Source organism: Macaca thibetana, chromosome 12 (genome assembly GCF_024542745.1).
Source record: "Macaca thibetana thibetana isolate TM-01 chromosome 12, ASM2454274v1, whole genome shotgun sequence".
NCBI classification, from domain to species: domain Eukaryota; kingdom Metazoa; phylum Chordata; class Mammalia; order Primates; family Cercopithecidae; genus Macaca; species Macaca thibetana.
This window is the reverse complement of record NC_065589.1, coordinates 58,957,588-59,029,676: the sequence shown is the minus strand read 5'-3', so window position 1 is coordinate 59,029,676 and position 72,089 is coordinate 58,957,588. Positions and strand designations below refer to the sequence as shown.

The 72,089-nt window shown below is 34.0% G+C and overlaps 1 long non-coding RNA gene and 1 other non-coding gene across 3 annotated transcripts; one reads left to right on the top strand and one right to left on the bottom strand.

Annotated features, from left to right (window-relative positions):
• Positions 1-13,029: 13,029 nt before the first annotated feature.
• LOC126932926 (uncharacterized) lies at positions 13,030-71,045 on the top strand. Of its 2 annotated transcripts, none has more exons than XR_007718372.1 (4): positions 13,030-13,194; positions 68,929-69,006; positions 69,107-69,258; positions 70,948-71,045. It is a non-coding gene; the product is annotated as an uncharacterized LOC126932926 (long non-coding RNA). The 2 variants fall into 2 exon arrangements; XR_007718371.1 differs by lacking the exon at positions 13,030-13,194 and adding an exon at positions 16,069-16,129 and having other exon boundaries at positions 68,925-69,006.
• LOC126933311 (small nucleolar RNA U13) lies at positions 54,057-54,160 on the bottom strand. The gene has a single exon (XR_007718547.1). It is a non-coding gene; the product is annotated as a small nucleolar RNA U13 (small nucleolar RNA).
• Positions 71,046-72,089: the final 1,044 nt, after the last annotated feature.

The following is a 72,089-nucleotide window of genomic DNA, read 5'->3' as shown; positions in this document are numbered from 1 at the left end:
ATTGCCACTTGTGCCTTGCTCTGTACTTTACTAAATTTGATAATAAGACTATTTCCCTTCCAGCTGGGCTTTTTGAAGATTACTTAAAAATATTATTTCCTGAAAAAAGATCTTGCTATTTTTAACCACACTAATTTTCATACTTGTATAATTAAGAAAAAATTATTCAGAGACAATTCTCCTATATTTTTTCCATTTCAAGAGGCATTTTGGGCAACTTATTTGTTTCCAAAATTGAGCAGAGAAGGCAGGGTAATGATTATTAATTATGTACCTTTTTATTTCTTCAAATTATAATATTGTACATGGAAGACCTTTATCTAAATAGTATTTTATTTAGATGTTCATTCCCTACCAAGATTTTGGATTATCTGAGTTTACCCTAGTTTTGTGAAATAATATGTAGGTTTTCAGAAACTTCTAGGCTAGGGTATCCATGGATCAGTTGTTACTGCAGAGAAAATGCTGACATATTGAAGAATGAGGTCAAGGTATCCTGAAATAGAAATGAATATAGCATACATTTTTAAACTATGCCAATCATTAAATATTTTTCTCAAATATCCATTTTGTTTTGGGACCATCTTCCATTAATACTAATGGAAAGTCTACATAGAATTAAAATAAAATACTATATTGGTTTCTTATTTTTTCCAATTATATTAGAGTTTCTGGAATTAATTTTAAGTAAGATTTAATGTATGACTCAATTGTTCATTTATATATTTATTTATTGTAAGTGTTCCTTAATAGTAAAATGATGATTACATTCTGAAGAAGCCAAATGTGTGGTATTATCATTATCCTGGAAATCTATAAAGGGATTCAGTTTATAGCAATAGAGCCAGTAATGGGGGCAATGTTATAGACTCTTGGACCTACAATGATGTGAAACATACAATTTCAACAAGAATGATATCATCTCTAAAGGAATGAAAGTTGGTTCCTGGTGTGGGAAAAGGGCAAAAATATATATTTATATTCCCACAATCTATGGCTCTCCAAGGCTCAAAATTTTATTTCTTCATGTTTAATTTCTGTCATGGGATTTTCTCGGATATCACAAAAGTAGCACTGAGTTCTTGAAAGATACATGCAATATTTCCAAGATCAGTGGTATGAAGTTATGAGGACTAGATGGCTGCAACTGGTGGACTTTCTCTTGATCACTTGCTTAATCTAGAGGTCATTCAGAAGAGGTGGCCTATACATACCTATTGGTGGCCATTGGCTGCCTTCTGCCTTGGCAGGTTTTTTTTTTTTTTTCTTCTTCTTCTTTTTTTCCTCAGTGCTTTTTTGTGTACTTGGGTTTGAGAATTTAACAAAAATGGCTTATATTTTATTACTTAATTCTATATGAGTCAACCCAGAATTAATTTAGTCAAGTGCCAAAGAGAAAAGCATGTTTGCCATATTTGAATGACTGACTATCCAGCTGCTAGTTAAAAGTTATTTTCTCATGTTAAGCACAAGGTAAAAGTTAAGTTTACTAAAGTAATTTTAGACAATTAATTTAGTTTCTCTATTGTTTCCTATTACTGAGAAACATTTTGAATTATTAATTTTAAAATTCTGATTGCTACTGTTATAATGTATTTGTATACATTTCTAACTTGCATATATAATGATATGATTGTTTAAGTAAGTGAATTATATCAAAAGCTACTCAAAATATAGTTATAAATTGTTACTGGCATTTATATTTTTACTTGAAAATTTTATTTAGTTATTCTTGACCCTGCAATGAATAAAGAGTAGACTTTGTATTTATTCTTTTTTATGTATAAAGCTCAGATAGAAATGCATCAACAGTAACATAGTGATAATGGAAAGGAAAGGTTGAGAAACACAGATGTAAAAGTTTAGATATCTGAGACCTGGGCACTAGGTGTTGGTTTCAAGCAGAGAAGATTTTGTTGCCGGTGGGTAGGTTCAGGGTTTTATTTTGCCAGACAAAAGAATTTGAAAATGAGTCTAAAGTGAAAGTAGGTAAAAAAATGTATTGCAAAGCAAAATACACTCAGCCAAGTCTGAGTGGGTTGTTGGACAATGAGACAGTCCTGACTGGTACTGGGGAAACTCCCTTTATGGAAGCCTTACATAATTATCCATGTAGGGGCAGGAAGGGTGTTGCCATTTAGCATGTTATGGATGATCTTTTCGTGGTGCATGTGTTGTGGTTGTGCATGTCAGTACATACATGACATGTCTCATTAGCATCTTAAATGTCCACCCAGGAGTATGTTTTTTACTATTATAATGAGCATGGGTCAGTCAAAGGACATTAATGGGTTTCTGTGCTTGCATGAATTTGGGGATTTTCCTTTTTGCTCATTACCTCCTTACTGCAGGGTGTTCTAATCAGGAGCTCAGGATGCAGTCTGTGCACTGTGGGGCAGTTTGTTCTAACTATTTGGCAAGCTTGTGCTCCTTTAAGGGAGACTATGACCACCCTCGATCAGAATTAATAACGACTTACCAGATTCTCTCCTATGGAAGAGCTAAGGCAGGGATTGGATGAAAAAAAAGAAAAAATATCAGTGAATTCCAAGTAAAGTAGAAAACACCAACAAAAACAATTTCAGACCAGGCATGGCGGCTCATGCCTATGATCCTAGCACTTTGGTAGGCCGAGGCAAGTGAATCACTAGGTCAAGAGATTGAGACCATCCTGGCCAACATGGTGAAACCCCATCTCTACTAAAAATACAAAAATTAGCTGGGCATAGTGGCACATGCCTGTAGTCCCAGCTACTCAGGAGGCGGAGGCAGGAGAATCGCTTGACCCTGGGAGGCAGAGGTTGCAGTCAGCCAAGATCAAGGTCATGCCAGTGCACACTATAGCCTGGTGACAGAGCAAGACTCCGTCTCAAAAAAAAAAAAGCATTTTCAAGGCAAACTCAGTAATGGAGAGCAAAACTATATAAAAGGAGACAGAACTTCTGTGTCTGGCTGTCTGGCTTTAATCACTCTCTATGTTGGTAATGTCAAAATGTATACATCCCAGGCCTCTTTTCTAAGCTCCAGACTAATTTTAGAGACTTTGGTGCCTCAGAGACATTTCGGACTTTGGGACTGAACTCTTATCATCCTTCTTTTTAATGCCTTTATCCCTTGTTCTTCCCTTGACTTTCCAAACTCAGTATTTTGCAGAAGCATTCAATCCATTGTTTGAGCTAGAAGCAGAGTGGTTGAGTCATATTTGATTCTTTCCACTTACTTCATCTCAGTAGCAAATTCAGTAGCAAGTATTGCTGTCACAACTTGTCTCAAACATCATCACCTTTTCCTGGCTCTCTAATGAACCAGTCTAGTTTCTTTCCATTAATTCTTATCTCCTTCCAATCATTTCTCCACTAACAGACTTACTTATCTGATTATAATTTAATAAAGATTTACTGCTCAAAACTCTTCACTGATTTCTCGTTACAATTAAAACACATCCAAGTTCTTTATTAGGCATTATAAATTCCTTCGTTGCTTGGTTCTTGATGAGGTCTTCAATTTCTCATTTTGCCACTTTCTCCTCACCGCAAGAGGATGTCAAACTTACATTCTTTCTATTTCTTGAATAAGCCCAGTTCTTTGTTGCTTTAGGGCTTCTGCTTAGGTTGTTTTTACTGCCTGAAACGTTATTTTTTGGCCATCCATTAAGTAGGAACTTTGAGATAATTGTTTTTGTTACAAAGACACATGTTTTATTTAAGCCAATGAGAGAATATTTGTTCATATTTAGAACAAAAAGTCATCATTTTTAGAATTCTCAATTAAAAAAATCAAAACTACATTTTTTTTCTTAATTTCAAACATTTGTGTAATAATTGATTAAATATGTCAATATCTAAAGAAATAATTAAGCTTTTCCCATGAACATTTAGTACTCCTCTGTTGCTTATATTTTACAATATATCCAACAATTTCTTTGGTTTAAGTAATATCAGTTTGACCTTTATTTTGTTTTAAAAATATATGTGATACTATCTGTGATGGATATCAAAGGATAAAATAGAACTGTTTTGTTACTATTACCATTAAAAAAAGTAAAAGGAAGCAAAATTGTCTCATAGGCTTTTCAGTAAAAAATTTTTAAAGTTAATATTTAAAGCTAAATTTTATTTGGAGATGCTTTTCCATAATACAAAATTATTAGGGATTTAAAATCTCTAAAAGGGGGGCAGGTGTGGTGGTTCACACCTGCAACTTTGAGAGACCAGCAGTTTGAGAGTACAAGGCAGGTGAATCTCTTGAGCCCAGGAGTTTGAGACCAGCCTGGACAACATGGCGAAACCTCATCTCTGCAAAAAATATAAAAAATTAGCTGGGCATAGTAGCACTCACCCGTAGTCTCTCAGCTACTTGGGAGATTGAGATCAGAAGTGACAGAGTGAGACCCTGTCTCAAAAAAATTAATATAAATCAAGTCTCTAAAAAGGAGAGAATTTAATTGTACGGTTAATTTGTTTCATATATAACCACTGTTTTTAAAAAGCAGCTGTATCCACCATTAATAATATAGACAAACATATATTAATATGAAAATATAAAATTTCCTCAGGATATATTACACATAACTGAACATTTCTTAAATCTCTTGGAAACTGAGGAGTCTACCAATGAAACAGAGAAGCTCCCTGGCTTTAAGAAAATCAAACAGATACCTAGTAATAAAACAAATTCACTTGTAGACATTGGTATAATGTGGACATCATTGCAGCCATTAAATTACATTTTGTTTTCATTAACAATCTTCTCATTTATATTTGGCTTTAAGCTTAGGCCCTTCAATTCATCTTTCTGATTACTTCATTAATCAGTATCCTTTCTTAGTTACCTTATCTTTTTAACTTTTAAAAGTCATATTTTGATTATTTTGCCTCTTGTCTGTTTTTTGGTCAACTCATCTCTAATAATTTCATGAATACATTATGTCATGTCTAAATCTTCTAAAATTGTAAAATTATGTTTGGATTTTCTGTCTCATCATGCTTTAATATCTAGTACAAGGTTTTATGCAAAATGAAGATGCCATGAGGGCTATAAATGATTATCTACAACCTTGTCATTATAGATATTCCCACTTTTAAGGATGTATTTGGTTGTTCATTTCTAACTACTATAACTTATTTTCCCACATCCCGTAGGCTCAAACATGGCAACCATTTCTAAAAAACAAGTTAGATTTAGATATAAATACAGAAACCCCTTTTGCCATTAGATGTGATTTGCTTGTTCCTCTGGTACAGCAACAAAGATTTATTCCTTTATCTTTATCATCTTCTTGCGCCATCAGCAAAATGACCCCTAGAAAAGTACCTGATGTGAAAGAAAATAAAGCAGTTTTCATGTGATTCACTCCCATCCCTCCCAAATAAGGGGCCACTCCTGAGCAAAAATAAGGCAGATGACATGGTCTCTGAGAACTGCACCTTTGAAAAAACTTTGCTCAGCAAAATTGCCCAGATATTTGTTAGATGGAGAGGCTTTATTAAGGAATGGTTTTAGAAATGATGTCCCTGATTTAGGGTTGCCTTGGTACACAAACGTATAATTAATGGATATATTACCAAAAACTCCAAGAAGAATGTCATGCACCTCTCTAGAATATATAATGGAAACGCTTCAGAACCCAACGCTCACAACTGTGTATGTTAACATGCCAAATTCATTAAAGATATAACCTATAATTTTGGATGAGAAATTGGGGAACATGTTAAAGGAAGGAAGGAAGGAATTAGAGATATATAGATGATATTACAAATACTTTACTGCTTTGCCTGAACTTTTTAATTGCTAATATGTCTGAAATCATTAGTAAAGCTTGCTATTTTAGAAGATCTCTGATTTCTATGAGTCTGATTGAACAATCAAATTATTTATGTTAGCTCAGTTGATATGATGGGCCAGGTTGTCTTTAAAATTCATGAAAAACAGTAGCTAAGGCAGTTTGGGGCAAGAAAAAGGAGGGGATGAGAAAATATGATGAAAATCTGATATTTGGATAACTGCCTATTCATTCTTAATGTGAAGTAGACAAAAAGTTGAGGCAGGTAGCCAGGAAAAATCTTGCCACTGAAATGAGGAGAAAGTAGATTTCCATCTGAAGGAACTGGGTAGGTGGATTGACAGGGTGTTACCGGCAGTGGAAAAGATAGAAACCATTTATATTGTTTGGCTCTTGCCAAGTTAGCAATTCTAACTCAGCCTCCCGAGTAGCTGGGACTACAGGAGTGCACAACTACGCCCAGCTAATTTTTGCATTTTTAGTAGAGATGGGGTTTCATCATGTTGGCTAGGCTAGTCTTGAACTCCTGACCTCAGGTGATCTGCCCGCCTGGGCCTCCCAAAGTGCAGTGATTACAGGCATGAGCTACTGCACCCCGGCCAATTTCACTTGTTTTAAGCAACATAGTTTGAGAATTTTTTAATAGCAGTTCCGGGAACTAACACAATGGCTATGTTGCTAATTTTAGATTCTATTTAATGAAAGGGACCTTTTGCATGGGCAATTTATTCCCAAGTAGTTGCAGACTTCTGTAAGAAGATGCTTTTAGTGTTATTACATTTAATTTTCTTCAGTTGTTTGTAGTATGAGGATGATAGAATATACTAATAGAGAGAAACTTTTAGTGGTCAAGATAGAAGATCAAACCATCCACAGCAGTCCTTTAAAACAAAGCCTAATTCAGAGCTAGGCCCTAACTATCTTCAACTCTGTGAAGGCTGAGAGAGATGAAGAAACTGCTGAAGAAAAGTTGGAAGCAAGCAGAGGGTGGTTCATGAGGTTTAAGGAAAGGTGCTATCTCCATAGCATAAAAGTACATAATGAAACAGTAAGTGCTAATGGAGAAGCCTCAGGAGCTTATCCAGAAGATCTTGCTAAGATCACTGATGCAGGCTAGTTTGAGACTAGCCTGGCCAACATGATGAAACCCTATTTCTACTAAAAATACAAAAAATTAGCCAGACGTGGTCGCGGGTGATTGTAATTTCAGCTACTCGAGAGGCTGAGGCAAGAGAATTTCTTGAACCCGGGAGGCGGAGGTTGCAGTGAGCCGACATCATGCCACTGCACTCCAGCTTGGGCGAAAAGAGCAAAACTATGTCTCAAAAAACAAAACAAAACAAAACAGAAAGAAATTGATTTCATCATAGTTTTAGAGGCTAAAAGCTTTCTATTGAAAGAAGATGTCATCTAGTACTTCCATAGCTAGGGAGAAATCAATGCCTGCCTTCAAAGTTTCAAAGGACTGGCTGAATATCCTCTTAGCTAACATAGCTGATAAATTTAAGGTGAAGCCAATGCTCACTTACCATTCCAGAAATCCAAGGGTCCTTAACAATTATGCTGACTCTACCTGTACATTATAAATGGAACAACAAAGCCTGGATGACAGCATATTTGTTTGCAGTTTGGTTTACTGAATATTTTAAGTAAATTGTTGAGACCTACTGCTGAGAAAAGAAAGTATTCCTTTCAAAATATTACTGCTCATTCACAATACATCTAGTCACCAAAGAACTCTGATGGAGATGTAAAAGGAAGGAGACTAATGTTTTCATGTCTGCTAACACAACATTCGTCAGCCCATGGATTAAGGAGTGATTTCAACTTTCAAGTCCTATTATTTAAGAAATATATTTTGTAAGGCTATAGCTGCCATAGAGCAGCTTAATCATTTATCTGATGAATCTGGGCAAAATCAATTGAAAACCTTCTGGAATGGGTACCCTCTTCCAGCTGCCATTACAAACATTTGTGATTCACGGAAGGAGGTCAAAATATCAACACTAACAGAAATTTGGAAGAAGAAGTTGATTCCAACACTGATGGATGACATTGAGGAGTTCAAGATGTCAGTGGAGTAAGTAACCACAGATGTAGTAGAAATAGAGAACTAAAATTAGAAGTGGAGCCTGAAGATGTGACTGAATTGCTGCAGTCTTATGATAAAACTTTAACAGATGAGAGATTGCTTCTTATGGATGAGCAAAGAAAGTAGTATTTTGTGACTTAATCTACTCCAGGTGAAGATGCTGTGAATATTGTTAAAATGACAACAAATAATTTGGAATATTACATAACTTAGTTGGTAAAGGAATGGCAGGGTTTGAGAGGATTGACTCAAATTTTGGAAGAAGTTCTGTGGGTGAAATGCTACCTAACAGCATTGCATGCTCAGAGCAATCTTTTACGAAAGGAAGAATAAGTTGATCCTGCAAACATCATTGTTAGTTTGCTTTAAGAAACTGCCACAGTCACCCCAACCTTAAGCAATCACCCCCTTATCAGTCAGCAGGCATCAATATTGAGGCAAAATCCTCTATAAGCAAAGAGAGTATGACTCACTAAAGATTCAAATATTGATAAGCATTTTTAGCAACATTTGAAAATTAAAATATGTACATTGTTTTTTAGACATAATGTGATTGCACACAAACTATGGTATCATGTGAAATTAATTTTTATATGCTCTGGGAAACAAAAAATTTGTGTGACTCACTTTATTGCAATATCTGCTTTATTGTGATGCTCTTGAACTGAACCCAGAGTATCTCCGCAGTATGACTGTATTTCATAATATATAGGGGATATAGGTGGTACTCTGAAAGAGAAGAATGTAAACTGGGACAGTATGAAGCACCATTATGGAGGTATTCAAGATAAGGGTCAAGTTATGAATTGAAAAGTTTGACTAGGGAGATCATCTGATGGTTATATAATGTTACCTTTCTTTTGAGAGCACAATTTGGATGGATATTACGAATGAATGAGGAATATTGCCTTTTCCATTTTCATCGGAATTATCAACGAATTTCACTCTTCACCCAGTTTCAATGAGCTCACCTATGAATGTAAACTAGAAATGACAAGTCCCATGTGAGAAGAAAAGGCCTGGGGAGTCATGTTACTGAGTAAGAGTTCTAATTTGTGAGTCTGATTTGATGATATGATTATTTGCATTAGCTCAGTAACCATAATTGTTTATTCCATAGCAGCATAAAAATCATCAATATGAAGTTGATTTTTCATCATCAATATATTGAGATTAAAACAAATTACCACTGGAGGAGATGGCAATGCATGATTATCCTTCTGAGGGAAATTGTGAGCATTTAAGAGCAAATATTTAATTGCATGTTAATGTACAGTAAACACTAGGGAAAATATACAGATTTTTTAACAGAAAATAGCTTGCATATAATACTTAGATTATGACTTATATAACATTTATGTAATGTCTTCATTAGTTTGAATCCATGGGTAATTTTTTTAAAAAAAGATCTATAACTATCATTTTGATATAATAGCTCCAAATCTGGATCTGCACTGTATATTGTGAGGTAGAATTAATTTTCTGCACAGAAATAGCAATACCTCCTATAATTCTTGCCTGTGTTCCATTCTCATTACTAGGTAAGAGTGGGGATGAGGTGGGGAGACAACATCCTTATGAATGTTTCACTTCTATACTTTTCAGTCCTTAAGACTTTGCTTTCAATCTGCCCTGTGGGTGAGTTGAATAAAAAGTTTTTTAGTTTTTATTTTTGATTAAAAGAGAAGAAAATTTATCCTGTAAGGTGATAAATCATTCCCCAAAACACTGTGTAAAGTAGTACTATATATAGAGTCTGAAAAAAAGTTGTGTTTTCATGGAATTATTTCAAGATTGTCAAAACTAGATTTTTTTCAGTAACTACTTATGACATATAATTTGGATGATATTTAAAATTTCTATTATGAATAACTGAGATTTAATTAAGGACTTTATCTAATTAGTACTGATAAGCATAACTTTGATTTACACATTCAGAAGACAGTTTCAATTTAAAGTATTGAATTCCCTTTATAGATGTTTGATTACAATTTAGATTGAGGTGATAACATTTTTAATCTGTTTTTATTTTGCAAGTTTTAAAAGCCATATTTTAGTTAGTAATAATCATTTAGATTTTCTGCAACTCTGTTTAAATGCATAGCCTATTAAAGGAATAAAAAATGGTGACATAAAAGTTTTAAAATGCTATGTATATGAAACTAGAGTTTATAACCTCCATAAACTCTAATTTAATATACATATCAAGTTTTGATTATTCAGGTAAATGTATAAAACAAATTTGAGGGATGTTTTTACTCATTATACCAAACAAAATAATCTATGATATGTATATTATTATTCTGAGGAATAAAAGTAAAATTCCAAGCCTCTCACCCAACAGAATGAACATACTTTTGGCTTAGGAAACCCCAAGAAATCTTGGAAGCTGTGTTACTGGCCATGATGGGACAAGAGGTTGGACACACCTCATTATACCCCCTCATCCCTAACCGCTATTCAGTATTGCTTCTTACGGATTAAACAGAAGCCAGCCATTCTGAAAGACTCCACACCTCCTGATGCTTTCCCTCCTTGTCTGCAGTTTCAACACAACTAACCAGTATTTCTTTCTTATAAGACCATCAACCACTGAGTGGTTCTGGTAAGTCTATGGAGGATGCACAGTGAGGTTTTTTTGTGTCCTGTTTTTCACCTTTTCACATCAGAGGGCCAAAATCTCTACCCTCAAATCATGCTAATGCTGCAATGTGACCCATGGAGAGGCACAAAGCTCAATTGTACATATGCATGCTTGTCCTATCATAAATATTCATTACTCTTCTTATAGCTTATGAATATGTATATTTGGCCACCCCATTCAGCATAAATCCCTGTCTTGTTCTCCCAATCCTTGAAGTGCCTGTTTATAACCTCGAGCCAGAGGCTATGCTTCCCAGCCTGTCAGAATGGCCATCCTGCAGACTGCAAGCCATTAGGAGAAATAAAGCACTCTTTTTAAAATTTATGAACCTTGTCACTCTTCAGTTGACACTTTTAAGCTGATAGAAAGAACTATTGATACTACTTTTATGCTTAACATTACAAAATGTTTTTCTTTGTAGGAGAGGAATCATGGGTAAAATACATCTTCAAAGGCAACCTAAAATAGAAACAGTTCTTTTGTATGAGGCCGTGTTTATTTAAAGTCAAAGAATAAATAGTTTAAAGTGAATCTTCCATTATGTAGTTATTTTATCTTTATTTTGACCAGTGATTAGTTTGAATTAAATATTTGCTTATAACTTGTCAAGATTATGGCTTGAAAGCAAAATATCTAGATGGACAATTTTTATATAACAAATTAAACAGGAAAATATATTCTTACATTCTTCAGATCCACAAAAATACATTTTCTTCAATTTCGGGAGAATATTCTGCCTTACAGTCTCTTTATTTTATTTTGATCAAAATCTAAAAAGCAAAGAGGTATTTTTTATTTTTTAGTAAATGAAAGAGTAAAAACATGATGATGAATTCAAATGTCAATCACTCTCTAAGAAAGATTAAAAAAAAAAAAAAAAAAGAACATTTGTGGCAAAATAAAAAGTACATGTATTCTTTCCAAAGGGGACATGTACTACTCAGTGCAGAGAAAAAAGTCCCTGGCAAATATTTACTTACAGACTCTATAACTGTGCTAGTTTTTTCTACATTTACCACTGCAGATACTTCTGTACCCTTTTCTGCTCTACTCTCTGCTCTGGAAAACACTCTTGTGAATTATACCTATTGAGTTCACTTTCCCAGTGTTTTTGGTTGAATTGGGAAACAAAAGAGCCATTTGTGGGAGGAAAGAGAGACCAAAGTAATTATTTTTGCCTCCTTTTTCTTGCCAGGCTGAGGTTTTGGCAGTAGCTGCTCCTTTTGGAATGCACATCTCCTGCAAGTACAATCTTTGCTTGTATCTGGTTACCTCTGTCCTCCTTCCCATTGAAGACCCGGAGTTGGGAGTAAGAGCTTCCTATTCATGACAGCTCCTGGGTGAATCACCATTGCATGTTGTTTCATTTAACTCTACCTAGACCTCTGTAAATAGCTTCTTCCTTAAACTTCTTTCAACTAACCCTTTGATTGCACCATCTATTTCATGGTGGGACTCTGAATGATACAATAATTATAGTTAATGTACTTTGGTTGATTCTTGACTATGTAGGAATGAGGGCTCTATTTTGCTGTGCCTTCTACATATTTATTAAAATGTGTAAATTCAAATTTTTAAACATATAAGCAGAAAAGTGCACATATCATATTTCTATAGCTTTATGACTTTTCACAAACTTTATATATCCACATGATCCACACTGAAATCCGAAAGCCAAGGATTACCAGGTCCCCAAATGTCCCAATTGTGCTTCCAGTTACTACTCTCTTAAGTGTAATGTCCTAGTTTTTCTAACTGCATGAATTTGTCTTACATCTTTTTGAACTTTATATAAAGGGAGTCACTCAGCATGTACAATTTAGCCTATGCTTTTCAATTCATATTGTTAAGTATAATTGAATTAATTTATTGTCATTGCTTGGTATTCCAATGCAATTTATCTTTTTTAATGGATTTTGGGTTGCTTCCAGTTTCCTGCTACTATGAGTAAAACAGCTATAAGCACTCCATGCTTATTTATTTTTAGCAGATATGTATTATCGGAATTGTAGGTCAGAAATAAGGATAGCATGGGTTTGTGATAGTATTTTGTGCAGCCTAGGTTATTTTTGAGAAGGGTAAGGAAAGAGGTTCTGTTCTAGATTAGGAGTTGTCATAAAATTATGGCAAATAAGGATTTGTATCTTAATCATTTTTAATCTAGAAGGTAAGACAAAAAAAGTAGCATAGTATTGTCCTATGTAAAGAGGCAGTGGTCAGTCATTTGGCCAGGAGACAGAGAAATTTAGTAATTTTTATGATTGTATTATGTCCTTTTATTTGGTTTTGTTCCATTATGGTCATGGAATGATGCCATCAGATGTTGATATTCTGTGAAATCATTTATATTCAGCAGGGAACATCATGGACTGCTGTTATTTGCCAAGCCAATTACCAGTTGTCAGCTGTCAAGGCTGTTTTGTTATTTCTTAGTTTACCATTTTGGTCAAAGGCAGATAAAGTCAAGCTCCATTATATTAATCTATAGTGTTCAGAACTACACCATTGCCAAAATTCTATTGACTAGGAGGCTGTTTAACAGATGTTGTTTGCAGCTGAACTAATGTTAGTCCACCCTGATCCTTTCGTTTCAGAGTGAATTATTTAATCATCTGATATGCCAATAACTCTGAATAATTCTGGCTAGAATGTATCAGAAAACTGCAATGCAGGCAAGTATCAGAAATAAATGATGATTAGTTCTTATAATAGGTCTTGAAACCAGGGGCCTAGATGACTAACCACATACAAAATATGTTGTAAAGACTAGCTTATATGTTCTACAGATTAAGTTGTATGTTGTATAAATCCTTTTCCATATCAACTTGCAATAAGGAAAAGCCCATGAACAGGGATGAAATTCCAAAGCACATAGGAATACTGAAGAAAATTTGACAGTCAATCAAGTACTCGGTGAAAAGTCAAGGCTTCCCAAAGTTTTCAGAGTTTAAATATGTGATAACACAGTAAGCTTGCTATTTTTAATTTCTGTTTTTAAATGTGAACCAGTAACAAAGAACAATCAAATCAGAATTATTCAAGGTGTTCTTCAAGAGTTTTGAATGAGGTATATATTATTTTATAAAAGAGGTTAAACAATAGTAGTATTTTCCTTTCTGAAGAAGGAAAAGGAGAGTTGTCGAGTTCAGACTGTTGCAGTGATGAATAAGGATATTTAAAGGGGATAAAAACAATGAGGGAATTGACTAATCTCCAGAGTGTTTCAATTATCCCATAAAGTATATTAAATTTAAGTTCAATAGATAAAAAACTTCAACCTAAAAACCAGAAAACAAAATCCATCTTTATGCTTAGATATGAATATACTGCCTTTAGCATGAAAAGTGTATACTTCTTGAAACACATTAGTATACTTTATACATAATTAACTTTAGAAGACTGCATTTTTTTTTGTTTTGTTTTGTTTTTGGAGGTGATATCTAGCTCTGTCACCAGGCTGGAGTGCAGTGGCTCAATCTTGGCTCACTGCAACCTCCGCCTCCCAGGTTTAAGTGATTTTCCTGCCTCAGCCTCCCGAGTAGGTGGGACTATAGCTACGTGCCATCACACCTGGCTAATTTTGTATTTTTATTAGAGACAGGGTTTTACCATGTTGGCCAGGCTGGTCTTGAACTCCTGACTTCAAGTGATCTGCCCGCCTCAGCCTCCCAAAGTGCTGGGATTACAGGTGTGAACCACCGCACCTGGCATTGATCTTCTTTTAGGTTTGTTTCTTTAACTTTTTATTTTGAGATAATCATAGATCCACATGTACTTGTAAGAAATATCATGGAGAGATGTGGTATTCACTTCATTCTGTTCCCTCCCATTGTAACTTACTGCATAACCATAGTACAATATCATAGCCAGGATATCGATACCAATATAATCAACCAACTTGAGATTTTAAAATTTTACATGCACTCACTTCTGTGTGTGTGTATGTATTTAGTCCTATGCAGTTCTATAACATGCAGATTTATATCACCACCACCACAGTTAAGATATAGAACCATATTATTAAAATAATCGCTTGTGCTACTATTTTACACTCACAGTCAATTCTTTCCCCAATCTTATATTTAATTCCTTGCAATTATGTAACAATACAGTATATAGCACCGGATTTTTTTTCTCAGCATGATTCCTTTGGGATCTATACAAGGTTGCATATATCAATAGATTGTTCTTTTTCATTGCTGAGTAATAGTCTATGGTATGTATATACCACAGTGTGTTTCACCATTTACCCACTGTAGGACATTTGAGCTTTTCCCAGTTTTTGGCTAGCTATTCATGTTCAGATATGAACCTACTTTCATTTTCTTTTTCTGGGCTAAATATCCAAGTGTACAATTATGCCCAAGTCACATAGTAAGCACAGTGGTAGTTTTGTGAGAAACAGCTGCAATTTTTTCCTGAATGTCTGTACCATTTTACATTCCCACCAGCAACTTATGTGTGTTCCAGTTTTTCCAAATTTTCACCAGCATTTATGGCTACCATTATTTTTTATTTTACTTTAGCCATTCTGATGGTTTTGTAATATCTCATTATAATTTTATTTGCATTTTCCCAATGACTAATTATTTTGAACGTCTTTCTATGTGATTTTCTTATTTATCAAAAATATATTATGAAGTCTTTCTAATATAATTTGTCAACATCTCTATTATTATACTAAAATTTAAAGACTTTAGAAACCATTTAAAATCCCCAAGTGGGCCGGGCGCGGTGGCTCAAGCCTGTAATCCCAGCACTTTGGGAGGCCGAGATGGGTGGATCACGAGGTCAGGAGATCGAGACCATCCTGGCTAACACGGTGAAACCTCGTCTCTACTAAAAAATACAAAATACAAAAAAAAAAAAAAAAAAAAAAAAAAAAAAAAAAAAACTAGCCGGGTGAGGTGGCGGGCGCCTGTAGTCCCAGCTACTCGGGAGGCTGAGGAAGGAGAATGGCATGAACCCGGGAGGCGGAGCTTGCAGTGAGCTGAGATCCAGCCACTGCACTCCAACCTGGGAGACAGAGCGAGACTCTGTCTCAAAAAAATAAAAAATAAAAAATAAAGTAAAATAAAATAAAACAAAATCCCCAAGTGTCCTGTCTTTTTTCCTCTTGAAATTTACTGAACAAGTCCATTACTGAAATTTATACCTTGTGTTTTTTGTTCTTAATTTTGGCTTTTAGCAAGATGGGATTTACATATACATTTTTTTTCTTGTTAGCTAGAATGAGATAATTAATTTTCCATGGTCCTCCTTAAACTATCAACAAATGTCAGCTTACTAAACTTAACTTTTAAATTCTTTTAAGGCTTATACCAATTAATCATTTAAGTTAGTTTTGTTTTGCTTTTTAATTTCTTGATCTCACAAAATGATATACAGTTTGGTAGATGCCAAGAGAATTAAAAGCATATATGCCAAAACAATCTAAATTTTTTAATCAAAATTTCCCTCTCCTTTTTGGCGATTGGGATATCCTTAATAACGGTGTAGAGATTAGGATATAATCAGTGTTTAAAGTCTATATGCAATCATAATTTCTTCCAGATGGTGATACCTTCTTCAGGAAGATTGAGGAAATACCATCAGGCAGGAAATGGAGGAGGTAGGGAAAAAAAGAGAAATATAAGTAGGAAGAAGAGTGAACACAATTTAGGTGAATCATCAAGTATAGTAATGTGGTTGGACAAGGTGGTTAGAGTGTTCTATACTAATAAGATCAAGTTTTCATAGTGTTGCTCAACATTTCTCTGTTATTAATAATTTTCTGTTTGTTCCATAATTTTTGAGGGGGAAGTGTTGGAATCTCTAATTGCAATTGTAAAAATTGTCTATTTGCCTTCCAGTTCCATCAGTTGTTGCTTCATGTATTTTAAAAGTCTAGTATTGGCTTCTTGCTATATTTACCCCTTTAAGACTAGAAAATGACTTTCTTCATCCTTGGTAGTATTTCTTGCTCTGAAATATACATCGTATTATATTAATAAAGAAACCCTAGGTTTTAAAAATGTTGTGTGACATATATTTTCCATCTTTTTCATTGAACCTATCTCTTTATATTTGCACTGCTGTGGTTCAGTCAGCGTATAATTATCTTGCTTTTTATCCAATTTAAAAGTCTCTCTTTTTTTTTTTTTTTTTTTTTTGAGACAGAGTCTCGCTCTGTCGCCGGGGCTGGAATGCAGTGGCCGGATCTCAGCTCACTGCAAGCTCCGCCTCCCGGGTTCACGCCATTCTCCTGCCTCAGCCTCCCGAGTAGCTGGGACTACAGGCGCCCGCTACCTCGCCCGGCTAGTTTTTTTGTAGTTTTAGTAGAGACGGGGTTTCACCGTGTTAGCCAGGATGGTCTCGATGTTCTGACCTCGTGATCCGCCCGTCTCGGCCTCCCAAAGTGCTGGGATTACAGGCTTGAGCCACCGCGCCCGGCCAAAAGTCTCTGTCTTTTAATTAGAGTGATTATATAATTTGTATTTAATCAAGTTCACTTATGATGGAGTTTAAACCTATCATCTTTCTTTTTGTTTTCTTTCGCTTCTTCTGTTTTTTGGTCCTCTTTTTTCATGTTTTTCACACTTCTATGATGTGAATATTTTGATTTCATTTAACTTTCATTAAAGAAATAGCAACTATACTTCTTTGTTTTAAGCAACAAGTTTAAAAGTTTGTTTAAATGAGTAACATCCATTTTATATTTACTATATAATTACAATTTCTCATTATCTGTATTCATTTGTTAGCAAATTTTATCCAGCATCATTTTTTCTCTTTAAAATTTTCTTTAGCATTATTTAATACAAGTTTGTTAGAAATGAATGGTTTAACACTGTTTTAAGGTGGTTCATTTTGCCTCTACTTTTAAAATGCTCTGTTGAATGTATGCTTCCAATTATTTAGTTTTTTCCAGAATTTTAATAATATTGCTCTATTATTTTTCTAAATCTCATAGCTTCTGATAAGAACTCTGCCGTCATTCTTATATTTTCTTTTATGTATAATATGTTCTACCAACCTCCTTTGATTGTTTTTCAGATTTTCTTTTTTTTTTTTTTGAGATGGAGTCTCGCTCTGTCTCCCAGGCTAGAGTGCAGTAGCGCCATCTCGGCTCACTGCAAGCTCCGCCTCCCGGGTTCATGCCATTCTCCTGTCTCAGCCTCCTGAGTAGCTGGGACTACAGGCGCCCTCCACCATGCCCAGCTAATGTTTTGTAGTTTTAATGGAGACAGGGTTTCACCATGTTAGCCGGATGGTCTCGATCTCCTGACCTTGTGATCCACCCACCTTGGCCTCCCAAAATTTTGGGATTACAGGCATGAGCCACTGTGCCTTTATTGAGGGTTTTAGAAATATGATTACATATCTTAGTGTGCTTTTTTTTTCTCCTTAGAGTTTTTTGATTGTCTCAGTTTGTGGCTTTGTAGTTTTTTTCTTCAAGATTAGTAGCATTAAAAATTTTTGGCCATTATTTTTTCTGATTATTTTGTGCTCTCTATTCTCTTTCTTCTCCATGTACACTACTGACACATATTTATACTGTGTAATATTATCCTGCAGGTCATTGATGCATTATTCATTTCTTTTGTAGGCTCTTTTACCTCAACATTTCATGTGGATACTTGATAGTCTCTTTTTGTCATGCAAGTTGAGTATTCCTAATCCAAAAATCTGAAATCCAAAATGCTACAAAATCCAAAACACTCCAAATCTGAAACTTTTCAGCACTGAAATGACACTGAAAACAAATGCTTATCCAGGCATTTTGGATTTGGGATTTTCAAATTAGGAATGCTCAACCAGTAAGTATAATGTAAGTATTCCCAAATCTGAAAGAAATCTTAAATCCAAAAACCACTTCTGGGTCCATGCATTTTGCATAAGTGATGCTCACCTGTATTTCTTTTGAATTATATCTCTGCATTTCACTTTGAATATCTTCAAGTTTCCTAACCATCTCTACTTCAGTTTCTAATATGTTATTAATTCCATCTAGTATGATTTTTATCACACATAGTTTTCATCTCTAGAAGTTTAATTTTAATGTTTTAAAAACTTGTTCTCCCCTCATCATATTATTGAATAGACAAACCCATTCATGGGTTTCTCTATCTTCTTGAAAGATAGTTTATATTTGTAATAGTTGATTTTACTTACTTGCCTACTAATTCTATAATTTATGTCGTTTCTGAGTCAGAAACTATTCACTAATTTTCCTCCTGGTTATGAGTTATATATCGTTTTGTTTTTTGAATGCTTATAAAGTAGTTATTTGATTCCAGAATTATTAATTTTACCTTGCTGGCTGTAAGCTTTCATTTTTTCTATAAATATTGCTGGGATTTATTCTGTGGTACAATTAAGTTTCTTGCTTTCAGCATAATCTTTTCAGGATTTGTTTTCGAACTTCCTAAGAGTGAGTCTATAATAGCTTTTAGTCTAGTAGTGTTTGGTCTCACAAATGAGGAAAAACAGTTCTGAGGACTCTATTCAATAAGGTCTAATCTATTAGGAGAATTTTTTGCTGTAGCTGATGGGATCATGTACATTTACTTTAGCTGATGGGATCTGTGTACATTCCAGTATTTGTATTGTGACATTTTATTGTTGTTCTTTCCCTGGCTTTGGGTCACTTTTTTCACATACATGCACGAAATAGTACTCAGCCAAAGGCTTGAAGGGATCCTTCTGCAACTCCTGGAACACACACTCTCTCTCTGTGTCTCTTTGTGTAACTTTTTCCTCTTGAGTATTTTGTCTCTCTCATGCCAGCCAGGTTGTTCTCTTAGAACCATATTTTTTCTTTATAATTTAAAAGGCTGCTTCTTCCACTCTGTGCTGTGCCCAGAAACACTCTTCAGACAGTAAGATGAGTTAATTGTAGATCTCTCTTCACTTGTTTCTCTTATCTAAGGGATGACTTTGCTGCCAGTTGTCCAATGTCTTAAAACTATTGCTTCCCATATTCTGCCTCATTTTTTAGTTGTTTAAAATGAGACAGTGTCTCATAACTCAATCATAGCTCAGAGTGGAATTTTCTAAGGGTGTATGTTAGACACCATTAATTTAAGTAAGGTCTAGTTTTTCAGTTTCGTTTTTGATGTTAACGTTTTTGTCTCTTATTTTTTTCTTAGAAACTATGTGTAATCTAAGATTCTAAGGGTGTTCTCATATATTTATTTCTATAACTGTATTTTTCACATTTATATTCATGATCTATTTCACATTAATCTTTATAATAGCATTGATGGTGATTTAATATGGGATTATTTTATTTCAACCTATAAAATTACCTAAACTTAATTCTGAACAATCCAATAATTTTTTGACAGTTTATTTGCATTTATTTCTGTCTGTCCTTTAATAGACAGCATTAGAAATTTTCACTCTTGGCTATAATGGAGTAAGACAGATTGCATTTACTCTCCTACTTTACACAACTAGAAAAATATAAATATATATATAAGTTGATTATTTACATTTAAAAAACAGATGATGTTTATTAGCTCAATTCCATTCACTCATACTTTGTATAGAGCCAAGAGTTCTCTAGATCTAAGTAAATTATCTACTTTTTTTTTTTTTTCCTTTGAAGCCCAGTCATTCTTTTTCTCAATCTAGTTCAATGAAATTTCATTTGGCTGTATTTTAGTTGACCATATGGATCTTCCAAAAACATTAATTGTTGAAACAAGCCCTATTTATCTTTAGTTGCATTAAAAATTTATATTTATCATAAATTGAGTGGTTTAATATATTTTTATGTGCTTAAGAGCCACTTTATTTCTCTTACTTTTTTGTGTACCATTTGTTTATAAATTTTGGCAATATTTTTATGTCTTAATTTTTGATATTTTATTTATTAATTTATAGTAGCTCTTTGTATTTCAAAGAAAATAGCCCCTTGGCTCTGATATTAGTTGTAGATATTTTAAATTCCTATTTAAAAATAAAATGTTAAATAAAATAACCTCTTTAGTATTAGTTGTAGATATTTTAAAATATTATTTATATTGTAACTTTTCTTTAAGTGTGCCTACAATTATTGTAGGAGAAAAATGGAAGTAAATAAAGAAATTTGAGAAATTTGAGGGCAACTATTAAAGATACTGGGAATGAACACTAAAGGATCAGAAAGATGCCTTATGATACTTGCAAAGGTTTTGGAGTCAGACTATGTAGGTTTCAATCTGGGATCTACCTCTTATATTGTAGGTTTAGACAAATTGCTAAATGTTACTTGTCCCAATCTTCTCATCTACAAAATGGAAAAATTATTGCACAAGCCTCATGGAAAAACAACTTTAACATGGATCATTGAATGTGCTTTGTCAGCTATTTATGAGTGTTATTTATGTTAGCTATTTATGAGTGCTTCTTGTATACTGAAATTTCACATAGGGGAAGATGTCAGAGGAATAAAATCTTAGATTTAAAAATTCTTAAAATATCTTTCAGAATAAAAATTTTTGAAGCTGACTTTAAATTGAGTTAAGGCTGCCAAAAAACTATTATAAAGGGTATTTTAAAATCTCCCTCAATTGAATAATTGTATGATCTAATTTAAATAGCCTAACTGTTTTATCTCAGGGTTTTATTGGCATAAAAGAGATTCAAATTATTATCACTGTCGTTCTTACTGTCATTTGCTTTATCTAAATAGTCATTTCAGACTAGCAGTGTAATAGAGAAACTCTGTTGAGAACCTCATTCCTATTGTAGGCTATTCAAAACTTACTAAAAATGCGTTTCCTTATCTTTTTAATACTTTTTCATAATCAAAACTTTGAAGATTTATTTTAGCCACAATATAATATAAACATTAATTAGTATGTAATACCTTTTACTTTATTTTTCATAGTTTTTTTGTTCACAATTGTGGATTGTAAAGTATGCTAATTACCAGGGTAAATGTCAGATGAATCACAAAAACTGGCTTTAGACACTGATATTATTAATTCGTGTAATTAATTTAGCCATATGATAGCCCCTTCCTACTGTGATAAACACTGAGAATTACATATTTGGCACCCTATTGTAATCTTATTATAATCTTTTTTTAAAAATTAATTTATTATTATTATACTTTAAGTTCTAGGGTACATGTGCATAACGTGCAGGTTTGTTACATATGTATACTTGTGCCATGTTGGTGTGCTGCACCCATCAACTCGTCAGCACCCATCAACTCGTCATTTACATCAGGTATAACTCCCATGCAATCCCTCCCCATGATAGGCCCCAGTGTGTGATGTTCCCCTTCCCGAGTCCAAGTGATCTCATTGTTCAGTTCCCACCTATAAGTGAGAACATGCGGTGTTTGGTTTTCTGTTCTTGTGATAGTTTGCTAAGAATGATGGTTTCCAGCTGCATCCATGTCCCTACAAAGGACACAAACTCATCCTTTTTTATGGCTGCATAGTATTCCATGGTGTATATGTGCCACATTTTCTTAATCCAGTCTGTCACTGATGGACATTTGAGTTGATTCCAAGTCTTTGCTATTGTGAATAGTGCCGCAATAAACATACATGTGCATGTGTCTTTATAGTAGCATGATTTATAATCCTTTGGGTATATACCCAGTAATGGTATGGCTGGGCCATATGGTACATCTAGTTCTAGATCCTTGAGGAATTGCCAAACTGTTTTGGTTGAACTAGTTTACAATCCCACCAACAGTGTAAAAGTGTTCCTATTTCTCCACATCCTCTCCAGCACCTGTTGTTTCCTGACTTTTTAATGATTGCCATTCTAACTACCAATGAGTTTCTTCACAGAATTGGAAAAAACTGCTTTAAAGTTCATATGGAACCAAAAAAGAGCCCACATTGCCAAGACAATCCTAAGTCAAAAGAACAAAGCTGGAGGCATCACGCTACCTGACTTCAAACTATACTACAAGGCTACAGTAACCAAAACAGCAAGGTACTGGTACCAAAACAGAGATATAGACCAATGGAACAGAACAGAGTCCTCAGAAATAATATCACACATCTACAGCCATCTGATTTTTGACAAACCTAAGAGAAACAAGAAATGGGGAAAGGATTCCCTATTTAATAAATGGTGCTGGGAAAATTGGCTAGCCATAAGTAGAAAGCTGAAACTGGATCCTTTCCTTACTCCTTATACGAAAATTAATTCAAGATGGATTAGAGACTTAAATGTTAGACCTAATACCATAAAAACCCTAGAAGAAAACCTAGGTAGTACCATTCAGGACATAGGCATGGGCAAAGACTTCATGTCTAAACACCAAAAGCAACGGCAGCAAAAGCCAAAATTGACAAATGGGATCTCATTAAACTAAAGAGCTTCTGCACAGCAAAAGAAACTACCATCAGAGTGAACAGGCAACCTACAGAATGGGAGAAAATTTTTGCAATCTACTCATGTAACAAAGGGCTAATATCCAGAATCTACAAAGAACTCAAACAAATTTACAAGAAAAAAACAAACAACCCCATCAAAAAGTGGGCAAAGAATATGAACAGACATTTCTCAAAAGAAGACATTCATACAGCCAACAGACACATGAAAAAATGCTCATCATCACTGGCCATCAGAGAAATGCAAATCAAAACCACAATGAGATACCATCTCACACCAGTTAGAATCTTATTATAATATTATTGCATGAATATCTCATTCATTTAAAATCACCTTTGTAGATACAATATAGCTACATTTATCTAGGTAGCTACCTATGTATCTATCTATCCATTCATCCAGATGCTGCGAGATATTATAAATTACTGTAAGCTAAATATATTCCATGTCTCTTGTTTCTCCCTTAAATGTTGACCTAAATGACATTCATGGGACATTTTATCTTTTGGGGCTCAGAAAGTGATGCCCCAAAGTATGGCATTTCAGGATGCTAAGTACTTCAACCTGAAGGACATTGGAGAGATCTCAGAAGAAAAGTTTCTTTCTGACTTCCTTCTCTCCTTCTTTCTTCTGCTTCTCTTTGTTTCCCAAGGCAGGCCATAGGATTCCTCTTTCCCCAAAGTGGGTCATAGAATGTAGAAACATTACTCTAACCTTTTCTCAATTTTCTACTTAGGACTTAGAATAAAGAAATTCTCTGACTTACCCTAGTCTAATAATAAGCCGTACAACCATAATTCCAGAGAGGTCCTGGCCCATTTCTGGGAGAAAGAAATGTTACAAAAGAGAGGCCAAGAAGAATATGATCAGAAAACCATTGCTGGGTTTCCCCACTTAATCTATTTCCATTGGGTTATTCCCTTTTATCTAATCACATTTTGACACAGCTGTCCATGCTTCATCACACTTAAGTATAAAAATAGACAGTTTGAGTGTTTGAGGTTTTCATTTTTGAAGTCTTCTGTGTCATGTAAAACTTTGATTAAACAAGCCTGTTATGGTTTTCTTTTGTTAACCAGTCTTTTTTATAGGAGTGTTGCGTGTAACCTTTATGATGGCTGAGGAGAGTTGTCACACCTTTCTGACCCTACACATTCAACAACAGAAAAATACAACCTATTTTAAATAGAAAAATAGTATTTCTTATGATAGACCACACTGTGGATAATAATAAATGCCTCAATGCATTTGATAAGGATTCAAATCATGCAAAGCAGCATTGATAACAATAGTGGAATATAAGTATAAATCTATAATAGTCTGAAAATGTCCATCTTAGTCCATCTTCTGTTGCTAGAACAGAATGCAGTCATACATCACTTAAGAGAGTTTTTTTTTCTATGAAATGTGTCTTTAGGTTATTTCATCGTTGTGTAAATAACAGACAGAATGTACTTACACAAACCAAGATGGTATAGTCTACTACACACCTAGGCTATATAGTACAGTCTATTGCTTCTAGGCTATACACCTATACAGCATGATATTGTATGGAATCCTGTAGGTGATTGTAACACAATGGTAAGCATTTGTGTATCTAAATGTAGAAAAGGTGCAATAAAAATACAGTATAAACAATAAAAACTGATACACTTATATAGAATACTTACCACCAATGGAGCTTGCAGGATGAGAAATTGTTCTGGGTGAGTCAGTGAGTGAATAGTGGATGAATGTGAAAGTTTTGGACATTACTGTACACTACTGTAGACTTTATAAACACTGTACACTTAGGCTACACTAAATTTATTTAACTTTTTTTTCTTTAATAGGAAATTAACCTTTGCTTACTGTGACATTTTTACTTTACAAGATTAATTTTAAAAACTTTTTGACTCTTTTTAAATAACACTTAGCTTAAAACACATAAAACAGCTGTAAAAATATTTTCTTTCCTTATATTCTTATTCTATGAACTTTTCTATTGAATATTTTTTAATTTTAAACTTTTTTATTTAAAAGTAAGACACAAACACTCACATTAATCTAGGCCTACACAGGGTCAGGATTATCAATATTCCTCTCTTCCACTTCTATATCTTATTAACACTGGAAGGTCTTCAAGAGCAATATCATGCATGCAGCTGTCATCTTCTATGTTAACAATGCCTTCATTTGGAATACCTCCTGAAAGACCTGCCTGAGGCTACTTTACAGTTAATTGTTTTCTAAGTAGAAAGAGTACACTCTAAAATTATGATAAAATGTATAGTATAGAAAATAGATAAACCAGCAACATAGTTGTTTTTCAACTTTTATCAAGTATTATGTACTGGGTATAATTGTATGTGCTATACTTTTATAAGACTGACAGTACAATAGGTTTGTTTACACTAGCATCACCACAAACACAGGAGTAATGCATTGCACCACAATGTTACAACAGCTATGATGTCACTAGGTGATAGGAATATTTTTAGTTTCATTATAAACTTATGGAATTACCATCAGATATGTGGTCCATTATTGACTGAAACATCCTTATGCGGTGCATGATTGCAACATAGGCTGGGTAATTTACAAAGAAAATAAGATTATTTAGCTCACAGTTCTGGATGCTGGGAAGTCCAAGAGCATTGCATTGACATCTCTTGAGAGTCTTTTTGCTATATCATAAATTGGCAGAGGGCATCAAATGATAAAAAGTCAAGAGCAAGAGGGCCAGAAAGAACTTGATTTTATAACAAATCCACTCTTGTGAAAAGGCACCTATTACCATGATTGTGACATTAATTCATTCATGAGGGCAAAGGAATTAAGTTTCCAATACATAAACTTTTGGAGAACACATTGATATTATATAATTTTCCAAATATTTAGAAGCTAAAACCTACTCATGTACATCTAAATAATTCATGGGTCAAAGAAGAAATTACAACAAAAATATGGAAATATTTTTAATAAATAAAAATTCAAAACAACATTAAATATGTGAGATACAGCTATTGCAGTGCTTAGCAGTAAGGTTTAACACACCCATTAAACACATATTTTAGGAAAGAAGAAAAGTCCGAAATCTATAACTTGGTTTTCTGCCTTAAATGAGAAAAAGATGAGTTAAACATAAGTAAGCAGAAAAGACATAATAATAAAGATTAGAGGAGAATTTTAAAAACAGAAAAAAAAGAACAATAGAGAAACTTAGTGAAAACAAAAACTGGTCTTTGAAGGAATCAATCAAACTGATAAAACAATAGCCAAAACTGATTGGGGTAAAAAGGACACACACTAATGGTCAATATTAGAAATGAGAGAGGGGATATTATCATAGTCCCGGCAGACACTTAAAAGATACTGTGGAAGTATTATTAACAACAAATAAATTCAACCGCTTAGATGAAATTGATGAATTCCTATGAAAGTTCACTTAAGAAAACATGGATTACCTAACATGCTCTACTAAGAAAAATAAATTTGTAGTTAAAAGCTTCACACACACACACACACACACACACACACATCTCTCTAGGCTCAGATTCCTGTGCTGGTCAGTTCTGCCAAATATTTAAGGAAGAAAGAATATGTGTATTACATAACTTTTCTAGGAAATTGAAGAGAAATAAATACTTTAAAACTCATTCCATGATGCCAGCGTCTCCCTACTACCAAAACTTGAAAAGGACATTAAATAGAGCACTACAGAAAAATATTCTTCATAAACACAGATAAAATGTTTAGACAAAATGTTAACAAATTAAATCTAACAATATAGAAAAATAAAAAAATATGATAAATCTGTCTTATATTAGCAATGAAACATTGTATTCATTTATGTCATTCACCACATTAACAGGCTTAAAAAATAAAACTCACATAATCTCAGTACACACACACAAAATTGGATATAAGTCAACATATATACATGAAGAAAAACTCTCAGTAAACCAGAGATCCAAGAGAACCTCAATCTCATAAAGGACTTTAAATCTATAGCTCATATGATTCTAGGTAATGAAAGACTGCTTTCTCTCTGATATGGTTGGGCTTTGTGTCACCACTCAAATCTCATCTTGAATTGTAGTCCCCATAATCTTCATGTGTCATGGGAGGGACCTGATGGGAAGTAATTGAATCATGGGGTTGGTGACCCCCATGCTGTTTTTGTGATAGTGAGTGAGTTCTCATGAGATCTGATCATTTTATAAGGAGCTTTTCCCCCTTTGCTGGGCACTTCTCCTTCCTTCCACCATGTAAAGAAGGACGTGTTTGCTTCACCTTCTGTCATGATTGTAAGTTTCCTGAGCCCTCCCCAGCCCTTCCAAACTGTTGAGTCAATTGAGCCTCTTTCCTTTATAAATTACAGAGTCTCAGGCAGCTCTTTATAGCAGTGCCAGAATAGACTGATACAACTCTCTAAGATTGGGAATAGGACACAAATATTTGATCTTGTCCAAATCTTACTGGTAGCCTCTGCAGTACTATCATGAAATAAAAGTAAACTATTTAACATAAAGATAGGAAAGAAGGAAGTAAAATGTCTTTATTCTCAGACAGCATGGTCATCTATGTGGAAAATCTAAGGAAACTACAGAATCTATTAGAAGTAAATATGAGTTACAAGTTTGCAGTATTAAGAAATAATATTCAAAAATATATTTTATTTCTGTATACATCCAACCAGCAATTGGAAAATTAAATGAAAAATAAGGCCAATTACACTAATATAAAGTTACAAAATATTTAGGGATAAATTTGAATGAAAGATGTTCAACACTGATACACCAAATTCTACAACAGAATTGTTGAGAGAAGTTAAATACTACATAAATATATATATATATATTCAATACATTTTTCCCAAATTCATATGAACAGTCAGCATAGTCCCAAAAAAAAATCCAAGCAGAATTTTCTTATAAAAATTAACAAGATGACTCTAAAATGTACATGGAAATGCAAAGCATCTAAAATAGCCAGAAAGTTTGAGATATAATAATAAAGTTTGAGATTTACTCTACTGGTCTTCAAGGCTTAGAATAAATCTACAGTAGTCAGGACAACATAAAATTGATATGCAAGCAGATGATTAGATTAATGAAACAGAATAGAGTACACAAAGAGACCTACAGATATATGGCTAACAAATTTTTAACAAAGGTTTCCAGGGTGATTTTATACCGAAAATGAAATCTCTAAACTAATGATGCTGAAACAATGATAGTCATTAAAAACAAAACCAAGAAAGCTTTAACTTTTTTCTTAAACCACAAACAAAAATTAACTTGATATTGGTATAGACCCAAATGTAAAATTTATAAACTTCCAGAAGAAAACAGAAGAATACCTTGGTGATTTCTGGTATGACAATTTTTTTTTTTTTCTTTTTGAGACAGGGTCTCACTCTCTTAACCAGACTGGAGTGTAGTGGCCCGATCTTGGCTCACTGCAACCTCTGCCTCCAAGGCTCAAAGGATTCTCCCACCTCAGCCTCTTGAGTAACTACGATTACAGGTGAACGCCCCTACCGTCCAGCTAATTTTCGTATTTTTAGTAGAAACGGGATTTCACCATGTTGCCCAGACTGGTCTCGAACTCCTGACCTCAAACAATCACCCTCCTTGGCCTCCCAAAGTGCTGAGATTAGAGGCGTGAGCCATCGTGCCTTACAGACAAATATTTATTAAAAAGAAACAAACAACAAGAAATATAAAAGAAAATAATCAATAAACTGGACTTTACCAAAATTTTAAATATTTGCTCTTCAAAAGACACTGTTAAGAATATAAAAAGCAAGACACACACTGAGACAAAATATTTACAACATATAACCAATAATTTTTATTTAGAATATAAAAAAGTACTCTTACAACTCAAGAATAAGGACACAAACCAGACTTCAAACTATACTACAAGGTTACAGTAACCAAAACAGCATAGTACTGATACAAAACCAGACACATAGGCCAATGGAACAAAATAGATATCCCAGAAATAAGTCCACACAACTACAACTGTCTAATCTTCAACAAACCTGACAAAAACAAGCAATGGGGAAAGGATTCCCTATTTAATAAATAGTGCTGGGAGAACTGGCTAGCCATATGCAGAAAATTGAAACTGGACCTTTACTTATATCTTATACAAAATTTAACTCAAGATGGATTAAAGACTTAAATGTAAAACCCAAAACAATAAAAACCCTAGAAGAAAATCTAGGCAATATCATTCAGGACATAGGCACAGGAAAAGATTTCATGACAAAAATCTCCAAAATCAATCACAACAAGCAGTAATTGAAAAATGGGGCGGGGCACAGTGGCTCAAGCCTGTAATCCCAGCACTTTGGGAGGCCGAGACGGGCAGATCACGAGGTCAGGAGACCAAGACCACCCCAGCTAACACAGTGAAACCCCGTCTCTACTAAAAAAAATACAAAACACTAGCCAGGCGAGGTGGCAGGCGCCTGTAGTTCCAGATACTCGGGAGGCTGAGGCAGGAGAATGGCATAAACCCAGGAGGCAGAGCTTGCAGTGAGCTGAGATCCGGCCACTGCACTCCAGCCTGGGCGACAGAGCGAGACTCTGTCTCAAAAAAAAAAAAAAAAAGAAAAAAGAAAAATGGATCTAATTAAACTGAAGAGCTTCTGCATAGCAAAGGAAGCTATCAATAGAGTGAACAAGCAACATACAGAGTGGTATAAAAATTTTGCAATCTATCTGTCTGACAAAGGTTTAATACCCAGAATCTACCAAGAACTTAAACAAATTTACAAGAAAAAGACAACCCCATTTAAACATGGGCAAAGGATATGAACAGACAATTCTCAAAAGAAAACATTCATGCAAGCAGCAAACATGAAAAAAAAAGCTCAACATGACTGATCATTAGAGAAATGCAAATCAAAACCACAACGAGATAGTATCTCATGCCAGTTAGAATGATGATTATTAAAAAGTCAAGAAACAACAGATGCTGGTGAAGTTGTGGAGAAATAGGAACACTTTAAATTCATTGGTGAGAATGTAAATTAGTTCAACCATCGTGGAAGATGGTGTTTCGATTCCTCAAAGATCTAGAACCAGAAATACCATTTGACCCAGCAATCCCATTACTGGGTATATACCCAAATGAATATAAATCATTCTATTACAAAGATACATGCATGTGTATGTTCATTGCAGCACTAGTCACAATAGTAAATACATGGAATCAACCCAAATGGCCATCAATGATAGACTGGATAAAGAAAATGTGGTGCATACACACCATGAAATACTATGCAGCCATAAAGAGGAATGAGTTCATGTCCTTTGCAGGGACATGGATGAAACTGAAAGCCATTATCCTCAGCAAACTAACACAGGAACAGAAAGCCAAATACCACATGTTCTCACTTATAAGTGGAAGCTGAACAATGAGAACACGTGGACACAGGGAGGGGAACAACACACGCTGAGGCCTGTTGGAGTGTGAGGTGGTGGGAAGGAGAGCAATAGAAAAAATATCTTATGGATGCTGGGCTTAATACATAGGTCATGGGTTGATAGGTGCAGCAAATCACCATAGCACACATTTACCTATGTAACAAACCTGCACATCCGGCACATGTACCCCAGAACTTAAAATTAAAATAAAAAAGACTCAGACATTTAACCAAAAAAGATATGTGGAAAGATGTTCAGCATCATTAATCTTTAAAGAAATATAAGTTAAAACTATAATTTGTTATAACTTGTATCTATTAGCATGGTTAAGTTTAAAAAGACTTATCAAACAAGTGTTGATTACGATGAGATGCTACTGGAACTATTATGCATTGGTGATAGGAATATAAAATTATATAATCATTTAAAAAATTTTTGCAGCCTCTTAAAATGTTATACATATTCCTACTGTATAGCCTAGCAAAACAATCCTAGACATTTACCTAAGAGATAGAAAGTACATGTCCACATAAAGACCTGTACCCAAAGGTTATAGTAGCTTTATTTGTAATGGCCCAAAACCTGGAATTTAAAAAAAGTGTCCACCAGGAAGTAATAGATGAACAATATGTGGTAAACCCATAAAATGGACTATTATGGAATCATTAAAAAAATCAGTTAACACATGCAAAACATGGATGGATCCTGAGGTAATTGTGAGTAAAATAAACTAGAAAAAGAGTTTGATTGAAATCATACTATGTAGACACTTAGAGAATTGTGAAACTCACATAAATTTGTAAAAAATGCATACTAATTGATAGCGTAAAAAGTAAACCAGTCTTTGTTTGGAGGGAGAGAGGCTGAAGAGATATGGATTAGGAAGGGACATAAGAAAACTTCTGGGTGTGATGCAAATATGCATCATCAATATTTCAGTGATAGTTTCATGTGTATAAATATTTGTCAAATATCAGGTTGGATATTTTCAATGTATGCAGTTATTACACGTAAATTATATCTTACTAAAGCTGTTCAATTGATGTTAGCCTCTTGTTTGGAGTTACAAAGTATTTATGTGTCAATGTGCAGAAATTGACATCTTTATTCTATTCATCTTTCTACTCATAAACAAGAGATATCTCTTGATTTATTTAGGTTTCCTTAATATCTTCCAGTAAACTATATATATATATATATGCATATGTGTGTGTGTGTGTGTGTGTGTGTGTGGTGTGTTTTCATATGGGATATGAAACAGTCTGATAGATTTATTTTAGATATTATTATTTACAGTGAACACTAAACTGTTATACCAAAGAGTCAAACACTACAATGAATGACATAAAGTACAATGACGTTCACTTTTCTTATAGTATATATTTGAGTCATTCATCAGGGAAAGATATTGAAAAGCAGCAAATTAAAGGATTTTAGCAAACAAGCTTGTATTTGATTAATTAATTAATTAATTAAAGCAATTCCCTCAAATAATAGTCTTCTGGGCTACAAGTATTTTTATGGATCATTATCTTGCTTTGTTTATGGGCTTTTCAGCTTGACCTATCCCACTTGGCCTTATTTTATTGTTGACTACTGTGCTAGAAAATGTTAACTCAGCAGGCCTTGGTTGTGCACACTCCGTACCTTCCCAAGAAAGGTTTTGTGAGGACTGTCCAGCTCTTAGAAATAAGCTCTGTGTCTTTGGAATGTCATGCCTGATAGGAATATTTTTATGTGCCTGAGATTTGCGGCAACACTGTTCCAATTTTATCAGATCGTTTAAGCTAACAATGTTATTTATAATGAGCACCTGCTTTTGTATGCCTGTGGCCTTGGGCCATATGGTGCCAGTTTGATCAGATAGTTTACATCTGCAATGTAATATATAATGAGCTCCTGTTTTTGCTCTGAGTAAATGAAGTCAATCACAAGTGCTGCAATGACTATGTGACCCTCAGTAAAAACTGTAGACACCAAGGCTCAAGTAATCTACCCCAGCTGACAACACTTTGCTTGGACTGCCACTCATCACTCATCATTACTGAGAAAATTAAGTTTATTTATGCAACTCCACTGGGAGAGGACACTTGAAAACTTGATCTGGTTTCCCCTGGACTTTACTCCGCAGTTTTCCCTTTGCTCATTTTAATCTGTATCATTTTGCTACGATAAACTATAACCATGAGTATAACAGTCATGTGAGTGCGTATGAGTCATGTGAGTTCTTCTAGCCAATTCTTGAGCCTGGGGGTGGTCTGGGGGACCCCTGACACAGCTACCTTGAAGCCATTTCTAATGATAGGCATATTGGGAAGATGAGGTCTTAGCCCCAAACCTTTTATTGTTGGCTCTGAAGTCTTAATTGACCTTTGAGAAACAATTTGAGCAACACTCATGATTTTTGCAGCTCACAAGGCACTTTAAAGGTTGTTTTTGTTAATGCCTCCAATCTGGCTCTCTGTATTCTCACTGCCTTTTAATTTTTCAGTCTCCTCCCCTTTGACTCTAGCCTTGTTCATGTGTCTTGCTTTGGCCAATGAGGAGTTAGTAAACATAGTACAAAGAAAGACTTTTTTAAAAGTTCTTGTACTTTTCTGTTTTCTCCTTGGAACTCAGAGGGAGAGTCCATGCAGAGCCGAGCTGAGTTGCCCAGCAGAGGTCACTTCAGCCTAGGAAGCCTCCTCCTGACACACTAGCTGTTTATGAATATTTGAAAGACTCCCCACCTGCCCACCAGCTGACTTACAGATGTTTGATTAATAAACACTTCTTGAGGGTTTGCAGATGGCTTGTTAGGCAGCAGCATTATTGTGGTCATAGTTAACAGTAATTGGCCCTAAAAGTGAATTTTTACTATTTCCATTTTTGTCAACCCACACTAATAACCTGACCTTTTCCACCCTCTTCCCTCAGAACTATATGTGCTCAAAGCACATAGTCTGACTTCCAAGCAATCATAGCGTAAGCAAAGCAGGAGATTCTCCAGGGATTATAGGAATTTAATCAACTTTAGCAATCAGCCTGTTTCACAGCCTCCTGTCCTGCAGCCTGTTTTTTCCCATACTCTGTGTGAAATGCAGTTACCTAGTTGGTTGGAACTAGCTTCTGACAGACCTCAGCAAAATAGATAGACCCCAATGAATTTTCCTCATAAGCATACAAAAGTCTCCCCTCCTGCGTGAGGGTTATGGCTTCATTACTATAACACGCAACTTGCGTGCTGGCACAATGACTCACTGAGTCTGCACCACTAGGATGCCTCCCCTGCATACAATGGTGCACCCTCTCCTCTCTCCATTGCCCATAAAACCCTCCTGTCCATTTCCCGCCAGGAGATACCACTTTAGATAATACTCCCAGTGTCCTCCTTACCTGTGCCAAGTAATAAAACTCCTATTGATCAAAACCTGCATTCTCATGGAGAGTTGTTTATTACTCACCAGAAGAATTAACCCTGATTTTTTGGGGGGAGGTTAACAAAAGGCTATAGTTTTATCAAATGTTTTTCTATGACATATTCTAGCCTTAAACATACGTTAAAGCCAATTGTGTCTCAACAACTCCTGCTTGTATCCTGCTCTGCATTACTATAATTTCTCAATTCAATAATTTATAATAATTCTATATTTCTTTTTGTTCTTTTCTCTTGTCTTCATAAAGTTATTTTCACCACATAATTTTAGGGTGATTCCTTAAAAATATAATTGTAGTCCTTTGGATGCTACTTTCAGAAAAAAAATCCAAAGCTCTTACATGCTTGGCCTATTAGTCCTGTATGATCTGACCCCCAGCTATCTCTGTGACCTTCTCATCTTTTACCTTTACCCCTTCCCACTCAGGTTCCACCAACTTTGTGTTCTTGCTGGTCTTCACACTTACCAAGCCAGGAACATCCCTAAGATCTATGCATTTACTGTTTCCTATGCCTGTCTGACTCATGCCCCCAGACATCTACAGGGATCACTCTCACATTTGTTAAACTATTCTTATGCAGGGCTGAAATTCACTAAAGCTTGTTAGCAGCAGTCATCATAATTAATTAGGCATCTATCTATATAGTAAATTGAGTATGCCTCAGAAGTTGCTAAATATTTGAACATTGTTAGTGTTAACTTGCTGCCCTACCTGGGCGACTTTCCCTGTCCATCCTGTTGAAAACAGCATCTGCTTTTATTGTGAAAATATTATTGTTTATATCCTTTTTGCCTGTCTTTTTTCTTCACAGCATGACAACAGCTGTATCTCTCAGAATAGAATGTGACCGTATGAGAGCAGTAATCTTCATCTATATTTTAGTTTTGCCTTGAACATAATAGGTCCCCAGTAAATACTTGTTGATCAAATAAAGGAATATCTACTCCCATCCTAAACAAATTGTCTTCAAAATAAGTTAGCTACTTTAGAATAATAAAGCCATACAATAGGTGTTTTATGGTGTTCTTTGTTAGTCCAAGTCCAGTGGAACCAGTGGTGGACATGAACCCTAGTAGTCTCATTCATTTTACAACATTTTCCCAGCTCTGTGAGTAGCACACATGCCTCTTTATTTTTCCCAGTATCCATCTCATGACTGTTATATCAAATGTGTACATACCACACCCACAAACATATACACTCTTACTCTCAAAGCAATAATTCTCCTCAATAGCACATTATAAACCTATAAGGAAGAAGAAAACTGTAGTATTAACTGCCTCTAATTGTGAAACTCATTTCTCACAATGAAATTTGAACTTTATTTACATAAGTGGAGTTTTAGTTTCCCTTATCTATCCTTAAATGATTATTAAAGAGACTTTCTTGAGTTCTTTTGCTATACCTCCCATAGCCTTTTGTGATTGGATTCACTCTGCTTTCACACATGGATCCCTTGACCCCAATCTTTGAAAGACGTTTCACGTTCAGCTGCTTTCCTTGGTGTCTCTGTACCCACAGGATAAACTTCTTCGACTAAGTCTTTGGAATGAGGGCTGCCCCCATCCCAAGCATCTCTCTGAGTTTTGCGGATCCAGTCAGCCATGTATTTTTACATGTTTTTCAAAAGGAAGGTGTTGGACTTTAGCTCCTGTGTCCTTCAAATTCCAGGTGGCACATATCAAGTGATTCTCTACTTCTCTTGCTTTCCTTCTCTGGGGATCACAAATCTCGAGCCACCCATTTAGTATTTAGGCCTAGTGTGGAAATAACATTTAACTATTGTTCTAAGTTCACCACCTAAGAGGACAGGGAACTTATAATTTTATGTCTCATTAAAATAAAATTAAGGACATTTTAAATTTGTAAACCCCTGAGTAATGACTTAGAAACAAATTGTCATTTCGTTATAGCATAGACCTTTAGAATTGATTACAACATGCTCAGAGTAATTGAGTGAACACAAGTTTGTGAAAGATTAATTTCTTTACATTAGTCTTTTATACTTGTCAATGCTTTTAGTTTTTTTCTCTCTTTATTTTATCTCATTTATTTTTTAACTAAAGACTGTTGTACCTTGTTGATGAATGTGATTACAATATGTTAAAAAGATGGGGATTTCTATGTTTTGGGGAACATTATAGGCTTGCATAAATATCCCTTCTAGAGGTAGAGTTTGTTTATGGGAATTTATCACATTGACAGACATTAATTAAAAAATCTATCTTTCAGCAGTCTTAATTATTATGCACACTGCTGATAAAAAATATGTTATGAATATATTATGAATTAAAGACATTTTATTATGTCTCAAATGTAGATAGTAGAAAATCAAAGACACAGATGAGATAAACCACACATGAAAGAATATTATAGAATAACATACAAATAAGAAAGTCAGACCATAACGAAAACAAAGTAATTTCTGGTTTAGGGGGAGAGTTAAAAGCAGGAAATTTTACTCAGAAAAACGTCCATCCTATAAATATGAGATTCTGTATGAGTCACATATAACAAAATAGAAGAAAAGCCAAAAACATTCTTTACTATTTTCTCTATAAGGAAGAGAAAACTACTTTGAATTCACAATGTGGGAGAATGGTAAGTTATGTTGATTTCTGAGTTGGCTTTCAAAAGATCTTATTTTTACAAAGTTCATCTGAATTAAATTTTAACATTCTCTTCTCTGATTAGGAATTTAAAGATTAAATTTTGTGGCTTAAGAAAACACGAAACATATACCCATCTTGTTTCCTCAGCAATAAAAAGTAGAAGTAATAACACCAACATTGATACTGTACAAAATAATATTTTCTACTGCTTAATTGTATGAGATGGACATTTAAGGATAGTGTCAAAGAGCAAATCATTATGTTACTGTTTATGTTCTTTTCTAAATATTTAGAAAAAAATTACAGATAATTTTGCAGCTGCTTTCCATAGTTTAATTCCAATTGAAATCCCATCACTTCTACTTAACTTGTATTTAATATATTGTTGGGAACTATTTTCAAACACTGTAAATTTAGAATGCTTACTAATTCCATAGCTCAGAGAAATTTTTAATATTTTCCTTGTGTTAATTTTTATGCAAATAAGTACAATTGCATATCATAATTGAACTATTTGAATGTTTTCCTGATACTTTCTTCAGTTGGGACCTTAATCTCTGATTTATGATAAAATGTTGCTATTTTTAACTAGGGGAGAGCATTCCTTTAATTATAGAGTATTTATTTATAGCCATGAATATACAGTAGAATGTTGTTATGTGAATTAGCAAGATTTTAAGTGTAGTCTTCATTTCATTGCTTTAAAACATACAGTGACTTAGGCTGGGCGCGGTGGCTCAAGCCTGTAATCCCAGCACTTTGGGAGGCCGAGACGGGCGGATCACGAGGTCAGGAGATCGAGACCATCCTGGCTAACACAGTGAAACCCCGTCTCTACTAAAAAAATACAAAAAACTAGCCGGGCGAGGTGGCGGGCACCTGTAGTCCCAGCTACTCCGGAGGCTGAGGCAGGAGAATGGCGTAAAACCCGGGAGGTGGAGCTTGCAGTGAGCTGAGATCCGGCCACTGCACTCCAGCCTGGGCGACAGAGCGAGACTCCGTCTCAAAAAAAATAAAATAAATAAATAAATAAATAAATAAATAAATAAATAAATAAAACATACAGTGACTTAAAGCCAAGCATAATTTCATGAAAATTAACAGATTTATTTTAAATCCTGACTAGTTTTAAATGTATACAGTTGCTACATGTTGATAAATCTATTGTAAACTTGAAAAACTGTAAGCTGAACCATTGTTTAAGTCAATGATCATCTGTAGTCCCATTAGAATCCAATCAGGTAAGTGCTTTAGTATAAATTAATGACTTATTTTATGTCACCAGAAACAAAATTCCAGAACAGCAAACATAAAATAATAAATATAAAATACTAAACATAAAATTTCTTATTTTGTTTAAACTTACAAAGAGTGGATAAGAAATATGTAATTTAATAACAAGAAATTTTATAAAATGTGTTTGCTAAATGCTGTTGTTATCACTGCCATGCTTCAGTTAGTTTGGGTCCTCTGAGCAGCAGACACCAGACAAAAATAACTGTGCAGGTGATGTTCTGGGGAAATTTTATATAAGGATAAATGAGAGAAATTAGAGGAGGGGAAAGCATAAGACTGCAATTTAGAAATAACCCCTGTGGAGGAGATGGGGTAGAAAGGAGGATTGAGGAGGAATCTTGGATTGCAGTACCATTTTAAGAAAAGTCTTACCAGGTTGGTTGAATAACACTCAGGGCAAAGTTGCTCATAGGAATGGTCCTGCCTTAATATACCTGCTAACCTTAGTTACTGACTGGAAGTATCCTACAGGAAGTGGGGCTACGGCACGGAGGTAGGGTAGATGCAGTGTATAGCAGTCAATCATGCTCCCTGAAATAACATATCTCAATAGCACATTTTCATGTCCAAGTTAAGCCATTTTTAGTTTGTCAGAGGATTGAGAGGATCTTCTTAATCTTCTAGGAGATCTCTAAAATTTCTCAAGCATCTGTCTTTCTTTATATTCCTACGGAATGGAATTCAGTCTGTGCCGGGACTTCCTGCCTCTGACATAATTTCATTACATAATTTCATAACTAGGAAGGGACGGCATGATAACCCACCATCTAAATCATATTTACTGGAGAAAATAACCAATTTCATAGGAGATAATTTAGTCTGGCATGATATTCAAAGGGCATAAAAGTACCTGAGGGGTGGTAGACTTCACAGACAGATTATGTTAGCAGGTCCAAGAGTCAGACCATAGAAATGAGAAATTCAAGAGTCAGAAGTATGTATGAGTTTAAGGGAAAAATCAAGTAGCAAAATCTCTGCCACTGGACTAGGATTCAAGCACAGGCTCCAGTCCCTTGGAAATTAACAAGTTGGGGAAGGATAGGGAAATACCCCAATCCTAGAGTCTGGGAATTAAGCCATTTCCAATGTAGAGACTGAAGGTTTCAGAAACAGTTAAAAAATGAGAGTCCAATTTTAAAAACTGGGATATAGGATCGACAAAATCTAGAGCAAATTAGAAGTTCAATCAATTATCTAAACAGTCTTGTGAGTAAGAATAGAAACAACAATAAGTTGATAATGTGTTCCATGATGTTGGGCTCTAATTTCTTAAAATTGTCCTGCTTTAAGTTATCAGTAATTTTAGAGAATTGTCCAGAAATGTGCCACATTGGATTTAAAATTGTTTTAGTCATTGTAGAGGCTAAAGCTTAGGAATGAGATAGGACCAGATGCCTGCTTCTTCTAGTTCAGGTGATTGCAACCTTATCATTGTTCCCCTTGCTTTCATCAGAGTCTGTCACAAGAGTGAGGGGAAACTTAAATGGACTTAAGATAAAGATACACTTGCTCCTAGTCTGCATATGATCTCATTGAATTGTCTAGATTGTTTCCAGTAACATTAATATTTAGCATCACTGATTTTCATGCAATGTTATTGCTGTGGTAGCTAGTCTGTTCTGCAGAATGCTACAAAGGGCTATTTAAATTTTATATTTCAGCAGTATTTCATAGGAGCCTTGTCTGAGCTAATCTCGGAAATTTTCAATCAAGATGTTCTTAGCTCTTCTTCATTAGTTATTAATATCTAGAACTACAAGTTTCAATGACTGTACTATATATATTTACATAGGGCTTTCTAGAAGTATTGTTTATCATAATTGGAAAATATTCTTTTTAAAATTATTTATGTTTATGTGAGTTTGTAGGAAGCAATTCAACAACTCTAACAACAGAAAGTTATCAGTATAAGAACATCTGTTGCCGGGCGCGGTGGCTCAAGCCTGTAATCCCAGCACTTTGGGAGGCCGAGACGGGCGGATCACGAGGTCAGGAGATCGAGACCATCCTGGCTAACACGGTGAAACCCCGTCTCTAATAAAAAATACAAAAAAAAAAAAACTAGCCGGGCGAGGTGGCGGGTGCCTGTAGTCCCAGCTACTCGGGAGGCTGAGGCAGGAGAATGGCGTGAACCCGGGAGGCGGAGCTTGCAGTGAGCCGAGATCTGGCCATTGCACTCCAGCCTGGGTGACACAGCAAGACTCCGTCTCAAAAAAAAAAAAAAAAAAAAAAAAAAAAAAAAAAAAAAAAAAAAAAGAACATCTGTTTAGCGTATACAATTTCTTATATAGTCCCATCACTTCCATTTGCAAAAAAATGATAATTTGTTATTATAATACTGAGAAATACATTCTATGAATCATCAGCTATTTTGTTGCTTATAAGTTTTAAATTTTCAATTAATGTTTATATTAATTATTCATAACTGTGGTATTGGTTTAAATTATCCTCAAGGAACTATATTAATCTGGAAAGTCACTTCTGAAATATTTAGTAATTAGTTTATGTAAACATATTCAAAAATAATTTTACATCAAACCCTTGCTTTTTAGTAACTACAATAAAAGTAACATTTTTTCATTTTTATATTTAAAACATTGTGATTTCTGAATTAGCTAATAACTACCTACCTTTTAGACTTTAAAAAGGGGGTGTTCTCTCAAGTGAATGAAAGCTATTTAATTTTCATAATTCTCCTCATTTTACAGTTGACATAATACATTTTTATCTGCAGAGTACCTATGTTTAATAAAACCTCCATTCTTACTGCATTTTTAGGTTAGTAGAAAATGATTTATGTTTTTTCATTTCTAACTTTACACAAAGCACAGAATTTCAATGAAAATGCATTATTCTGAAAATCTTTCTCTACTGGAAAATTTCCAGACCAATATCTCTTCAAAAGAGGAAAGGCTGTTAAATAATGGGCCCCAATGCCATTATGATACAATCCATGTAAGTATTTATTACATGAAGAATATCCCATTGGGTGCAATTGATTATGGAGAATGTACTTAGATTGATTTCTGGGCTCTCAATATGGAAGCCTCTCTTTAATGAGTATGGTGGATAGACTAAGAGGGAGCAGAAAGACAATTTATTAAAGACAATTACTAGAGTTTGAAACTTTTTTGTAAGTGCATTTATTATCATTTGCTAGCTCCCTAGGAAATAAGAAGTTCTGACAAGATCTTTTACTATAACATGTAAAAACTTACTTAAGACTTGCAAGCAGAAAATGAGACATTAAACAGCTTGGTTGTGAATTATTTTCATTCACTGAGCATTAAACATTAATAGGATAATATTTCTATTTAGAACCAAGAAGCACTATCTAATTAATATGCTAACATATTTATTCATGTGGTTCATATAAATATATTAATAAAATTTTTCTTGATCTCTAAAGAAAATGCTCCATTAGCCATTATTTTCTACGAAAAATGAAACATTTTCATTTGCGTAAGCCTGTGGTATTTCGTTAGGAAATGATTAGTTAGACATTTTTATATCGCCTAATAAAGTCAAGAAGTATATTCTGTTAAGGTCTTATTGTATCACCCCTCAAGGTGATGAAAGAGCAGAGAGAATCACCTGTAGGTATCAAGTGCTTAAATTGTTGGGAACCAGCCAATTCTCAGGGCACCAGCCTAGGGAGCTTATGCCTCTCTCTGGTCTTGGTTGGCTCACAGGCATTAATGCCAAAGGAGAGAACAGGTGAGACAACAGAGATAAGTAACTATAGGATTTATTGCTCATGCTGAATTGACGAGTGTCAGGGCAGAAGCAATTAGCCAGCAGTTGCATATACTCTCTAGAGCAGTGCTTCTCATACTATAATGTGCATACAAATCTTCCTGAGATCTTGTTAAATTGTGGATCTTGATTCAGGAGGTCAAGGTGGGGCCTGGAATTCTATGGTACTAGCAGTCTCCTGAGTGATGCTCATCACAGTGATGCATAATCGTAGAGTCTGCACTTGGAGTAGACTGCTCTGGAGCACACCGGCTCAAAGTTACCTGTGCCTGAGGCACAATCACATCCCTACCAGATGCCCCAGATCTTCCCACAAGATGGACATAATCAGAGTCATTCGAAGTCTGTTTTCTCATTGTAACTCTGTGCTTTACAGTGGAAGTTTTTTTGCAAGGGCAAGATGGAGACATTTAACTCTATTTTCTCAGAGAGCTATTTGTTACTTAGTCAACAACTACTATTCTACAGTCTGTATACTGTTTCTCTTTCTCTACCTCTCTTCCTGCCCAAAGTCTGGTCAAATTGTACAACTACTCCAATGTCTTCTATTTCTAACTAGATAATTCTGATGACTTTCCCTTAAGCTATTCAATAGATTCTCCTGCAGATCAATACTTCAAACTCAACTTAATCCATTAAGGATTATGAAAAAATTTCATCTGTTTTTAATGTAAACCCTATATATTTATCTGGACAGAGTTTTTTTAAAAAAACATGATAGAAGAGAATAAAACTTCCCCAACACTTCTGAGCAAATATGCAGTTACAAAATAAGCTTAAATTGGATATAAACAATACATCATTTTCTAACCCTCTGTACTCTTCCAAAGGCATTTCAAGTTTGTTTTCCTATGCATACCTTCATAGATGCAGAGATGACAAATTTGTAAAATAATTTTCATATCACAAAGGACCACATAGATTGTTTTTATTTGAAGCAATTGAGGAGAAAAGTGGGCTTTATCCTTGCTCATGTGGTACACTTTGAATGATGTTGAAAGTTATTTCTGCTTCCATACAGTAATCCTTTCTCTTAGACTTGCAGTAGTGCCTAAAATGCCACTTAGGTTATTTGTGTGGGTAAGGAATACAAGTCTTAATATGTTATTATTAAAAGACCAGTGCAAACTAAAAGATATTGTGAGAATTTATCAAGTTTATTCTGGTTACATTCTCCAGCCAGTGTCTTCTGTATCCTATATGTTTATATATTTATCTTATACATTCTCTAAATGTTGCATGTCTCCAGGAATCTCTCTCTTACATATCTGTTCTGTTTTCCCAGCTACTATTAATGTAGTCTCATTTTCTTCACCTCAACTTTTTTGTTTTCCAGTTATAAAGAGTACACTAAAGACTCTGAATTCTTACTAAGGCTGACATAGTGTTCTCGAGTTCCAGAAACATATTTCTTCTACCTACTTTATATATACAAAAGCTAGATGAGAATTGGGATTTGAGAGTATTACAATTATTAAAGGTTCTAATAGTATGTCAGTATAACCTATTTAGGTTAACATGCTTGTTAGTGTATATCCTATGTTTGTTAGTGATAAGAACATATTTATTACTACCAATTCCTTTATCAAGTGCCCTGATCAACTTGTTTATTATTAATTTTCTCAGAATGTTCTTTCTTACTAAGACTGCAAAATACAACTATAAGGAGTGGTCATAGAGTATATACACTTTCAAAAGGAAAAATAAATATTTTTATATTTATAATTTCTGAGTGTCTGAATTCATATAATTTCTCATATATAAATTGAATTCTCATTTTATAGCAAAAATGCGTTGCATGATTTAAAAGTAAAATTAATTTTGAAAGTGAATAAATGTTCATTTAATTGACAAAACTCTTGTTTATATTATCTTATTGTGACATATCCTGTTAGCAAATAGTAATGCCTGTTGCTAAACATAAAACAAAATGTTTTCTTGGTAGCTATTGCCCATGTGTGGCTACTGGGAGCCCGAACACAGGCCCACCCTGCCCATTGCGCCTGTGTGCACCATAACCCACCCTACCTGCTGCCAATGCCCACCCATGCCTCCCTGGGACCTGGAGGACAGTTTTCTCAATCTACAGCTACTACCACCACCATTATCCACCTGCATGTATGACCTAGGAGCCTGGGGATTGGACTACCCAGCTGGCCACTGCCACCAGTGACACCCCACACATGTTGCTCAGGGGCCAGCAGGTTGACCTGCTGATGCTACTGCCACTGCCACTGCTATGCACACTTCCCAGGAGTTCAAGGACCTGCTCTTCCACACAGTCCATCGTTGTCACTAGTGACACTTGAGCAAGCTGTCCGGAGGCCCAAGGATTGGCCTGCCCAGATTTTCCACCAACAGAGCCCACTTGAGTCACCTGAAAGCCTAAGGACTAATATGCCTGCCTGCCATAGCCCCTGTTACTTTGTTAAATAAGTTTTCAATGACTTTGCCCGTCTCTTCTTCTTCTGAATCTCTCAAAATTCAAATAGTTGGTCAAAGTATGATGTGTTATATGTCACATAGACTTACCTCATTTTTAATCTTTTTTTGTTGTTGTTTTTGTTTTGGTCTGATTTAGTTATTTCAGAAGACTTGTGTTTAAGTTCAGATATTCTCTCTTCTGCTTTCTCTAGTTCACCTAGCATCCCCAGCAAAGCCTTGCCACAACCTCCATTAAAAACTGCAGCCTGTGCTACTGAGAAACTCAGATACCACTAAACTGATCACAGCCAAACAAATCATACAAAGACTATTGTACTGCACCCACCTAAATTCAAAGCCAAAGCACCCTGCCCAACCAACAACATAGACACAGCTATAGAAAAGTGTATTTCCTATGAAAGTCAATCCATAAAATTGTAAGAAATGTGCAGATATCAGTGTAAGGAAACAAGAAAAGTAAATGTGCAGATATGTAAGGAAACAGGAAAAGTAAAAAGGCAAGGAAACAAAATAGGAACACAATAATTTTTCAATAACAGATCCAAGTAGAAATGAAATCTGTAAAATAAGTGAAAGTCAAAATAATGATATTAAAGAAAGTCAAATGGATACAAGTAAACACAGATGAATATTACCAAAAAAAAAAAAAAAAGGAAAACAATTCATGATCTGAATGAGAAATTCAGTGATAGTTGTCATGAAAAAGAACTAAACAGAAATCTTGGAACTGAATAATTCAATGAATGAAACAAAAAATAGAATTGAGAACTTCAATAGTAAACTAGATCAAGCAGAAAAGAGAATGTCTGAACCTGAAGACAGGTTTTTTGTTTTTGTTTTTTTTGAATAAACCAATCAGACAAAAAAAATTAAAGAATAAAAGAGAATAAATAAGGACTACATGACATACAGGACTCTCTACAGTGAATTAATATTTGACTTTTGAGAGTTGTAGAAGATATGAATGAAGTCACAGAAAATCTAACAAAAAAATACCAGAAAACTTCACCACTCTTGTAAGAGATATAACCATCTAAATACAGGATGTTTAAGCGTTATCAAATAGATTCAATGCAAAAATGTCTTCTTCAAAGCACATTATGGTCGAACTTTCAAAGGCCAAAGTCAAAGAGAGAATTCTAAAAACAGCATAAGTGTCAAGTTACACATGACCCTCAGGAATTCTCGTAAGACTAACAGCATAATTGTCAACAGAAACCATACAGAGCATGAGAGAATGGGATGATATATTCAAAGTATTAAAAGGATCAAAAACTGTCAGCCGAGAATATTATTCACAGCAAAGCTACCCTTAAAACCAAAGGAGAATTAAAGTGTTCTTAAGCAAAAACAGAGAGAATTCCTCACCACTACATTGACTCTACAGGAAATGGGTAAGAGAGTCCTACATTTGGAAGTGAAAAGATGATAACTATTAATACCATCATGAATATACACTTGAGTATAAAATTCACTCATAGAGCAGATACACAAATAGGAAGGAGAATGGAGTTAAACATTACCACTACAGTGAACCACTAAACTGCAATGATAAACAATAAGAGAGGAAGAAAGGAACGAATGATATACTAAACAACCAGGAAACAGCTAACAAAATGACAGGAATATGTTCGTCCCTATTAATCATCTGGAATGCAAACACATTAAATTTCCCAATTAAAAGATACAGACTGGCTGAATAGAAAAATACTGTGAATACGGCCTACAAGAGACCCACTTTACCTGTAAAGACACATATAAACATGAAGAGATGAAAAAACATCCCTTGCAAATGGAACCTAAAAGTGAGCAGGAGTAGCTATACTTATATATAATAGACTTTAAATTTAAAAAACTCTAAAAATAGACAAGGTCATTATGTTATGATAAAAATATCAATTCATCAAGAAGATGTAACAATTCTAGGTATATATGCACTCAGCATTGCAGCACTCTGCTATATAAAGCAAACATTTTTAGATAATATTGGGAGAAACAGACTCTAATACAATAATAGTTGGTGGATTCACCATGGCACTCTCAATATTGAACAAATTAGACAGAAAATGAAGGATGAAACATGGATTTAAATTGCATCTTAGATCAAGTAGACCTAACAGACATTTACAGAACATTTCAACTAACAACTATGAAACGCACATTTTCTCATCAGCACATGGAACATTCTTCAGGATAGACTATATATTAGCCTACAAAATAAGTTTCAATAATTTTTTAAAAAATGAAAATTATATCAACTATCTTGTAACACTACAATGGATTAAAAGTAGAAATCAAGAAAAGAGGAAGTTTGAAAATGCACAAATACATGGAAAATAAAAAACATGCTCATGAATGACTGTTGGGTCAACAAAGACATTAAGGACAAAATTTAAAAAAGAAAATGGAAATATAACATACTGAAACCTATGGAATACAGCAAAGACAATGTAAGAGGAAAGTTTGTAGGAATGAAAACTACATACAAATGTAGAAAGATTTTAAGCACCCTAAAGATGTACGTCAGGAAACTAGAAAATTAAGAACAATATAACACAAAATTAGTAGAAGGAAAGAAATAAAAAGAATGGAGCACAACTAAAAAAATAGGGATAAAAATTTTGATCAAAAAATCAAGTTTTTGAAAATAAAAAAATGATAAACTTCTGGATACATTAATAAATGATTAAAGAGAGAAGACCCAAATAAATAAAATAAGAAATGAAAAAGGAGACATTAAAAAGTAAAGTTGCAGGATACAAAATCAATATACAAAAAATCAGTAGTGTTTCTATATACCAATTACAAATTAGCTTAAAATAAGAATGAAATCTCATTTACAACAGCTACGAGAAAAATAAAATACCTTAAAATACATTCAACCAGGCAAGTGGAAGACCTCTATAACAAAAACTGAAAAGCACTGATGAAAGAAATTGAAGAGGACACAGAGGAAAATACATCTCATGCTCATGTATTGGAAGAATTAATATTGTTAAAATGACCATACTACCTAAAATAATTTACAGATTCGATGCAATCCCCACTAAAATACCAATGACATTTATCGTAGAAATAGAAACAACAATCCTCAAATGTGTATGGAACCACAGAAGACTCTGAATAGTTGAAGTAATAATGAACAAAAAGAACAAAATTGGAGGCATCACACTATCAGAGTTCAAAATATACAACAGAACTATAGTAACCAAAGCAACACGGTACTAGCATGAAAACAGACACAAAGACCAATACTGTGGAAGTATAGTAACTAAAGCAGCATGGTACCAGCATAAAAGCACACACACAGACCAATGGAACAGAACAAACAACCCAGAAATGAATCCACGTATTTACAACCAACTGAGTTTTGACAAAGGAGCCAAGAACATTCAGTGGGGAAAGGACAGTTTCTTCAATAAATGCTGATGGGAAAAGTGGATATCCATACACAGGAGAATGAACCTAGACCCCTGTATCTCACCATCTAAAAAATCCAACTCAAAATCATTTAAAGAGTTAAATGTAAGACCAAAAACTTAAAAAACACTATAAGAAAACATAGAGGACAACTTTAAAAAATTGGTCTAGGCAAAGATTTTTTTAGCTAAAATATAGGCAATAAAAATTAATGGATGAGACTATATTGAATGAAAAGCTTCTGTACAGCAAAGAAAACAACCAACTGAATGGAGAGATAACCTAAAAATTGGCAGAAAATATTTGCAAACTATTCATTTGACATGGGACTAATATCCAGAATACACAAGGAGCTCAAACAATGAAACAGCAAAAAAAAAAAAAAAAAAAAAAAAAGAAAAAAAAAAAAAAAAAAAGAAAAGAAAAAGCATTAAACAGTGTGCAAAGGATCTGAATAAACATTTCTCAAAAAAGAATTTATGGGCCGGGCGTGGTGGCTCATGCCTGTAATCCCAGGACTTTGGGAGGCCGAGGCGGGTGGATCACGAGGTCAGGAGATCGAGACCATCCTGGCTAACACGGTGAAACCCCGTCTCTACCGAAAATACAAAAAATTAGCCGGGCGTGGTGGCGGGCGCCCGTTGTCCCAGCTTCTCCAGCTTCTCTGGAGGCTGAGGCAGGAGAATGGCATGAACCCAGGAGGCGGAGCTTGCAGTGAGCCGAGATAGCGCCACTACACTCCAGTCTGGGTGACAGAGCAAGACTCCGTCTCAAAAAAAAAAAAAAAAAAGAACTTATGGATGGCCAACAGGTACGTGAAAAAATACTCAGTATCACCAATTGTTAAGGAAATGCAAATAAAAACCAGAATGAGGTATCACCTCACTCCTGTTAGAATTATTATGAAAAAGACAAATAACAAATGCTAATAAGGAGGTGGAGAAAAGAAAACCCTAGTACAATGTTGGTGGGAATGTACATTAGTACAGTCATTGTGGAACATAATGTGTGAAGGTTTCTTAAAAAATTAAAAATAATTTTATGCAAACTGGATTTCATGCAATCAATAATTCCCCTACTGGGTATTTATTCAAAGGAAAAGGAATCAGTGTATCAGAAATACCTGCATCTCCATGTTTACTGAAGCACTATTTACAATAGCTAAGAGATGGAATTAACCTACAACTTCATCAACAGAATAATGAATGAAGAAAATATATGTATACACAAGGAAATACTCTTCTTCCATTAAAAATAAAATAAAATCAAGTCATTTGCAAAAACATGTATGGAACTGTAGAACATTATGTAAAGTGAAATAAGCCAGGCACAGACAAATATTTCATGTTCCGATTCATATATGGAAGCTAAAAAATTTGACCTATTGGAGTAGAGTAGAATGATAGTTACCAGAGGCTAGGAAGGGTTGAGGAGGGGATAAAGAGGGATTGGTTGATGGGTAAACACATACAGTTAGATGGGAGGAATAAATAATATTGTTCGATAGCCCAGTAGTGTAACTATAGCTAACAATAACTTATTGTATATTTAAAAATAGCTAAAAGAGAAGATTTAGAAGTTCCCAACACAATGAAATGATAAATGTTTGAAGAGATGGATACCCTAAATAATCTGCTTTGTAATTACATATTGGTTAATGTATAAAGATATCAAACCTATCCCTTAAATATGGACAATTATGTATACAATTTAAAAAATAAAAAATGTTTTATTCATTTTATTTAGAGATAGGGTCTTGCTTTGTTGCCCAGAATGGAGCACAGTGGTATAATCATAACTCATTGCAGCCTCAAACTACTGGGCTCAAGTGATCCTCCTGCCTCAGATCCCAAGTACCTGGGATTACAGTCCCAGCTAATTAAATTTGTGTGTGTGTGTGTGTGTGGAGTTGGGGATCTTGTTCTGTTGCCCAGGCTGGTCTCAGTCTCCTGGCCTCAAGCGATCCGCCCACCTCAGCAGCCCAGAGTGTTGGGATTACAGGCATGAGCCATCATGCCCAAACAAAAATGTTTTCCCAGTAGTCTTCAAAGTTTAGCAAAAATATTATTTTTCATTATTATAAATTATTTATAAAGATAGACTCTATTTTGCACATTATTAAGTGCTTGCTTTATCTCCCTTGACAACTTGTTTCATTTAGCATTACAAATGAATTTTTCAGTTTTGTGTGATATTTATTTTTATCGTCACTAATTACCTACTTTTATTAATAAAGTACTTGCCTCAATTGTAGAGCAAGTCTTCTAGAATAATTGAATATTTATCCTGTAAACCTTACCATACTTTTAAAAAATCAGTTTAATTAAATAATGATTAAGGAAATAAAAGAAAAATATTTTTAAACCTGAATTTTTTAAGTAGTTCAAAAGTTTGGAGGTAATTACAATCTACAAGATAAAGAAATGTGATAAGGTAAAGACCAATAATGCCTTAAACATGTCTGAAGTACAACATCAAAGTTAATGGTTCAAGGAATCCTGAACTAACGAGGAATGGTCATTTTATTGGACAAAGGTAAAATATATTTATAGAAACAGAGTAATTTTAAAAATGGTACTTATTAATTAGAATATTATAATAAAGAAACTAAATAAAAACTGAGATTTTGGAAGTTTTGTAACTACATAAAATTGTCATTATATATTACAATACAGGTACTTCTAATTTGCAACTCAGAACATCTTAATATTTTGTTCAGAAACTAGAAGATAGTTAAAATTTTGAAGTCAGGTCTATCAGATGTAGCAGCGAACATACATCATCAGCTAAGAGCCATGAAGCCGTCCTGATATCTTTTCCAAGTAGTAAGCTAACATTCCTCAAGGGGATTCTTTTCAAAGAACAGCCATAATGTAGGCAATTCTTGCTAATTTAATGACCATCTACAAGCTGTATTAAGAGTATAATAATAAGGATGTCTTGAAGATGCCATTGTCATAAAAATACAGGTGTCTGTACATGAGACCTTTAATAAAACCTTTATTTTCTGTGAATGGCTTACTGATTTGCAAATTAGCTGTATTAAAAGTAATAATAGATGATATATTTTTAAAAATACATAAATTGCTACAAATCAGTGAAACTGACTGTACATTAGAAGGCCTTTGTCATATAGAACATATAATAACTAACATATGTTACTTAGTGTTTGCTTTTGCTTTGCCCCTCCACTCACCTACACAAGTCTGCTGCATTGCCAGTTCTTCCTTTGTTAAGAGCCTTCCCATACCATAGAGAGCTGGGCTGTGAAAGCTAAGGTGGGCTCTTGACTACAGATGCTGGCAATCAGAATCAGGACTCTAAAGGTACAGGAATTATACATATTTAAAAAAAAAAACAGGAGGGAAAATACTTGGAATTTTCCCAACTCATATTACAATCAAATACTGGAAAAAGAAGAGCTCAATTTTAAAAATTTTAATATTTTAAACAAATATGTCATATATAATACATATATAATATATATGTATTTAAGTATGTAATATATATTTTATATATAAATATGCAATACCTATTAAATAAATATGTAACATGTCTTTTATATATATATATTTATGGTAATTAACCTATTTCTACTTTAATCTCATATACGACATGCTGTGTCAGAGAAGAAATGCGTCTTTCAGATAAAATTCACCAGACCAAAAATAGCCAAGTCCACACCCAGAGAAAGGAATGGTAGACATAAAAATTCTGGTTCAAGAGTTAGATTTAGTGCTCTGATGGAAACAGGAATTTGCCTCCCTAAAAGGGTAGATTATGTATTTATATATAATCTATTAATTAATTAATATATTATTAATATAATATAAAGTTTAGTATAATATATAACATAATATTGGTGTTAATATAATTAATATAGAGATTAGATATCAATTTATATAAATATATTTTATACATTGAATATATAATATGAAATAAATATATTTTAAATTTTTATTTTAATCATTTGTCAACATTTTATCATGAACTTTATGTGATGTTTAGTGTTCTTTTGCACATTAGAAATTGGTGTCTAAACCCACCACCCCATCTCTCTTCATTCTAGTTTTATTAATATTTTGCCAAAAAATCTAAGCTGTGCTATGCAAACTCTGATCCTGGACATAACCAGCATCCTGAATAGACACATGCCTATACCATTTGCCTGGCATTATATTCTGAATTTGTATATGATTTAATCAAACAGCATTCATGGATTTTGGCAGGAACATGAGACTCCTGAGTCAGAGGTTAAGAATTTTATTACTCATGGCCCAGAATATAATACAAGCATCAGTATACCCTTATCCATTTATTTTACTGTTATTTTAGGAGGTAATGTAGGTAGTCTCACATAGATATCTACACACATATACACAGTAGGATATGTGATTGGGAACCTAGAGTTTAAGAACCTGAATCTTTTTTACCAGGCAATAAGCATTCCTGCACTTTGCTCTGAAGAGAAATGTTATTTCTATTTTCCAGTGCAGAAACTGCTCAGGAATATAGCAGTTAGTGCCTCACTTGGAAGACATCTAGAAATTCAAGAAGTTCTTGGAAAGTTGTTCCCCACCAAGATGAAGAATATATCATTATTTGAAAAAAATATTAAATCCTTGCCAACTTCCTTCCTGTTTCATCGCCATGACCAACCCCCTTCAACTTTTCCATGAACTTCAATTAACAGATTAAGATAAAATGTATTCAGCCAAATAGGCATTACAATGTTATGTGTAAGATTTTGTAGAAATTTCAAAAAAATTGAAAAAATTTGTAACAGGGTTCAAGAAAAATATGGCTGTTATGAAAACACTATAATATTTCTGCTGCTAATGTGATGAAAAACTGCTGGCCAGGGATTCTAGAAGATACACAATTGGAAAAATGTTAACACTTAAAGTTGACTAGTGGTTAGTTGCTAAAATTTATTTTTTAATTGTATGAAATAACATCAATAGAACTACATTTATACATTAATGTTTACCTAAGTAAATATCTTAAAATCTCTCATAATTTTTTCCTATATGTTTAATACTCTAAAACTTAAGTATTCATGCCAAAATTAGAAGTAATGTGCCCATATTTTAAGGGTTGTCATTTGTTTTGTTTTGAAAATTAGAGAAAGTTACTTAATGAATTGTCTACATTATATAAGAAACAAAACAGCACATTGAAAACATTAAAAAGTTAGGTGGTTCAAAACTTAATCCAATATTTATAACAAAGTTATTCTTAATTTTGGTGAGAAAAACATACTTTTGAATAAGTTCCTCATAGTAATTTGACCATTCTACCATAATAGAACCATTATATTATCATTTTTCTTATTCAGTTTTTTAAGGATTTGAAAGCAGTAGCATTAAAATTGAACTGAACTATCATGAAAAATCCTGATGATAATCACAGAAAAATATAATCATACATAGTAGTAAGTAAATGTTTGGGGTTTCTGCATCTCTGAACTCGTATCAATGAAAGTAAATTAGAAATTAAAGGTGTTATTTAAACTTGTTAAATAAGTTGGTATGAAAACACAAGCTCTTAAAAACTCTAAAATTTGACATAATATTTTTATACTTTTGAGAGAAAGCGATTGATGCAAAAGCAAGGGCCAAAAGAGAATCAAGCATAATATCATTATTATTAGGCTGCCTCTAAAATAGTCTTCATTAACAAGACAAAATTACAAAATTGGATTTACTTTGTTTCAACAAGTTCTGCCATGAGATAAAGGTATTTTCATTGTTTTGAAGTGTCTTTTCTATCAGTTTACATTAAGTTATCTGAGAAGCTTCAATTACTGAGAAAAAATTGAAGAATGGGAATTAAAAGAAAATTCTACCATATTTTGGCTCTTGTGTCACACACCAACTCATGCACACTCTCCATTCCATATACCGGGTAATCTACCCTTTTAGAGAGACAAATCCCTAATTCCATCCGAGCACTAAATCTAACTCATGAACTAGAATTTCTGTGTTTATCATCCCATTCTTTGGGTGTAGATTAGGTTATTATTGACCCGGTAAATTTTAAGCTAAAAGACACATTTCTTCTCTGACACAGCCAATATTGTGTGAGAGTGAAGTAGGACTAGGTTAACAACCATAAAAAATCGTATTTGAAAAAGGACAATGAGAAACACATGGGTTTACTGGTGTGTAATTATCATAACCCAATACCGGGAATAATAAAGATCATCTACTCTGAGAGTGGGATAAGTTTCTTCATTAGCCCATCCAGCAAATATTTATTTTGCTTTACAAAAGAAGCTCGTTTCTCGTTTCTCTCCCCATTCTTGGTTCTGAAGTTTAAGAGATTTGATCTTAATCATTTTTTTATTGTTTATTTTTTTCCATGTCCAAACTGAAGTAGTTCATATTCAAGACTCCCCATGATCCAAGAAAGTCACTGATGCTACAGCTATTTTCTTCACATTTCATATAGGAAGAAAGAGTAAAATTGGGAATTCCAGCGAAATGACATCTGCTTACATCTGTTGGCCATCTCTAGCTGCCAAGGAAGCTGAAAAATATAGGGTCTTTTTTTGGCCAAGTATGTTGTTTATCAGCACAAAATTATGGTGCTGCAAGAAAGATTGAATGGAAACATAAATATTGGCACGGTAACTAGTAATCTATGAAACAAAGCATAACATCAAATTAATCCTCTTTCTGCAACTGTGGTGTTCTCTTGCCATTTCCTGGTGAAGCCTTGATAGCACCATCAACTCAATGAGCAACAGAAATCTGACAGTAATTTTTGATGTGTATTTTTCTCTCTCACCCCATATCCAATCATGAAAATATTTTCAGAAATCTCTCTCTTTTTATGTCAGCCAGACAATGTGCTGATAGCATAAAAAGGTTTGAAGAAGGCATATCTCACACATGAGTCTGAAAACCTAATCATCACACTTGTAAACTACAAAAAGATGATCTCTCAGGACGCTTAACTACCTTCAACCTGCGTCCTTTAACTGCATGACACTGTAGCTCCAGCTACACGTTTTTTTCCTTGCACTTTCAATCCAAAACATTAAAGCCTATTAGATGTATTCATGTTCAGTTTCTCATTAGTTTCTTGATCCTTTGCAATCTGTTTTCTATTGCTTTTCTCCAATCTGAACATCCTTTAAAAAGGTATTCAAGGACATCGACTTGCTAAATCAAGTAAAACTTCTAATTTTCATTTTATTCATCCTCACTGAAGCTTAAGGCTCTTTTGCTCACCTCCACCATCTTGAACTTCTTTTATTCTTTTAACTCCACTTTTACCATCCATTCTTTCTTCCTTCCTATAACTTTATTGGAACTCCTCTTTCTCTTCTATGTCAATTAACTCTCTTGTATTTAGGATACTATTTATTATTATTGCCTTAGAAACCATAAATAACCATCTCTCTCCTTTATATTTGACCACTTTACATAAAATAGGTTAATCCCAACAATATTCAGATATGCTATATTAAGCAGAGTGGCTCTCAAAAGATGCCCATGCCCTGATCCCTAGAATGTATGTGTACATTAGATGAACTAGAATGGATTTTCCAATATAAATAAGGTTATAGATCTTAAAATAAGATGATTATATTGTATATCTGGTTGGCCCAGTCTAACCACATAAATCCTTAAAGGAAAGGAAGGAGTGTAGAGGAAGAAAACGATGGAGTTTAGAAGTGTAAGAGAGACTTGACCTGGCCAACCTGGAAGGGCTAAATGGAAAGCATGCAAAGAAATGGAGACAACTCCTGGGAGCAAAGATTTGCTCCCAGCTGACAGACAGAAAGGAATTGAGAACCTGAGTCCTACAACCTCAAGGAACAAAATTCAGCCAATACCCTGAATATGCTGAGAAGTGGATATTTCCTTAGAGGCTCCAGCGGGGAAAGCAGCCTTGCAAAAACTTAATTTCTGCCTCTCAGAGTTTTGACCGACAGATACTATGTAATAATAAATTTACGTTGCTTCGAGCTGCTCAGTTTGTGGTAATTTGTCATGGCAATAATATAAAATTAATACCCACGCAAAATACCTTATCATCTTAACACAAATAAAGGAAATTCTGGGAATTTGGAGCCTGAACATGGCTCTCCTCCACTCCTCAGCCAGACTTAGGTTATTTGCCTCTCCTGAGCCCGGTGGCTGCTGACACTTGCAGGCTCTTAGGAGGGACTAGGCCTCGAGATTTGTGGAGGTCCCTTTAAAGAGTGATGTGGGGGACAAGAAATTTCCTGCAATAAGGCCAATAAGTCCAGAGGCCTTAATGGAAGAAAGAACCTCCTGCCAGGAGCTGTTTGTGGGGGAATTAGCGAAATCTGGGCATCATGCCATAGCCTTTTGAGAGTGCCGGAATGCCAGAAAGATACTAAAAGTGCAAGCTGGGTCTCTTCAAAATGCCAAGGGGAAAAAAGCATGTTCGTCTTCTTTACGTATCAAATAGGAAACTATACAAAGACCCACAAGCGGAAAGATCTACTGCAAGGGCCTTAAGCAGAAGTGAACACTTTGCCCTTAGTTCACAGATGCACAGTGTGCCCAGTCCTTTTGATTTTGTCTAACATTTAGACATGAGTCCCAATATATCCAATAAATCAGTGCATAAATGAATGCATAAAAGTGCATAAATAAACACATAAAAATCTACTCTTTGGATAGGCTTCCCCACATAGATAAAAAGGCTCAGATTGAATAATCAAAACACATACCCATTAATTCAGAATTAGTAGGGAGAAGTGACCAAATCTTGGATTTAAAAACAAACAAACAAAACAAACAAACAAAAAACAAAACCCAAACACTCAAGCACTTGAAAGTTATTTATTTTTAATTTTTATTTATTTATTATTTATTTTAGAAACAGGGTTTTCTTTTTCACCCAGGCTGGAGTGCAGTGGCATGATTTTGGCTCACTGTATCTTCAACCTCCTGGGCTCAAGTGAGCCTCCTGCCTCAGCCCTCTGAATAGCTAGGATGACAGATGCATGGCACCATGCCTGGCTATTTTTTAGTTTTTAGTTTTTTGTAGAGATGGGGTCTTGCCATATTGCCTAGGTTGGTCTTGAACTCTTGGCTTTAAGCAATCCTCCTGTCTCGGCCTCCAAAAGTGTTGGGATTAAGGGTGTGAGACATTGCACCTGGCCAAAAGTTCTAACTGCAACATTATAAAGTGCTCTGGGAGCATGGCAGCACACGAGTCAAATTCAGAAAATTCAGTTTATGAATTAAAGGGGAGGATGATCAGGACTGAATGCTGAATTAAATAATACAGAAGATCGGATGCAAGAGATATCTCAAAGAACATACACGTAAAGTAAAAAGCTGTAAGACTTGTACAATAGATCCACGAGGCTGAATGTGACTAATAAGTTCTGATGGAGAAAAGGGAACAGGAGGAAGAGTAAGCAAACACAAGAAAATTTCTTTGAGCTGGGAAGAGGTCTGAATTTGCAGGTCTAAAGCTTCACATATGTTATAGGCTGCATTAAAAAGAAAAAGATAACAGAAACCTAACTATAGTGACTTAGACAAGTACAGTGTTTATTTTTCTCACTTTGGAAGATGTCAGAGTTTAATCCAGGCCTGGAATGGTGATGCAACCGTGTCATGGGGTATCCAGAATCTTTCTACCTTTCATCTCTCTATCCTTAGTATGTGTCATTTGTCTTCATTCTCCTAAGATGCACTGACCGCATCAGAACTTCCTACCAATAGTGAATAGTGAATGCCAAGAGCTTTCACCACATAAAGTTTTATCTTTAAAATGGGAAGTAGAATATTCTACTAAGACCACATTTACTTCATAATTGTTAGATTAATAAATACTGTTTGTAAATATTCATAGTACTGCCTGCAATAAATAACATAAAACCTGAAATCTCAATAATTTATATCAAAAAACCTTTATTTCTCACTGATATTAACTGTTTGTGTCTGTTTATTTGCTATACATTTCTTGTTCACTTGGTATCAGGCAAGAAGACCAAACCATATTTGGTTTTTAACCAAATGCTGTATCTGAGGCAGAGAGAAAAGATCAGGTGTTGAAAACTTCCAGTGTTCCTTAAAGCTTCTGCTTAGACATAACATACATCACTCATGTTCACAGTCTGTGGATCAAGGCAAGTCACATGGACATGCCTGACAATTAAGAAATAAGTATATTTTGACTGAAAGAAGTTGCTCTCTGTCACATTGCAATGCATACAGATGTCTAAGCCTCTCAGAGGAAATGAGATAAACATTTGGAAAATAATTTTTCCCCATCAGTATAAATCAGTAATTAGAAGACAATTTAGTACCGTAAATCATACGATGAGCTTTGAGGTCAAACAGACTTGATTCAATCCTGGCTCTGTTGATTACATGTTGTTTCTAAGACTTCGAGTTTTCACTGGCAAAATACATTAATATCTATGATAAATGCTCTATTATAAAACATTTATGCCTTAAATTCCTTTGAAAATGACTGGCACATAGTTACTACCTAACAATTTCTTATCATATCTTAGACCATATAAACATAATCTTATTTTTCAAAGGTAATATCAAACAACTTGCTGATAAGTTTGTGATAAATATATACATAAACACAATAATTATCTGGATTTTCATGGTACGTATCATTTAGACAGAAAAGGCTAAAGCTTTGGCATTTGTATGGGGGATTAGATGTTAAATAAACTAAATAGTAGTGTAAACAAGTCATGTTAAATTAAAAAAGCTGAGTATTTTATGCATTCATGTTTGGCCTTATACAACTGTATATATTTTATGAATTTTCATGAAATGACTTTATTTCGAGAATGTAAAGATTGATTGCTATTTTTAAGATTGTGAACAATCAATTAAATATACATACACATATCTAGTCATTCTCTGATCTTGCAGAAGATATCCAAAACATATTTATAAATTTAAGAATAAAAGGTACTATTGATTATTCAGGATTTCAACCCATTTATTCATCTCTATGGTAACAATCTTGTATAGTTTTCCAAATTACTTATAAACAACTATTGACAAAAATGAGATGAGATTAAGTTTTGTGGCTTCTGATTTGGAAAGGAACTAGGCTATTGATTTACACTCTTTTAAGTTTCTTTCTTTATTGATTAGTCCATTTTTCCTTAGCTCAATTTTTTGACATGGTTTAATTGACAAGGAAGTTTCAAGAAAGCATAATGAGATTAAATTAAATCTTTGTTTGGCAATCTTTTCATTATCTTTAATTTTGTACTCCCTGATACAGATTTTTTTTTATTCTCCTATTTTTGCAATGCATTAGACTTCCAAAAGCTTTCCCTATCCTTTATCAGTATTACGGTTTAAAATTCCAGATGTATGCAGTACTAAGTAACTATTTAAGGATATTTAGCTCATCATATTGGCACTGAAGCAAAATATGGCATTTTTTTCTGAAAATGCAAATATTTTGACTATTTAGAGACTAACTTGTGCATGTGTTTATAATATACATTATAGACACTTTAAAAAAATTATTTTGCCACAACAAAGCAGATGTCACATTCTAATGACTGTCCCAAGGATCACAAGGTAGCTATTGCATTTGACTATTAAGCGCATTTTTAAATCCCATTTTCTCTCTTCTAATCAGAGATCCAGCCCTCTGACTATATGTATAGATGTGTGTTTTAGATTCAGACACTTGCAATATCTCATTCTCTGGAAAATAATGAATGCTCTAGAGGTAGGCCTCAGACTCAAGCAAGACCCATTGGATAAAGAAACTCTATTTCTGCCATGCTAAGAGATGTGTATCTGAAACCTTTGGTAGCTGACTAGATCCTGGTTCCAGTCTTGAGGCTCTGGAACTTGCAGCACTTATTTAGATCTTGTAGCTACCATGAGATCCTACCAAACAAGAGAACCAATGTATTTCTCTTTATTACATATGTTAAACAAGTCTCTGTCATTTGTAGCCAATATGGTCATTTTTAAAGTAAATACTAGGAGTTCTTACTTTGATAAATTTTTAATTAAATGCAAGTTTCCAGAACATTAAGAACCTTTCATGCCCTTGGTAAATTGAGAGTGATTGTCTCAAAGAAATGGTTCAGGTCAAGAAAAGATGAGTTGATGTTACATGGCTCTGTTGTGTTTTACATTGCAAGTGGAGAGGAAGGGAGGCTGCACCTGCATAGTTTCTGAACTTGTTAAAAATATTTTATTTTTCAACCAGAAAGAAGAAAAGTAATACAGTAAATCTGTGTCATAAATTTACTTATATTGACTCAAATACACCAGTCTCTCTGCTCCTTCTTCATATTCAACAATAAATAAGAGAAAGGGAAGGAGGGAGGCAAGGATGAAGAAAGAGAAGACCTTTGTTATTTGTGTGTGAGGCCAAGTAAAATCAAATTCAGAGAGATGAAAGAATATGGTTAATAATGGCAATTTTACAAATCTTGAACTTTTTATCCTACTATTATTTCTTTTCTAGGTCCTCCCTTTTTGTTTATGTGATTAAAATATAATCTAATGCTTATTTAAAGACTTTACTATGCAAGGCTTTATTATCACTTAAACTGATGTTGCAACATTAAGATATTATAAAGGGCAATAATTCTGACTCCACCTTATGATTTCACTGTAGAATCTAAATCTTATATAACTATGACTCCCTTACTTTGAAAGCTGTTTCAGCTTCCCAAGTCCATGTTAAAAGAAAGCATGGAGAAGTAAAGAAGTGGGAAGCAAAAAACATGGGAAGAAACATCAGGTTTTGACTGAGTTTAGACACATCTTTAAAAAGCATCGCAAACTCAGTGCCGAAAGGCTCGGTGTGAGCTCTCATGTCCCAGAGTAGTAGAAAGACACCTTACAATGAATTCATTGAGGAATACTTAGTTATGATAAACCATTTTAGGGATTCATTATTAATTAATAAGTGTTCACATTGAAGAAGAAATTGTTATCCTTGCCCCCAACATGTTTGTTTACCAGAGAATGGGATGAGTGAGTAGCTCTTTTAGGTGTTATATGCTCAAAAGTTTCCAATTAAAAACTTGTTCTGATATGTTAAAAAAAAATAGCAGAAACAGGTTTGGATAAAGCTTCCAGTAAAATATAAAGACAGTAATAATCTAGTACATTGTTTAACATATTACAGAAAATTTCAAACACTCACTAGAGAAGATAGTAAAACAAACCCTTATGACAACATCATACAACTTCAACAATTAATGTGCCTTGAGCCAGGAAAAGGAGAGAGTCAGAAAAATACAGCATCTAACAATTAGGAAGTGTGGTTGGTGTTCTGAACAGAAAGAATAAAACCAAGATTTGACCCCATGATCAGTTCTAGCAGACTTTAGGAGAATCATAATAACTAGAGACTGTTTGATCCATATTCAGGACTATTCTTGAGCCAGATAAAGAGTTAAGATCAAGATAAGACTAGAGACTGACCAGGTTTTTAGGCATGATGCTCTATGCTATGGAAAACAGTCAATCAACCATTTAAGACTAAGTGATCTAATTCATATTATTTTGTAACTCTGACTTTAGATGCAAACCATTTCATAGTGAAAGTAACCAGCAGGGAAGAGAGTAAACCAGAAATAGCAACAGGAAATCAGAGAACACCAGTTATTAATTACAGCATATCATAGGAAAGGGATCAGAACAGTAAAAGTTAGAATATCATTTCCATGTTTTTTTTTCTTTAGTATTCTTTCAGACTTTTTCTTTCTTTTTTTATTCAAGCTTGAATTGCAATTTTGATTTGTATTAGAGAATCTGGGCTATAAAAAGATTTTGCTTAAACTCATTAAACTGTAAAACTGCTTGTATGCTTCTATCTTTGCCAATTTTCAATCTGAAGGACTAAAAGGCATGCTTTTTAGTTATGAAAAATGAGTAAGATTACGGATTGGAATTTGGGCACATCGTTCTTTGACTTAGAAAGAGTCTGCGAATGGCATCAAAATGAACAATAAATGCCTACCCTAAGGCTTTCTCTGTTCAATACTTCTTGCTCATGACTGCTCTGTTCAAGTTGTAGAATAATAAAGCTTAGAGAATGTTCTGCTTTGAGTAAGCTATGATTCCATAAACAGCTTTATATTGGTATAAAGACACAACCAGGAATTAAATGTACTTAGCCCCCTTGATAGTCCTTTGCTAAATTAGATCTTTTTGTCATTTCTATATTTTATGTTATAATTTAAAAATAATAATGTTTTACCATTTATTAAGGACCTGTATACATACCTAGGCCAGGCACTATTCCAAATGATTTATATTTAATAATTGATTCTTACTCACACCAATCCTTTCAGAAGTAAAACATTATTAGTTTCCTTCTTTGTACTGATAATGAAAGATTTCTGAGGCACAGAAATGTTAAGTAGTTTCCCCAGAGCACAGAATTAGTAAGTAAGTAGCTGAGCACGGATTCAAATTCAGCAAGTCTGTTTCCAGACCCTAATCATTAACCTAGACAAAGAAAAAGCAGCAACATAAAAATAAACAGACAATCAAAAGTTTAAAATGCTTTTTTTCAGTTGGTAGATATTTGTAAATACATCCACTGGCTTCTATTGTTCCCAAATTCAAAGTAGTAAGAAAGGGAGCCAACATTTGCAAATGCAAACATGTATGGCCTTTTCCATTTCAGTGATGATTTCAACACTTTGTTTTAGGGTTTATACAAGATGATTTAAAAAAAAAAAAAAATGTAAGGATAAGACTAGAAAGACAAAATAAAAGCATGGATTTAAATAAATAAAAATTCAAACAAATTTTTATTTAATTTCTTCAAAACACATAACTGTTTTCAGATTTTTGAAAACACTTTTTGGTGAAATAAAAGCCCTAGAATCAGAATCAGTGTAGAGTATGTTAGCAGAAGGAAGGCAAAGGAAGACCTATACATTTGTATAGAATGGTGGCAGATGCATATGCTGTGCTGTACCTCTTGGGATTCACCAAGTCAGATGTGCTAGAGAATTGACAACCATTGTTCAGCAGTCATCAAACAGTAAGTTGACGTGTAAGTATTCCAGCTCTCTCACCCTTCAAGTAGCATAACTTTAAGTTTGACATAATTTCCCAAATTTTTCATATAGGATTAAGTTTCAGTCACTCACAGTGATAGCTAGCTTGATGATATCCTCTTTTTATTTGCTTTTTTTTTTTTTTTTTTTTTGGAATATTTATTGACATCTAACAAACTACTCCAAGTATTAGTGGCTTCACCACCATTTTACTGAATTTTTCTATTTTTATAAATTACACTTTTGGGCAAAGCCCAGCTGTACATTTCTTCAGAAACATATCACATCAACTGGGGACACTCAGTGGTATTCAGCTGGTGGCTGCGATGATATTGAGGATTCACAATAATTTTGCTGATTTTGTTCACATTCCTAGTGCCTCTGTGAGGACATCTGGAAAACTGAGCCCAGCTGGATCTCCTTCCCCATGAACTATTAGGACCTTCCCACTTGGTCTCTCTAACAGCTAATTGGACTTCATACATGGCTGTTTACTGCCCTGATGTTAAGTATTTCAAGAGACAGAAGGTGAAGCTGCCAGTCTCTTAAGGCTTTGACCTAGAAATTGGCATGGTGCCCCTCTGCCATATTCTATTTGTCAGAGAAATCATGACCCCATCTCCTTTTACCAGGGCATCATGCTCAATTGAAGGGGTAACCTCTCAATCTTAGGGGCTGAAAACTGTGTGGCCATCTCTAATCTGCCACACTCCTTTCTCCTTCCTCTCTTTCACTTGTTTCATCTCCTAGTGTTTTAAATTTGTGTAACTCAAAACCTACCTGCTCTAAATTTACTGTCTCAGTGTTTCTGGTGGAAACCAAACCAAGAAAAGGATATTTGTATTTGGCCAAAAGAAAGATTTTTATAGACAATTATTATTTTGATTCTTATTTATGGTGAAGTGGCTCTTACTGCTTCTTTCTCATTAAATAGATCATGAGTGAGAGATGTTAGCTGATTTGTCTAATAAACACTTGGGACTTGAACGAAGTTTTTCAAACCATAACTACAATGTTTTTGCCACTGTACATAAGGATGAAATAAGGAGAATAAACCTGAAGAGTCATTTAGTTAAGGCTGCAAACACCAAGCAGTTGTTGACTTTATTTTTTAACTCACTTGATTCAATTCAATTTGAGAACTTTTAAAAAAACTGTTTCTTTTCTGACAATTCCTCGAATGATCCTATCAGTTAACATGGAGTCAAAGGGTTGGCTAATTTACTTACTCAAATACAGCATCCCTGATTCTTTGATTTTCCCAGGAAGTAGGAAAGAAGGAGGATTAACTTTTGCTGCACATTTCCACTATTTCAAGCACCGTGCTGTTCACATTCACTGCTCTTTTATTTAATCCTCACATCATAGGTAATATCCACATTTTTTAGATGAAGAAACGCTTCAACCTAGGGTAGCAAGAAGGGATTTTGATGCAGTCTTTCAGGCCACGGAGCCAGACAGATTCAGCTATACTTTACTCTTCCCAATAAGAAGAAAATGCTTAGTGGCCATTTCCCTGTAGGGGAAGTGAATTGCAGGCCCTGGGAAACCATGAGATTCTTGTGCACTGCAACTAGTAGTTTTAGTACCCTGCTGGGAAAGTTGAAACAATTTTCTCCAGCATGAAAGGTCCATAGATTTTATTATTATTTTTAAACAGCTCCTATTGAGGTGCAGTTTGACCTACTCCTGATATGATTGCGTTTCTGCTTCTCCATGTTTTCTGTGCCTGCCTTTATTCTTGACTGTCCAGTATTACAAATCAGAGGTTTTTATTTTCTAAGTATTCACAAGCTAGTTCTCCTTGCTCTTGCTCTCAAATTTATTATACTTCAAATGTCACTGTAGAATCTTAACACTCCAATTATGCAAAAAATGTGCAAAAAGAAGCCCCTTATACCCTTGCTAACACGATGTTATAAATTTTTAAAATTTGTTCCCAATATTATGGATTTAAAAAGTGGTATATTATTTTTTAAGTGGCATTTACCCGATTACAAATAAAACTAAACAACTTTTCTATCTCCCGATTTTCTTTCTTTTTAGAATTGAATTACTTTATTAATATTCTCAAATTAATTCAAAAACTTTCTATGTATATTAAAGATTTGTATTTTGAATGACATAAAAGTTGCAAATTTTTCTCATAATTTGTAGTTTGTCTTTTAATGCTGTTTACGGTACAGTTTGTCATTGAGATGCTTTGAATTTGTAGGAACTCAAGTTTATTAGTATTTTCCTTTATGGGTTCTGGCTTTTCTATTTTATTTAAGAATACGTAACACAATGTAATAGAAATATTGTGTTAAATTTTTATTATTACATTTAAATATCTAGTCTTAGATGATGTATTTCTTCTAATATATAGCTAATTATATGTATACTCTATCTTTCCCAATAAAATCAAACTTTATTAAAAATTATATCCTTACTTTCTCTATACGCAAATATAATTCTATATCCTTTTTTACATTTTTTTTTTAAGAGAAATGGTCTCACTCTGTCACCCAGGCTGTAGTGCAGTGGCATAATCATAGTACACTGCAACCTAGAACTCCTGTGTTCAAGTGATCCTCCTGCCTCAGTTTTCCAACTAGCTGGGACTACAGACAGAAGCCAACATGCATGACTAATTTATTTTCATTTTTGGAGAGATAGATGGGGTCTCACTCTGTTACCCAGGCTGTTATTGAACTCCTGGGCTCAAGTGATCCCCCTGCTTAAGTTTTCCAAAGTGCTGGAATAACAGGTGTGCACCACCATACCTGGTCCCCTTTCTTTTTAATAGCAATATTTGCAGGTTTAAATTCCTCAATGCACTGCTTCTTCTGATCTCAGAAACTTTGATATTTTGTATTTTCTTATAATTTAGTTTTAAACATTTAACAAGTTCCACTGTGGTGTCTAATTTGACCCGGGAGTTACTCATAATCATATGTTTTAATTTCCAAATGTTGAATTCCATTTGGTCAGAACAATTATTCTGTATGATTTTAATACTTTTAAATATGTTAAAGCTTGTTTTATGGCTCAGTATGTGCTTTATCTAGTTATGTACACTCATAAAAATTGTGTATTCTAAAAGTCAACCTCACAAAACAGTAGAATGGCTGAGGGGAGGCCATTACCAGGACCTCTGGGCAAGGAGAATTGGGGAGACGTTGATCAAAGGGTACAAAGTTTCAGTCACAAAATGAGTAAGTCCTAGAAATCTACAATACAACATAGTGCCTATAATCAAAAGTACTGTATTGCATGCATTAAGATTTGTTAATAGGGTAGTGCTTATGTTAAATGTTTTTACAACAACAACAAAAAGAAGGTAGAAAACATTTATAGGTGATTGTTATGTTTATGGCATTGCTTATGGTTTCACAGGTATATACCTCATGTTCATTAAAGTATGTACATTAAATACGTACAACTTTTGGTATGTCAATCATACTCAAAATCAAAAAGAGATTATTTTAAAAACTCACAAAATAAAACAAGTACTAAGTGTAATAGTAGACTTATGTGTACATTTTAATAGTGTTTGTAGGAGAATATGTGCATTTAGTTTCAACTGTTTACATGCATAGAGAGTCATATATGGAATGATATATACCAAACTTTGATATTTGTTACATTTGAGAACATATAGAATTGAAGAAGAGAAAGAATATTTATATATTTATTTATTTATGTGCTGCCGCATTATTTTATCTTAATGCATTATTTTTGTACTTCAAATTTCAGTAAGTATAAAGCTAAGAACCCGATTATACTCATAAAAATTCAATAAAATAATCATGTGATTATATTATGCTGCTTTTTTCATTTTCATAGTTTCCTCTTTCTAGTTTTTGTAAATACGTGTTTCTAAATAAATCCCAGGTAAACCAAGACTTAGCCAATTTATATAAAGGTTTATATAAATAATATGAGGTGTTGAGAATAACAAGGAATCTGTAGAAGACCATGTTACCTAACAATAGTGTACATTGGGAAATACTGAAAATTCACATAGCCATATTTAAAATAAAAGCAATATTTATTGAATTTTGAGCTTTTACATTTTTAAATTATTAGCTGCTGATAGCTTCCTAGATGTGATTTAGTATTTGTCCATAGTATTTGTGGAAGGTTTTTACAGTAACCTTCAACTGAATGCAAGTTTAATTTTGAAACATTCCTTATAGATACACAAACGTTCCATCACACTTGACTTAGTTTTGAATGTTACCCAGCCAACATTGGCATTCTGGCTGTTTTTGCAATTAACCTCTAGTCTATTGACAACAGCACTTTTAATTATTATATTCCATAGTTATGAAATAGGCTATGTCAACAGAAATAATAGGCTATTGATTCGAATAGCCATTTTAAATGCAATTGAAAATCCAATCGGTTTTTGTAAAACTACTGAATATTCATTTAGTATACTTTTGTGCACCATTAATAACCGCCCTTGCTTCATCTTAGAAACGTTTGACAGTATTTTATTTAGTATTCATTAGATAACAAACAAAGGCCTACCATTTTGTTATTTCAACAAGACTTGAAAGAGATTGCCTTTATGGAATATCTTAAACATGTTTTTTGTTCTTTTTGATATAATTCATCAAATTATATTTGAAAGTGTCATCTGATGGTGGAAAATACGTCCACTTTAATGATTAAGATTCTCTATACTCAGTTTGACTCAATGGTTAGGGGATCATACATAAGGTTATTCAAGTTACTTCAGGTGCTACATTGGTACATTTTAAATGAGTAATGTAGGAGGTGGCTGTTTGAAGATTAATGCTTTCTTTTATATCTCATCTAAGTTTGTTATATAATTGTTAAAGTAAGGCATATGATCACATTTTACTTAAAAAGAAGTATTTCTAAATTCAATGACTACTTTAAGAAATTAAAATTTTCAATGTATTGTTTTAGGCAATTGATCTCTCTAAACAACATTTTTTGAGAGCTTGTTATGTATTAAAATTTGTGTTAAGCTCTTATAGATTATTTTATTTAATAATAGTTTAAATCTTTTAATTGTAGTAACTAAAAATATGCAGATATTTTTTCTCTTCAATGACTTTAAGTAAATATACATGCTAATTATAAAAGTCATGTTATTAAACGAAGTATTATTTTAAAGAGTGGCAAACAAAATATACGTTTAGTTATTTGTGACAGTGGAACTGAACCAGATTCAATTTCTTCCTTTCTGTATATTAAAGTCCAGAACATATGACATTTCTCATCCATCTATTTCTCAGACTTCATCCAATAAATATTTTTTTTTTGCCCTATTATGGCATTTGCAGGCACTGTTTAAATGAAGATGAATTACAATCTATGATCTGAAGGAGCTTATATCCAGTAATATAAATAAAACATTACAATTTATTTTGAGAAATGATATAACAGTAGTATGTGTATGATCACAAAGGAAGGAATAACAATGCGGTATGACCATGTGCAAGTATAGTCATTTGTAGTGAATGAATACCTGGGTAAAGAACAGGACAAAAAGGAATATAGACAATGCCACATTGTATGCCAGAACTCAAAGCATGGAGAATTTCTAGCAATTCCATGTGCACCTGTGTATCAGATTCAAGAGCAGGAGCAGCAGACAAAGACTTAGGTTTAATAAATAAAAAGGGTGAGATCCAGAAATGCTCTGAACCTAGGAACTTAGATTTATCTTGTAGTTGTTAAGGAGTTTGAGTGTTCTGCAGTAGTTAAGTGGATGAGCTTTTAGTTTGAAATACATAATTCCAGAAGTTTAATGCATATTAAAGAGGACTGAGAATGGAAACAAGGGGAAAAATAGGACAAAATTTTAGTTGCCCAGATGAGATTAATGAGGTCTGCTATGAAGACTATGTTAATTCACAGAAAGGGATGGGATAAAGAGACACGGGAAGGTAGTGTAAAGTGAGTTTGGTCATAAATAAGATGGAAAAATGGAGTACAAGTGTATGAGCTACAGGGGAAAATCTAAGACAGTTCTTAGGTTTCAAGACTGGGTGCAATTATGCCACATTAAAATGGCAGATGTTGGTATCTCATAAATGACATAGGAAATTCAAGAGATGGTTGGAGGATGAAATGAACTCATATTTGGACATGTTAAATTTGAGAGGCCTATGTGAAATAGCAAAAAGATATAGAAAAATAGGAATTTAATCTTGGAATTGAAGACTGATGTGAGTGCATATCTAGATATAGAGGTCATTGAAATATAAGTGATTATTGATAGAAATGTGAGCTCAGTTCTCTTGGATGTGTAATAGAGAGGAGATGTAATAACAATGCAGTCATAGCTTTTAATAGACAGGTACAGGGAGTGGAACCATTGGTAAAGAGTGCTTCATAAAGGTGTGATAAGATCCATGAGCAACACACGTCCTAGAAATCAATGGGAAGGAAAGTTTCAAATGAGAGGCAGAAGAGCACAGTGAATGAGAATGTGCATCCTAGTAACAAAGAGTTTTATTTCCAATTTCAATTCCCTACCATTGTGATCTTGGGCAAGACTTCATGGAGAGTGATTTTCTCTCTCTGAGTTTCATTTCCTCAGCTGTAAAATTGGAATAATAAAGGTTTCTATCCTTTATAATTGTTTTAAGGATTCATAATATAAAGCACAATGCCCAACATAAGTAACCTACAAAAACTTCTCAATATTATTTTTAGGAAGAAGTAGTTAATCATTCCAAAATTTCGAACAGGAAAATGAGAGAAGTCTCCATCTAATTTGGCATGCAAGTGGCAATAGGTAGTTATCGTATACTGTGTTTTCAATGACAAAACTCATAATGTAAGATGAAATACAAAATGTAGATCATAGAAATTCATTCTGTTTTATTTTTTTCAAGAGTGGAGGCTAATTCTGCTCACTGTAGATTGTCAGAGATGCAAAGGTCTCTTGCTGTTAACATGAAGATGCAAGAACTCAGGGAGAAAGCACCAGTACCTGAACAGAGAACATTGTCAATATGAATAACCATCCTAAACCATCTAAAGGCCTGTATGAATATATTGATATGGTTTTGATGTAGGAATAACTGACACTGCATTTCACGATGCTCTGAAGGGAATATAAGGGAATGGAGAATGTTTCTCTGATCATTCTGTTGTATTTTTCTATCACTTCTCTTGCCACTTTCCTCCTGGGTTGAAATTACAAAAGGCATAGGGGGAAAAAAAAACAAAACTAAACAAAGCTGGTTTTATTACTTGACTGCCTCATAAAGGTGATTTTTACTATTAGCAGTGCCCAGGGCTTATTTTCTTCTGGGAAGGTCGAAGCGAGAAAAAGAAGCACAGGGCACAGTTGCGTTGCTAACACCAACCCAGATGGGAAATAGAGAAGGGAGCTTATCTCCAGACAGCATTTGATATGTTTGATGAAGATTGCCTTTGATGTACATAGATTATCCTTAATGAGTTATGTTTAATACAATTCAGAAAAATATAAAATATGTATTCAGTAATGATAACAAATTATGATAATCTTTTGCAAACCTGATAAGACATCATTCCAAAATTAGTAGTACTTATCTGTTCACTCTGTGTACCAGAATTTTGATGGCAAAATTAAATTGGTGTTCTTGAAGTCCAGGTAGCTATAAAAAACCATTCCTTTAAGACTTTTCAAATTGACAAAATTATTAATGAAAAATGAATAAATCAACTTTATAAAATGGAAACAAGATGCCATTTATATAAACATGATTTTTTGCTTGACAAATTTTAAATAGTATATACATGGCACTCATATTAACTTCAAATTTCTTCTTACTATGTAAATGCTGAAAATACCTGCGCAGATACTGTTAAAAACGTGGTCTTTTTTCTCATTCTCTCATTTATCTCATTGTCTGAGTTTTGATGGCATATTTTTTTTGTAGCTCATATTCTACAGTGAAACCCTGCCTTCGTTGTTTGTTTAGTGATACAAGAACACTAGCTTTGTTGTTAGGCAAATGTGTTCCTAGTACTAGCACCACCAGTGACTGGTGGGCAAGTCACCCACCCATTGTAGCCTTGATTTCTGCAAAAGGGAATATGGTATGCCTTAAATATTTATTTGAGGACTGCATAAAATATTGTCTATAAATTGCCTACCACAATGTTTGATGTATTATAAAAGTTTTATCATTATTATTGTGATCATTATCTTGATCATTTTCCCAGTTGCACAATACTATTAATCTCTGTATTAGTACATGTTCAAAGTTCAGATTTTCATATATCAAAGTCTTAATCAACTGTATTATTAATGTTACTTCCTCTAATAATGTTTTCTTACAATGCCTAATGTCAATAACTTAGGCATAATGTCAATAAATTTTTTCCAAATTAAGATCCTGTTCTTTAGTTTATTGTCTCATTCTTCTGGTCATTCTTTGAATGTTTCCTCTTTCTCAATTTTCTCAGTGTTATGTCCTCTCTGCTGTGATATCTTCTAGTTTACAAACTTTCCTTTCAGATGGAAAGCACAACTTTTAGCCTGTACCTATTCTTAAAGTGAACTTTCTCATGCTGGAGAACTATGGGTATCTCTATATCTTATCTGTGTTTTAGCAATACCAAGTTTTATTGACTAATTATTTCATACTCATAATAAAATAATTTGCACATGTGGATCATATGAAGCACTGTCTTAATATATGTTTTTAATGATTTTGAGGGTTTTTTTTGTTTTGTTTTTCAGAAACACACTAGAGGAAGGAAAATGCAGAGACAAAGAGCAGAGATCATAGTGAGAAGAAGGGCATATTTGTCATCTAAAAGTGGCTATATTGCTTTACCGGGACAGTGGAATTTTGATTCTGGATTTTTCTGGCAATTACACTACTATACACTCCCTAGAGGGAGAGGGCTATTTTATAAGGATGATGCTTCAACTATTTCAAAGGAAACACTAGAAGCTTGCTCTAGACATGATTGATGATAGTCTTTCAAGAAGTAACCCAAACTATCAGTGAGAAAGACAAAAGTGTGTGACTTTTCTCTAGCTTCTGTAGCTGGACCAGCAATTACTTGACAGGATGCATTATTTTAAGTTGTTCATTTTCATACAGAAAGGAAGGTTACAATTTTTGGCTGTTTCCACATAAAGGAAGTGAAATGGGCATTTGAAAATTTGTAAAATAAAATAGGGATTTTCTGTTGGGAAATGGAGGTTAAATCGAAGGTTGAGTGACCATTTTCTTCAATATTGATAAACTGATAGCATTTTCTTGTGTGGACATAGTTTGTGTTCTACCTACTAGCAGTCTGTACATATGCTTCTTCAAAATAGCATGATAACATTTCTTGTATTTTCCTTGGACAATACTTAATATAGTGCTGAAAAGAAATTTTCATCAAATAAAAGCTTTTGCAGATGCTGCTTCTAAAAATATGCTTTCCTTTGTGACAGTTTTTTCCTTTGATGATTTTTGGTTATCATGAAAATGAACTACCGCAATTACAAAGAATATACTTATATAATTTATACAAACAACACATGCCATTTGAATAATTTATTTAATAGAAACTTTTAAATATATGGACTGTGTAGTGCTATATACTACCGATCCAAGGTCTGCTCTTAATATGTACATTTTTATGTCCATTAACAGTAATCACTTGAACCTATCTTCTATTAATTGTAATTAATATAAGCACATGTTCAATCTTTGCCCTTTTCATAATAGGTGCATAAGAAACACTTTGCAAAAGAGATAATGTCTTGAATAAATTGCATTGTCTCAACAGAAACTGGCTGGAAAAAAATTGTCAGGAAGGTTTAATAAAAGCAATGCTATATGTAAGATTCTTAGATCTAATACATATGTTCATTTTATATAT